The sequence below is a fragment of the Zingiber officinale genome, chromosome 3B (genome assembly GCF_018446385.1).
Source record: "Zingiber officinale cultivar Zhangliang chromosome 3B, Zo_v1.1, whole genome shotgun sequence".
Lineage (NCBI taxonomy): Eukaryota > Viridiplantae > Streptophyta > Magnoliopsida > Zingiberales > Zingiberaceae > Zingiber > Zingiber officinale.
The window spans coordinates 9,335,435-9,407,523 of NC_055991.1; the positions used below are offsets into that span (position 1 = coordinate 9,335,435).

The window sequence follows — 72,089 nt, forward strand, 5'->3', positions numbered from 1 at the left end:
TAGGAGGATAGGTGTACTCCGACAGCATCCCGTCCACTCGGTCACTCATCAGGAGTAGTGATGGCAGAGTGCACGGTGTCACAACCCTGCCCACTCGGTCTCACCATTGTGTGTGAGATGACAGACTGGTATCAGGGGTGACCAGGGCATGTCATTTGCATCATACGCACAGATTGCATTCTTTGTGATGATGCATTTTGGTGATTGCATATGAGTGACATGCATACAGGATACATGCTTTTGCTCTGACTATTTTTATTTGTGTATGTTCACAGTCAGTTGCACAAGTCTCGCAGGTGAGTATAGTTTATTTCAGTTATGCATTTTCTTATTATTCTTGCTATAGATTGTACTTTATGCCTATTGCTGGTTACTACCGTTTATTCAGCTATGCATATGTGTTATACTGATAGTAGACTGTAGTATAGGCTTTATGGTTTAGGAGACTATACCTTAGGATGTTACTGGTAGTTATATGTTGCTGTACATATCTATTGGATTACCTGCTGAGTTCTTTGAACTCACCCCGTTGTTACTATTTTGTAGGTTGAGGCCGTCAGGAGAGATTCCAGTTGCTCGCCCCTTCGTTACGAGGATTTCTTATTTTAGATTTCTGTTATTGTTTCTATGCATATACTGATGAGGTGGGTTTGTATTGTGGACATTGAACATTCGGGTTTGCTACTTTTGTTTTCCACTGCGGATTTTCTCATTACTTCATGGATTTGTTTTCTTCGTTGTAGTGGAGTAGGATGTTTACATATATCTTCGAGGATTCTTTATCGTCATTTCCCTATTAAACTGCGTGGATTGATTTTATGTTGAACTGTGTGGAAATGTTGATATAAAGTGCGTGGTTTGTTTCTTATTTGTATTGTATTGTTCCGGCCGTGTGTGGCCGATGTATAGATATATGTATTCTGGATTCATATTGTCACCTGTACTGGGGAGATGTTGCCGAAATTTTCCGGACAGGGACTACCTGGGGCGTGACAATTTATTTGGTATCAGAGCACCGTTTGCGATACTGGTATGTTCTTACGAGTTTTACGTGCTTATCTGGATATGTTCAGATTTTGTCGATTTTCGTCGATTTTTCGATTCGGAATTTCGAGGTATTTTGACGAGGTTCTATTTGGGGGCTAAGCAATGACAGGATATCTCCAGACGGCAAATAGGTAAATTAGGTAACTTTATAGTTTTTATACCTGTAGTGATATCTGGATAACATTTTGTTTACAGATATGACATTTACACGTGTACCGGCACTGAGACGTGGCAGACCACGTAAGCGGGCGATAGATTCTCCTGAGGCAGAGGCTTCAGAGAGGTCTGCTAGGGTCGAGCCTGTCCGTCAGGGACAGACTCCTCAGGACATTGGGAGCACGTCTGCTTGTCAGGCCCCGACGGTTCCGACTTCAGAGGTACTTACCTCGACTGTACCACCAGGGGTACCACAGTCAACATTTTCAGCACCTTCCCCTTCAGCTATACCCGCAGAGTACCCGACACCCTCTCTAGCTGTGCCTGCTACCGTGTACTCGGCACCGCAGACACATGTGCCGATTACTATATATTCGGCACCAGTACCGACTGTTTCTTACCCAGTACCACCCACTATACCTTCAGTGGCCCCTATATATGTCTACTCAGTAGTTCCACCATCAGTACTACCCATAGGAGCAGTCCCAGTGGTTCTGCCCAGTGCTGCAGCGATTCCCACTGATATAGTTACAGCACGTGCACGGATCCCTGCCTTAGCAAAGTCGGTGAAGAGCCGATTCACATTATTTCGCGGGGAGACTGATCCGAGCATAGCTCAGTCCTGGATTGAGACTATGGAGCGGACATTCTTTTACATGACTTGCTCTGAGTGGGAGAAGGCTGAGCTGACTACTTATCACCTGCAAGATGGGGCAGAGATCTGGTGGGACACACAACGCTCCATTATAGGCGACCAGCATATTACCTGGATGAGATTTAGGGAGGCATTCGAGAGTCAGTATTTTCCCCGAGCATATCAGATGACTCTTCGGCAGGATTTTCTTAGTTTGCGGCAGAATAACCACTCAGTGATGGAGTATAATGCTGAATTTAATCGGTTGACCAGATTCTGTCCTGAGTTAGTTGTCGATGATAGATCTCGTATGCTTTAGTTTGTCCAGGGACTGGACGGGCATCTTTAGCTGAAGATTTATGGTTTTGGTACTTCATCATACACCGAGACACTGGATAGAGCTCTCATGATTGAGTCTACTCATCGGAGAGTGAATGCAGATAAGAAGAGGAAACAGACTGATCGGACTTTCGGACAGAGCCAGCAGCCACAGACTACTGGACAACAGCAGAGCAGTCACACTCAGACGGGTCAGGGTACTTCTGGGTCATCTGGCTGACCCCAGAAGTCAGGAGGTCTTCCTCAGGACGTTCTCGGTCTTCTCAGCAGAACCGGAAACAATCCACCGATGACTCACACTGCACCCGGTGCGGATCCCGAGATCACATCACCTCTGCATGTACTCTAGGACAGTCATTTTGCTATTATTGCAAACTGCCTGGGCACATCAGCCGAGGCTGTTCGCTGAAGGCCCAACATGTAGCTTCCGGAGTTTCTGTGTCGGGAGGACCACTTGGTCAGTCTGGGACTCAGCGAGGAGGGCTGAAAGCCCAATCTTCGCATCATCAGCAGAGGACAACTCCCACTACAGTAGCTGCTTATGGCATTCAGGGTTAGGAGCGTTCTGGCATCCTTATGGAGTCCCAGAGTTCTATTTCAGGACCTCAGTATCTGACTCAGGAGCAGTATCAGTTGTAGCCTCAGCCATTGGCGCAGTATCAGTTACAGCCCCAGCCACCAGTTCAGTACATACTGCAGCCCATTGTCCCATCTCTGACTCAGTATCCAGTACTGACTCAGTGGCAGGCTCAGGCTCCTACGCAGCAGCCTTTGGTAGTACTACCACCTCTACCACTGTCAGATACTGGACGAGTACACGCGGTCACCAGAGAGGATGCACAGCGGGCCGATGGATCCATTTTCTGTGGTACGGTTTCACTTTATGCATTTTCTGCTGATATGTGAATTAATACAGGTAGTTCTCATTCTTTTATATCTTGTGCATTTATGAGAGAGATTGGTAGACTACCTTCTCATAGACCGCGGCGACTGACCGTCTCCTTACCATCTGGTGATACCTTAGATGTCACTCAGGAGGTCAGAGGTTGCCCGTTAGATTTTGGTAGCATTATACTCACTGTAGATTTGTTAGTACTGAAAATGGTCGAGTTCGACATTATCCTTGGCATGGATTGGCTGTCTGCATATCATGCCACAGTTGATTGCCAGAAGAGGGTTGTCACTTTCTGACCTCCGAACCAACCCTCTTGGGATTTCACTGGCATCAGAGACTATGGGATATCGACCATTTCTACGATTCAGGCTCAGAAACTGCTGTCACATGGATGTCAGGGATTTCTTTTATCGTTGATTAATACTAACGACAGCAGTAGCCCTCAGCTCTCAGACATTGTTAGAGTGTATACTTAAAAGTTTAGCTTTTGTACACATTTATTTTGAAATAAAGAATCACATTGGTCAAATGTTTACATTTATTTGTTAAATGTAATTGTTCAATTAATTTATATAGTAGATAACATGGAGTGTGGAGTCACACTTAGAAGATCATGTTGTCGGTTCTCTATAAATTATAAACAGTTGCTCACGACTAAGATGGAAAGAAACAAACCATCAGAATAGACGTAGTGTAATTAAGTATTAGTTTATCTTGACTAATAAATTACACTGATACACTTTAAGTGTATTGAGTAGGATCATTTAGGTAAGTTCTTTTTGTACTGACTTAGTAAAAGAACTAGACCTTAGTTATTATGGAAGTGTGTGCTCTTAATCCTAATATAATAACAAGCATGTATATTTAATATTTATTTCTTTGACTTATCAAAGGGTGAGGTTTAACTTGATAAATCAATATGCCCGATAAGTTGGGAAATGATATTACTTATAGTATGTGTTGTTGATTATAGAAGGAATCTGCGTCCGAGTTATCTAGGTTGAGAATGTTCCCAAGAGGAGCTCATAAGGATTGTCATGTTAAACCCTGCAGGTGGACCTAGTCCAACATGACAATAAAGTTGGGTGGTACTACTCTTGGAGCTAGATATTAATTAAATGAGTTGTCAGTAAATCACTTAATTAGTGGACATTCGTAATCTTAAACACAGGGAGACTAACACATTCATGATAAGAAAGAGCCCATAATGTAATTTGGGATTGGTGCGGTAGTGCGGTAATAACTCTCTAGTGGAATGAGTTATTATCGATGAACTTGAGTTGTGTGTTCGGGACGAGCACGGGATACTCAAGCTCATCGGAAGGCCAAAACCAATTTCTCCTCTAGGTCCCTGTTGTAGCCTCAATAAAGCCTCAAGTCCATCCAAAGAAAAGCCTATCTTGGTGTCCAAGAAGGGGCCGGTTCATTGCTTGGTGACCAAGCAATGGCCGGCCACATATTCTCTAGAAGTGGCCGGCCCTTGCCTTGGGCAAGAGGGCCGACCGCAATATTTAAATTAGGAAGGTTGTTTTTAAAATTTTAAATTTCCTCAGATATTTACAATTTGTAAAAAGAGAGATTTTAAAAATTTATAAAATTTTCCTAATTTAAATTAGGCCATAAGGTTTTAAAAGAGAGTTGTAAAAATTTATAAAACTTTCTTTTAAAAAGAAATATTATTAGAGATGTTTTAAATTTTAAAACTTGGTTTTAAATTTTAAAACTTTCATTTTAATATCCACATTAGAAAAAAAAAAAAGATAGTTTGTAAAATTTTATTAGAAGTTTTCTTCTTTTAAATTTTATAAAATTTTTTCTTTCTTTCTCTTTTAATAAGTGGCCGGCCACCTTGCTTGGTGCCCAAGTAAGGGGTCGGTCAAATAATTAAACATCAACAAATAGTTGTTTAATTAATAAATCAATCTAGGATTGATTAATTAAAAGGAAAGAAAAATAAAAAATTAAAAGGAAATATGAATGAGTCTAATTTTTTATAAAACTCTTTCCATAATTTTCCGTTGGGAAACTAATATAAAAAGGGAGGAAGGGGAGGCCTTGAAAAACATAACAATTGATATTGTGTTGTTGGAGATCATCAAGTGGCCGACCCCTCTCCCTCTCTTCCCTTTGCTCTCTTTTGCTCCTTTGTGGTGGTGGTGGCCGAATTCTAGAGAAGGAGGAGAAGCTTTCCGGGTGGTGTTCGTCTTGGAGGATCGTCGCCCACACGACGTCTAAGAGGAGGCGAGGGATACGACAGAAGATCTCGAGGTTTTTAGCATACAAGGAAGAGGTATAACTAGTATTTAATTTCCGCATCATACTAGTTAATTTTTATTTGTATAAATACCAAATACAAGAGGCATTCAATTCTTGTTTTTCGAATTTAATTTCGATGTTGTGTTCTTTTTCTTTTTTCCTTGTGATTTGATTGTTCCTTTTGGTTAACCTAGAGTTATATTAGGAAATTAAATATTAAATTTCCTTAAAAGGCTTTGTCTAGTCGGTGGTGGTTGCTCCCATATCCAAGAAGGCCAAGTGCCTCGCCATGCAGTACTGAAAGTCAATTTTGGAAACTAATATTTAATTAAATTTATAACCTAGGTGATTTGGATCAAACGTGTTAAGTTCCGTAGGAGATCCAAATCTAAACCTAAAAGAACATATAAGTTAAACTTGGAATCAAACGTGTTAAGTTCCGCAGGAGATACAAGTTTAACTTAAAAGAACATATGGTAGCTAGGAAAGGTTCAGATCACGTACAAAATTTTTGTACAGTGGAGCCATTGGGTTTTCCGAGTAGCAACCAACAATTGGTATCAGAGCTAGGGTTTTGCCTCTGTGTATTTGGTATTAGTTTAATTATGCACATGTCATACATAATTTACGCAGGTTAATAGTAGTATGTGCTAACTTTGTGGATGCAGGATCCAACTATTATGGCTTATAGTTGTTATGTGTGTGATTGGACCCTTGGACATGTCAAGGGCATTTATTATGTGTGCATGATTGTATTATAAAATACAGCAAGAGCTGTATTTAGTTTTATTAGGATTTTATTTTTTTTGATCTAGATATATGTACATTCCTTTTATAGAATATAGGATCGAGGGATGTAAATTTTATTTTTTGTTCGATCTAGTTTACATGTACATTCCTTCGAGGAATATAGGATCGAAAAATGTAAAATTCTATTTATGTCGCGGATCGAATCTTGCAAGGCGTGGAACCTTTTGAGGATCAGAGTGGCGCAGCGGAACAAGGAGCAAGATGGACCCGACAACTAGACCCGGTGGCGGTGGCCAAAGATGGCAACAGCTAGGGATGATGACACACGGAGGACAACAATAGATAAAAACCATAATAGTTAAAAATTAGTTTTTCTATTTATTGCTTTTGTATTGTGCTGTGTGTGAATGTTAGTGTACATGTTTAGTAGGCTAGCATCATCAAAATTCCTCATTTTAAATAACTAAGTGGGAGAGGAATTTATTTTAGTGAATTCCACGGTCTCCATTACTGGTTTGTAAGTGATGCAAACAAACTTGCGCGTTGACTCTGAGTGCCTTCCTCCATATCGGATGAGTTTGTTTGCGGATCACTATATCAAACTTCCATTTCGGATGACTATAGAAAATTAATTAAGAGCGTGTGATCTTCCCCATCGGAAGGGGCACAATCTTATTAATGGACTTAGTGTCAAGTAATGATATACACTTAGACACGTCTAATAGTATCTTCCCCATCGAAGTCACTGCTATTATTTGTGTGATCGAAGGAAACCAACTATTAATTTTATTTGTCAAAAAGTTAGGTTGACAAGATAATAAAATTAATGGGATATACCCTCCTTTTACAAATGTTGAATTTGTATACGTCCACACTATCGTGGCATACAAAATTCACGGTGTTTTAAGGTGTTGGTTAATTTAAAATAGTATTGTTTGAGGAATCAATATTATTCTAAATTTAGAGTTCTGACCAAAATTTATTTTGTGATTCTTAGGATGACTTTCAACCCACTGGCCATTATTCTAAAAGAAAACAGACTTACTGGTCCCAACTATATAGATTGGAAAAGAAACCTGAACATTGTTTTAACTGCTGAGGGCTATAAGTTTGTACTGTCAGAGGAATGCCCAGAAACACCTAGCAATGATTCTACCCCAGAGGAGATTCAGCATCATAGTAAATGGGTAAAAGCTGATGAGATGGCGCAGTGTTACATCTTGGCTTCGATGTCAAATGTATTGCAACACCAGCATCAGGACTTACCAATAGCCTATGATATAATGAACAATCTCAAGGAACTCTTCGGACATCAGAATCGGGCTGCTAGGCAAGAGGCAATGAGAAAACTGATGACAGCCACCATGACTGAGGGGACTCCCGTGAGGGATCATATTCTCAAGATGATGACTTACTTAAACGAAATACAAGTTCTTGGAGGGGAAATTGTGATCACACACCTTCACTCTAGGATTAAGGAGCTCATCACTGGACTTTTGAATCTCGGAGAAAAGGTAAATAACCGAGATTAGCTAAGGTACGCTCTTAATGCATTCCCTAGAAATATAAAATGGGCATCAATAGTAGATGCCTTCTATATCTCTAAGGACTTAGAATCTATTATCTTAGAAGAATTATTTTCAACTTTTGTAGTGCATGAATCGAGATGTGCAAGTACAAAGGAGCCGAAACACAACATCGCCTTCAAGGCAACGAGAGATGAACATGAATCAGAATCCTCTCTCAATGATGATGAAATGGTAATGATGGTAAGGCATTTTAAAAAGTTATTTAAATCAAGAAAAACTAACCATCCGCAGGGTTGAAAGAAAAGGAAAATTAGATGCTACCACTGCAATGAAGAAGGGCATATTAAGGACAACTGCCCTAAGTTAAGGAACAAGGATAAGGACAAAGGAAAGAAACATATCCAAATGAACAAGTACAAGACTTTAAAGGCGACGTGGGATGAAACGTCATCCGAATCGGAAGTTGAGGCTTTCTCCAGATTTGCATTAATAGCAAGTCATCAAGAAGATGAACACGAAGAAAGCTCGTCCAAAATGAGCATCGAGAGCATCGATGAAGGGGGAGCTACAAACAAAGAAAGCAACAGTTCAGGGGAGTTACGAATAACAAGATCGACAAGGTAAGTCAGGTACGATCTCTACCTCCTGATAAATTATTTAAATTTATGAAATTATTAACCAAAGATTGTTGCAAACTTGAAAAAGAAATTAAAGTTAATTCTAGCAAAATCTTATCCATTAGAAGATCTTGACAGAATAAAGCTAGAAAATGACAATTTGCAATTAGAAATATATAACTTGAGAAATAATACATGCACATATAGTACAAGTGTTAGAAAATATAACCTGAACTGGTATTTTAAATATCATAAAGGATAAATTAGAAACATTTCAAAGATATATGTCCCTAAGAAATTCCTAATTAACCCAGTTGGAAGGAACCTTTACTCGATTCCAAAGTCTTGCATAATTAAAAGTTTAATTGGACTTAAGGCTTTCAGAGAATACATTAGATGTTTAATTTTCTTATGAGTCTTTGTCTAGAAAGTAGTTGTTGTTCCAATAACCAAGAAGGCCTAGTGCCTCGCCAAAGTCTGGAAGCCAAATATTGAAATAAAATGTTTAATTGACTAACTGATAGAGTATTAAAATTGAAATTAGATAATGCTTTAAATAGTAACTGAAATTTTTTTTACTTGGAAAATTCTCAAATTTTTTCTCTGTAAATTTGTTTAACTTAGAAAAATTTCTCACTTTTTTTTATCTGTTTAACTTAATGTTTTTAAGTTATTTTATAAACTTTCCTTTACCAAAATTTATTTTATACGTTGCACACAAAAAAATTTTCTTTAACCTTAGAAAATTTTTATTGCTTGAAATTTTCTTACTTAGAAATTTTAATTTTTTTTGTAACACTTAAAGTTTCTAAAATTATTGCAAAAATTTTTTTGATATCAAAATAATTTTTCTTGGTATACCCTTAGATTTTTCTTGGTACCCTATTTTTTATGTGATCAAAGGAGGAGAATAAAAAGATTAAGTTTAGGAGGAGGTAGATTTGTAGATTAAAATTAACTTTTTTCACTTTAATTGCCTTTATGTTTATGTTAGTTTACCCTAACTTAACTTGGGTAGCTCACATCAAAAAGGGTGAGATTGTTGGTACCCTAAGGTAGTTTTGATGTGATTAAACAAGTTAAGTTAGGTCCTATTGTGTTTAACCTTGTGTCTAAGTGTGCAGAAACTTAGGAGCATATGAAGTTGAGCAAAAGACGCAGCTAGCGAGAAGGACGGCATGAGAGAGAGCCAATGGACTTGGTGCGTCTGAGGGACGAGGTGCTGCGCAAGAGTACGCGAGCGGATGAGGAGGTGTGCGACGTTTCTGAGGGATGAGAAGCCGGAGCGGAAGGTTGCTTGAGAAGGCCGGAAGTTGGGTTCAGGTGAGCCCTATTTCGGATGACCGAAATCACCCAAGCGAATGGAGCCGGAGCGGAAGACCCGGACCGAGGCGAGCAGCACCGGAGCAGAGGGCCCTATCAGAAAATGTCAACCCTGTTGACTTTCAGGGTCCAGGTGCTTGGACCTATTCTAAGTGCCCGGAACCGCACTCTTATCCACTTCAATGTGGATGTTGACCATTGCATCAGGGATAGAATTCTATCCCACTCCAGGCGCCTGGAACGCTTTCAGGTGCCCCGACCAAGGCTATAAATATAACCTTGGTCTAGAAGCTAGATAACAACAAGAATTACTGAGAAACACTTGTACACGCTTTGCTCTTTGTTTAGCTTCTTCATTTTTGTGTGTAAATTGCTATAAAGAGGCTGCTCCACCTGAAGGAGAAAGTAGTGTGATTCATTTCCTTGGATTAACAACCTCTCCGGTTATAACCAAGTAAAAACTTTGAGCCTCGTTCTTTTTCTGCTCATTTAACTATTTTATGCAAGTGCTCTTTTAAGTTCAAGAAGGGTTCATTTGTTTTGAATTTTTGCAAGGCTATTCAACCCCCTTTCTAGCCGACCAATGATCCTAACAAGTGGTATCAGAGCCAGGATGCTTCAGGAGGACTAACCGTCGATCGAAGCATCGAATCAATGGTCGAACCGAGCATATACCCACCGAAGTTCGAGGGAGAGTTCTCTAGCTGGAAAAAGAGAATGCAGGTATTCTTTAAAATCGACTTTGAATTACTTTTAATAATGAAGTTCAATTTTGTAGCACCCGAGGGTAAGAAAGAATACCAGTTGACGAAGAAAGAGCAGGCCGACTACGTGGCAAACGACAAAGTAGAGTTCCATCTGTTGAGCATCCTTCGGCCACAAGAAGTCAACCGGATTAGCACCTACAACTCAGCAAAGGAGCTTTGGGAGAAGTTCTTTGAGCTACACGAAGGGACATACTTCGCAACCATCTCAGCAACATACGATTTGAAGAAGAAGAAATGATCGCACACCTTCACTCGAGGATTAAGGAGTTCATCACCGGACTTTCGAATCTCAGAGAAAAAGTATGTAACTGAGAATCGCTAAGGTACGCTCTTAATGCATTCCCAAGAAATACAAAATGGGCATCACTAGTAGATGCCTTCTATATCTCTAAGGACTTAGAAACTATTACCTTAGAAGAATTATTTTCAACTTTTGAAGTGCATGAATCGAGATGTGTAGGTACAAAGGAGCCGAAGCATAATATCGCCTTCAAGGCAACGAGAGATAAACGTAAGTCAGAATCCTTTCTCAACGATGATGAAATGGTAATGATGGTAAGGCGTTTTAAAAAGTTATTTAAATCAGGAAAAACTAATCATCCACAGGGTAGAAAGAAAAGGACAATTAGATGCTACCACTGCAACGAAGAATGACACATTAAGGACAACTGCCCTAAGTTAAGGAACATGGATAAGGACAAAGGAAATAAGCCTGTCCAAATGAACAAATACAAGACTTTAAAGGTGACGTGGGACGAAACATCGTCCGAATCGAAAGTTGAGGCTTTCTCTGGACTTGCATTAATGGCAAGTCCTCAAGAAGATGAACACGAAGCAAGCTCGTTCGAAATGAGCATCAAGAGCATCGATTAAGGGGAGGCTACATCCGAAGAAAGCAGCAGTTCAGGGAGAGCTATGGATAACGAGATCGACAAGGTAAGTCAGGTACGATCTCTACCTCTCGATAAATTATTTAAATTTATGAAATTATTAACCAAAGATTGTTGCAAACTTGAGAAAGAAATTAAGAAATTAAAATTAATTCTAGCAAAATCTTGTCCATTAGAAGATCTTGACAGAATAAAACTAGAAAATGACAATTTTCAACTAGAAATATATAACTTTAGAAATAATACATGCACATATAGTACAAGTGCTAGAAAATATAACCTGAACTGGTATTTTAAATATCATAAAGGCCAAATTAGAAATATTTCAAAGAAATATGTCCATAAGAAATTCCTAATTAACCCAGTTGGAAGGTCCCTTTACTGGGTTCCAAAGTATTATCTTAATTAAAAGTTTAATTAGACTTAGGGCTTTCAGAGAATACATTAGACGTTTAATTTCCTTATGAGGCTTTGTCTAGAAAGTGGTTGTTGCTCCAATAATCAAGAAGGCCTAGTGCCTCGCTACAACCTAGAAGTCAAATATTGAAATAAAATATTTAATTGACTAACTGATAGAGCATTAAAATTGAAATTAAATAATGTTTTAAATAGTTACACAATCTTTTTTTTACTTAGAAAATTCTCAAATTTTTTCTCTGCAAATTTGTTTAACTTAGAAATTTTTTTCATTTTTAAAATCTATTTAACTTAAAGTTTTAAAGATATTTCATAAACTTTGCTTTACCAAAATTTATTTTATATGTTGCACAAAAATTGTTTTTGTTTAAACTTATAAAAAAATTTCTGCTTGAAATTTTCTTACTTAGAAATCTTTTTTGCAACACTTAAAGTTTCTAAAATTATTGTAAATTTTTTTTTGTTATCAAAATAATTTTTCTTGGTAGCCCATTTTTTATATGATCAAAAGGGAAGAAGAAAGAGATTATGTCTAGGGGTGGTAGATTTGTAGTTTAAAATTATTTTTTTTTCACTTTAATTGCCTTTATATTTATGTTAGTTTTCCCTAACTTAACTTGGGTTGCTCACATCAAAAAGGGAGAGATTGTTAGTACCCCAAGGTAGTTTTGATGTGATCAAACAAGCTAAGTTAGGTCATGTTGTCTTTAACCTTATGTCTAAGTGTGTAGGAGTTTAGGAGCACAAGAAGTCGAGCAAAAGACGCAGCTAGCGAGAATGATGCACATGAGATAGCTGACGGGCTTTGTGCGTCTGAGGGACGAGGTGCTGCGGAAGAGTACGCGGGCGGACGAGAAAGAGGCACACAATATTTCCGAGGGACAAGAAGCCGGAGCGGAAGGTTGCTTGAGAAGGCCGAAAGTTGGGTTTGGGTGAGCCCTATTCCGGATGGCCGAAATCACCCAAACGAACGGAGCCGGAGCAGAAGACCCGGACCGAGGCGTGCAGCACCGGAGCAGAGGGCCCGGACCGGAAAAAGTCAATCCTATTAACTTTTAGGGTCCGGGCGCCTGGACCCTCACTTTTATCCACTTCGACGTGGATGTTGACCGTTGCGTCAGTGATAGAATTCTATCCCACTCCAGACGCTTGGAATGCTTCCAAGCGTCCCGACCAAGGCTATAAATTCAGCCTTGGTCTAGAAGCTATATAACAACAAGAATTACTGAGCATCACTTGTACACGTTTTCCTCTTTATTTAGCTTCTTCATTTTTGTGTATAAATTGCTGTAAAGATGCTTCTCTGCCTGAAGGAGAAAGTAGTGTGATTCATTTCTTTGGATTAACAACATCCCCGATTGTACCCAAGTAAAAACTCTGAGCCTTGTTCTTTTTCTGTTCATTTAATTATTTTATGCTAATGTTCTTTTAAGTCCAAGAAGGGTTCGTTTGTTTTGAATTTTTGAAGGGTTATTCAATTCCCTTTCTAGCCGGCCAACGGTTTTAACAAGAAGATCCAAACTGTCCTATTTCCCGTATTTTAGATTTCATGCATGATTTATTTTCTCGATTTGACTTTTTGAGTTTTGGAATCAGACAGCGACAGGACATCTCCAAGCTATAGGTTGTAAAGTTGTATAACTGTTGTTATATATATGTCTGATAGTACTTGTCCAGTTGTTGGTAACGAAATGAGACATAGTGGGTTAGTCACTATGTACAGTCGTGCTCCAGGTTGACCATAGAAATGACCTATTGAGTCGATGAGACTTGAATCTGTTGCCAAGGAGGTGAATTCTCTTGAAGTCGACTGATGCTGCACAATTTTATGAGGGGGGAAAAAAATCCCTTTTTCGTTGCAAATCTGGGATTAAAAAGGGATTTTTTTTTCCCATGAAATTGTGCGGCTTCTTCGTAAATGTGCAGCGTTTTTTGCTATGAAAAATAATTCGTCGCTAATTTGCGATAAAAGTATATTTTTCTCGAAGATTTGATATCATGAAATTTACGATGAAATATTTTTCGTCGTAAATTTAAAACGAATTATAAGATGAAAAAAAATTTATTGCAGAATTTGTTACAAATTTTTATAATTTCATTGCAAAATTTAGCAACAGTAGTTTAGAGACAAAAAATATTTTCGTCACAAAATAATTTTGCTACAATTTTTAAAAAAAAATATTGGTCACGAATTTACTATTTTTGTTGTAGTATCTAGTCAACAAAAATATGGATCACATATCAAAATTCTAATCAAGTCAACTTCAACTTGATCAATCGAGCTTATATTTAATGATCAGTTGTCAACTAAATGCAATGCATGTTGGAGGTAGGTGTATTTGGGAAGATTATGTTCCATGTGTATCATTTCCCCATTACCTTACCAGCCTAGATAGAACATGTTGCATGTTGCCCTATTTTTTAAAAAAAAAAATAAAATAAAATCAATAATGCATTTTCAGTATTAAATATTTAATTATCTGGATAAAAATTTGCAATACTTTAAAATCAATATTAAGTCGACACTTTTGGAATCAAATTTCATTTATACAGTACAAATAAAATTAAACACTGTATATATATATATATATATATATATTTATTAAAACAACTTTATTATTTCATAAATTAAATTTATAACAAAATGCAAATTCAATAAATACTTGAACAGTGAAGATCACTGAATTTATAAATTCAGAGTCTACGTAAATATAATTAGAAGACAACACAGTGCACGGCAAGCAACCATATGGCGTTCAGGGCGCCGGCACGCCGGGGACCCCAGGAACGGGCGGTGTGAATGGCACCGGCGGAAGAAGCGACGGAGTCGGTGGCGGCAGAGCTGAAGGGATGGACAGCGGCGGGAAGGGAATCGGGGGGAGAATCGACGGCAGGGGCGGGAAGGTAATGGGTGGCAAAGGCGGTAAGAAGGTTAAGCTCCTCGCGGCGTGAGCAGAGTAAGCAGAGGTGCAGAAGAGGACGAAGAGGAGCGTGAGGATCGATGTGGCCTTCATTGTCTTTCTCTGAGGAATTTTATCGAGCAGGTGGTGGTTTGCTTGATGCAGGGAATTGCAGCGTATTTATAGGGAGGAGGATGGCATGGGCATGGTGGCGTTGCACAACCGGAGTAGAGGAGAAGTCATGTAGAATTAGATGCTGATCTGTTTGATGCTTCGACGTGTTTATAAATTAATAGATTTCTAAAGATTTTTTTGTAGTTTTTAAAAAGATTTTGTGTAATCTGATATATATATATATATATATAGTAGTTGCATCGATTCCACTAATTACCTATTAAGCGTGTCAGATGGATTGTGTTGCTCACAATGACTCAACGAAGGTTTATGCGAGAAAAATATATATATTTCACCCGATTAGTTGTAAAGAAGGGTGCAAATAATTTTATCAAATATTTTTAAAAAATTCATCATACCTAATTGGCTCAAGCTACTATGGCCAATCCGTCTCCACCAACTCTCATTATTGTTTGATAATTTTGTACTACTCATTGCGCGCGCACGTATATATAATATAATATATAAATACATATAAATTAATATATCAGATTTATAAATTAGATTTAGTAAGTGTACGTTAGACCTATATAGTAGTACAACATAAGGGTGATATTTGAGAACTCTAGCAACAAGCTATTATAACGGACTCTCTGTCGTAAAAATTAATTTAATATTTTATATCATATATTAAACTGAAAAGAGAATATACTACACTTGATCTTAGTCAAAAGGTCGAGAAAGGTATGTTTTCTAACGTTGCCGACAGAAGATATTTATAGAAGCTTCTATGCTCACAGTGTTGTTAATCTTAAGATTTGTGACTAAAGAGATGACAATGTACATTTTTTTATATAAAAATAACCAAAGAAAATGACTAATAAACTTTAAAATTATTTTTAATGTGAAAAAAAGATATTAACATAATTATATTTTATACTTCACTAAAATTAGTTATTAAAGGTCTGATTCTTAATTAGATAGTAAGATGTTTCAGATCAATTTTCAAATAATTGTCATTGTACATACACACATAAAGCAGATATATTGCCCAACTCTTCGTGTGTGACTGTGTGTCACTTCCACCTTGGTAGTGTCCAGTCAGTGTTTTCGGATCTCGATCCTCATCTAGTGAGCTTTCTCCTGAATGTTTAGGGTTTTGTTGTGCATCTTCTTCTCCCGATCTTCTTTTTCATATTTTTAAACTATTTTTTTTCATATCAAAATAAAAATAAATACTTTCTCGGCAATTCTAGTGGATCCCCTAAGACTTAATTTGATGCGATCTTGATCTTGATTTGATATGAAGAAAAATATTTTTAATAGCTCTTCGTATGAAGAAGAATATGAAAAAACAGAACTTGAAACAATGATTGCGTCGATTTGACTAATTCTTTCTTTTATGTCTATTTGATTTAGAATGTGTTTGTGGTTATATAGTGATATGTAGAGCTCCACTTCATCAATCTGAATCTAATATTCCCTAGTAATGGAAGAAAATGACGGTGAAAGGGAGCTATACATTTTCCCAGTTGTAGATGATCAAAAGTCAAAAATTGAAATGAAAGTCTCATCACTAGAGGAGGTATTTTTATTCTATAACTAATATGCATGAGAAGACTGATTTAGTACAAAGATAAACAATAACATGAAAAATAAGATGACAAATGAAGTTATTTGGAAAAAATTTGTATGCTTTAAATAAGGGCATACAGATAAAATGTGGTAGAATAAACATGCAAAAGATGATCAACAGACAAGGGAAAGAGCATGTAGTGAAGTTAGAACTGGTTGTCAGTAAAAAATTTCACTTGTCAAGGAATAAACTGGACCTAATTGGGTTGTCCAATAATTTATAGAAAGTCATAATCACCCACTCTTGGCTCCTTCAAAGGTGTATTTGCTATGCTCACACGTAATGTTTCGATAGTAAAAAAAGCATTGACTCAATAGTTTTCAGAGACTAATGTGCTAACTTGTCAACAAATGTGATTATTGAAGATAAAGTTTGGAGGGCTTGAGTGGGTAGGTTGTACATAAAGATATATTAGAAAAATTTGAGAAAGAGCTAAGCGATGAACAAAGGGTATTAATACTTAAACATTGATCGAGTTATTTGCATCTGAGAAAGAGAAGAATTTAGTTTTTTCTTTGATTACAAGACTGATTTAGATAACAGATGTAGTAAGTGTTTTTAGGCGAATCATGTATCAAGGACGACATACAATTTATTTAGTCATGTAGTTGTATTTAATACGACATTTAACACCAACAAATATAAGTTGATTTTGCACCATTTGTAGGAGTTAATCATCATCATTAGACAATTATTTTTTGTTGTAGTTTTATAAGTGATGAGAAAACTGAATATTTTATTTGGTTGCTTAACAAGTTTAGAAGTCATGCCTAAAGGTGCACTAAATGTGTTCATCACTAATCAAGATCCTGCTATGATGAAAATCATTGCTCAAGTTTTTCCTTAAATAGTGCATCGATATTGTTTATAGCACATACTGAACAAATTCCTAGATAAATCGTGACTACTATCAAAGTATAAAAATTGTCATTAGAAATTTTACAACACTTGATGAATTTGATAAAATGGGTAAATATATATAATCAAAGAAAATGTACAAATCATATAATGACCAAGGGTCCCTTCTCATGTTATGTCTGATGAAAAGTGAGATATGATAAGGTATCCGAGGTATGATATACAAGTGCTCACATGTGTACCATCACTCTCTCTTTTTGTGTGTCTACCATCAGAAGTGTTTTGGTCGATTAACCATCTTTCATACACATCACAGAGGATTAGGCATCAACTAGACTCTGTTATCAATGTCAATCATCCACTATTGGTGCGAGAAGCATCCGGCGATCGAACCTGTGTTTTGATTATGTCAAAGGGTCTAAAGTTAAGTTGTTTTGTTATCTAACGAGTTTGATTGAGACTGCAGAAAAGCCCTAAGTGTTCTTAAGCAAAAGTCCTAGCTACGATTAGGCAGGTGGTAACCCTAGGTGAGGAAAAATCCTAGCTAAGATTAGGCAAAGGGAAAATCCTAGGGGACGATAACCCTAGGTCCTAGGGGCGGTAACCTTAGGCGGAAAGTCTTGACGGGTTGAGAGCTTCGGGCAAAATCCTAAGGGGTGGTAACCCTAGGTTGAAATCCTGGTGTCGCGAACCGAGTAGAAGACTGGACAGGTCGTGGAGCGGACGTCCAGCATGAAGACGAGAAGCTTCGAATACTGAATAAAAATCTAGTTGGTCTGGAGGATCAACTGGCAACAGGTAAATTCTGCTAAGTGGAGTACGTGAGGACGCGTTCCTCGGTAAAGGAACAATAGACATCGGTTCAACCTAGGATTTTCGGAGGGAAATCTAAAGTCAGAACTGGATAGTCCGGAGACTATCAAATACTTTATTTATCATGTCTATATTGTAGTAATTTTGTTTTGCAGGGTATGATTAGTTTATGAGACTAACGTATTTTGCAGGAAGCGAATTGGACACATTTTCCTTGGATGAACAGTACCCGAGGTGCCCTCCATGGAGCTTTGAGGAGCCTCGGGTGCACTACTGAAGACCTCCGCGCCGCAGGGCAGAGGGTACCCTCCATGGAGCTGGAGGCACCCTGGACGTTGGGTGGAGGGCGCCCTCTATGAGCTTAGAATCACCCTTAGGAGGATAAGCAGCGACGAAGCAGGGCTTATCCACGCGCGGTTGACCCGGGGATTGGAGGCGCCCTCAATGAGACTGAGGGCACCCTCAATGAGCTATATAAGCCTATCTCGAGCAGCAACAAAGGAACAACAAAATCTGACAATCACTCTTCCGTGTGCTGCTCAAAGATCAATCCGACAAAGTTGTAACTCAACCTCGACGACCAGAAGCTTCAAGTTTACTATTCTAAGTCGTCAGTATAATTTTGTTTATTACTTTAATATTATAATTCAAAACTGTAATTTTTCGAACTGATAGTGATTGTGTAAAGTAAATGCTCAACAATTTTTCGAACGGTCAAAATCCACTGATAGACCTAGCGAGCTCCGATTGCACCCATTTCAGTTTTTGTGGATTTTTGATGTTGCAAGGAGTTTAAATATGTTATCTATTATTTATTTTGACATCCATAAGGTGTTAAAATATAATAAGAAAGAATCAGCAAAAATTCTCAAACATTGGGTCTAATATGAATAGTATCAGCTTGAGTACTAATATTCCCCCCATACCCAGCTTGCAGAGGTAAAAGGGCACCGAACTGGGTGAAAGTCTCAGGAGAGTATCTCAAGTTTCCAGTGGGAGGAACTCAATTTAAACAAGGTACCCTTCACTACATTGATGTCATCCAAGAGGTTGAGTATTGGCCTTAAGTGATTGTGTCTTGTATGATTGTTCAATCTAAGCATTTGCTTGTTCCTTCTACCTATATGTGCTTGAGGATTTTTCATTCTTGATTGCACCAAACCAGTGGCACACAGTGTTGGAGCAATCATAGACACATCTATTATGAAATGAAGAGTTCCTAAAATAGTTGAGCATTCCTAATAGAGTGAGACCCACATTGGGCCTGATATAGAATTACATCAAGCCCACGTTGGGCCTGATATAGAATCATATCAGGCCTAACATGAGCCTGATATGATTCATATCAGGCCTAACGTGGAGGTTTTTTGTTGATTCTTTCTTCTTATATTTCAACACCTTATAAAAGTCAAAATAAATAATGTATAGCATATTTGAACCCCTTGTAACATCAAAAATTCATAAGAACTAAAATGGGTGCAATCAGAGCTTTCTAGGTCCATCAGTGGATTTTGACCGAACTCACTGATGGACCTAGAGACCTCAGATTACACTCATTTCAATTTCTGTGGATTTCTGAGGTTACAAGGAGTTCAAATATGCTATTCATTATTTATTTTGGCTTATCAGATGCGTTAAAATGTAATAAGGAAGATCCGGTAAAAATCTCCAAGTTGGGCCTAATATGATTCAATCAACAAAAATCTCTAAATATTGGGTCTGATATGAATTGTATCAGCTTGAGTACTGATATTCCCCCCATACCCAGCTTGCAGAGGTAAAAGGACACTAGAACTGGGTGAAAGTTTCAGGAGAGTACCTCAAGTTTCCAAGAGGAGGAACTCAGTTTAAACAAGGTGCCCTTCACTACATTGATGTCATCCAAGAGGTTGAGTGCTGGCCTTAAGTGATTGTGACTTAACAATTTGTTCAATTTAAGCATTTGCTAGTTCCTTCTACCTATATGTACTTGAAGATTTTTCATTCTTGATTGCACCAAACTAGTGGCACATAGTGTTGGAGCAATCATAGACACATCTATTATGAAATGAAGAGTTCCTAAAATAGTTGAGCATTCCTAATAGAGTGAAACCCACATTGGGCCTGATATGGAATCATATCAGGCCTAACGTGGAGGTTTTTTGCTGATTCTTTCTTCTTATATTTTAATACCTTATAGATGTCAAAATAAACAATGGATAATATATTTGAACTCCTTACAATATCAGAAATCCACAGGAACTGAAATGAGTGCAATCGAAGCTCTCTAGGTCCATCAGTGGATTTTGATCAAAACCCACTTATGGACCTATAGAGCTCCGATTACGCACATTTAAGTTTCTATGGATTTCTTATGTTACAAGGAGTTCAAATATGTTATCCATTGTTTATTTTGACATCTATAAGGTGTTAAAATATAAGAAGAAATAATTAGTAAAAATCTCATACGTTGGATTTGATATGATTCCATATCAGGCCTACATTAACAGAAACTGGGAACGAGGTGCACATGGAAGGAGATATCATGAAGGTGATTGATAGGAGTGGGAAGCTCTTGATGCTGGTAAAGCAAACATAAAATCGCTTGTACAAGATAACCTTGAAGACATTTAAGCAAGTCTGTCTCCTAGCAAGCCTAGAAGACCCAACCTAGTTGTGGCATGCGAGGCTCGGGCATGTCAATTTCCATGACTTGAAGCTGTTAGGGGAGAAGAAATTGGCGGTTGATGTGCCACCATTGCCCCGGTCGAACAAGTTTTGCGAGGTGTGTGTGATCGCCAAGCATGCAAGGTTGCCATTCCTGTATCAAGCAAATTTTAGAGTGGAGAAGCCATTGGAACTTCTCCATGCTGATATTTACAGGCCAATCTCACCATGTACACTAGCCGGTAACAAGTATTTTCTTCTGATTGTTGATGATTTCACAAGGTGGATGTGGGTGTTTATATTGGCAGCAAAGAATGATGCATTCCGAGCATTCAAGAAGTTCAAATTCTTGATGGAGAACAAGACTGAATACAAAATCAGAACACTCCGGACTGTTGGTTAGTCCTAGGAAAACATACCGGTTCCACTATACAAAATTTTTTGTACAAGTGTCGAACCTTTCCATAAATAACCTATTGTGTTATTTAGAAGTTAAATTAGGAATCGCAGAAGGAACTTAACATCATTGATTCCAAATTTAACTTATCTGTTCTTAATGGTTTAGATTTGAATCGCAAGCGGAACTTAACACTATTGATTCAAATCTACCTAAGTTTTTAATTCGATAAATATTAATTTCCAAAATTGGCTTCCAGGACTGCATGGCGAGACACATGACTTTCTTGGATATGGGAGCAACCACCACCGCCTAGGCAAAGCCTTTTAAGGAAAGCTAATATTTATTTCTTTAAATAACTCTAGGTTAACCAAAAAGAACAATCGAATCACAAATTCGAAAAAGAAGAAAACATAAAATCGAAAAATAAATTCGATAAACTAGTTCTAATTGCCTCTTGTATTTAGAATTCATACAAAGAAAAATAATTAGTATGATGTGGAAGAAAAATACTAGTTATACCTTCTCTTTGTAAGCTAATGACCTCGAGATCTTCTACCGTATTCCTCGGCTCGCCTTGGACGTCGTGTGGGCGACGATCCTCCAAGATGAACACCACCCAAAAGAGCTTCTCCTCTTCTTCTAAAATCCGGCCACCACCACCACCAAGGAGAAGAGAGCAAAGGGAAAGGGAGAAGGGAGAGGGCCGGCCATCAAGAGGTCTCCAAGCAAGAGAATAAGAGTTGTGTCTCATGAAGCCCCCTCACCCCTTCTTTTATATTACTTGCCCAAGGCAAATAAGGAAAAACCTTTTACAAAAAATAAAATCATCCAAGAGTTTTTCCTTTTCCCTTTTATTTTTCCTTTTCTTTCCTCTTGATTGAATCAATCAGCAATCAATGGTTGTGATCAATCCTATTTGGTTTAGGATTAAGCTTGGTCGGCCCCTTGCTTGGGCACCAAGCAAGGTGGCCGGCCACCATATTTAGGAAAGGAATAATAATTTTTTTATAAAATTTTACAAGAAGAAAAACTCTTATAAAATTTTACATGCTCTCTTTCCTAGAGTTAAAAAAGGAAAGTTTTAAAAATTAAAACCATGTTTTAAAATTTAAAACTTCTCTAACAAAATTTCCTTTTTTAGCATGATGATAGAAAATTTTAATTTTAAAACTTATCTTCCTTTTTTTCTTAAACCATGAGGATGGTTAAAAAAGGAAAGTGTTAAAACTTTTAAAACTCTATATTAAAACATGTGGCCTAATTCAAATCAGGAAAGTTTTAAAAATTAAAATCTCTCTTTTAAAACTTATAATGTTCTACAAAGAGAAGATTTTAAAAATTCAAAACACCCCTCCTATTTGAATTAATCTTGGCCGGCCCCTACAAGCTTGGTCACCAAGCAATAGGGCTGGCCCCTATAAGAGGATGTGGCCGACCATTGCTTGGTCACCAAGCAATGGTCCGGCCCCCATCTTGGACACCAAGAAGAGCCTTACATTTGGATGTACTTGAGGCTATAATGAGGCTACGACAGGGACCTAGAGGAGAGATTGGTTTTGGCCTTCCGATGAGCTTGAGTATCCCGTGTTCGCCCCGAACACACAACTCAAGTTCATCGATAATAACTCATTCCACTAGAGAGTTATTATTACACGACCGCACCAATCCCAAATTACATTATGGGCTCCTTCTTATCATGAGTGTGTTAGTCTCCCTGTGTTTAGGATTACGAATGCCCACTAATTAAGTAAGTTACTGACAACTCACTTAATTAATATCTAGCTTCAAGAGTAGTACCACTCAACTTCATTGTCATGTCGGACTAGGTCTATCTACAGGGTTTAACATGACAATCCTTATGAGCTCCTCTTGGGGACATTCTCAACCTAGATAACTAGGACACAGATTCCTTCTATAATCAACAACACACACTATAAGTAATATCATTTCCCAACTTATATGGCATATTGATATATCGAGCTAAACCTCACCCTTTGATAAGTCAAAGAAATAAATATTAAATATATGTGCTTGTTATTATATAAGGATTAAGAGCACACACTTCCATAATAACTAAGGTCTTGTTCTTTTACTAAGTCAGTACAAAAAGAACATACCTAAATGGTCCTACTCAATAAACTTTAAGTGTATCAGTGTAATTTATTAGTCAAGATAAACTAATACTTAATTACACTACGACTATTCTGATGGTTTGTTCCTTTCCATCTTAGTCATGAGTAACTTGTTTATAATTTATAGAGAACCGACAACATGATATTCCGAGTGTGGCACCACACTCCATGTTATTTACTATATAAATTAATTGAACAATTATATTTAATAAATAAATACAGATATTGATCAATGTGATTCTTTTATTTCAACAAATAAACGTTTACAAAAGCTAGGCTTTTAGTATACACTCTAACAATCTCCCACTTATACTAAAAGACTAAGCTGTCATATCTGTTACCTTACATCTGATTCCCATCCCCTCCACATGTCGTTCAAAAGCTTTCGACGGAAGGGCCTTTGTGAAAGGATCTGCTAGGTTATCTTCTGATGCAATCTTGGCGACGACAACTTCTCCTCGCTTGACGATGTCTCGTATCAGGTGGTACTTGCGCTCTATATGTTTACTTGTCTTATGAGCTCGTGGTTCCTTCGAGTTTGCAACTGCACTGCTATTATCACAATAAATTGTGATGATCTTGGGCAAACCAGGAATCACATCTAAGTCCATTAGAAAGTTCCTGAGCCATATAGCTTCTTTGGCTGCCTCAGAGGCTGCCACATACTCAGCTTCCATGGTTGAGTCTGAGACGCATTTATGCTTAACACTCCTCCATGCAATAGCTCCACCTCCTAGAGTAAACACATAGCCTGATGTTGACTTACTATTGTCCCTATCTGATTGGAAATCCGAATCCGTGTAACCCACAGGGAGCAAATCGTCTGCTTAGTAAACTATCATATCATCTCTAGTGCTTCTCAGGTACTTTAATATATATTTTACCGCAGTCCAATGCCCTTGTCCAGGGTTACTCTGATATCTGCTAATCATGCCCACGGCAAAATAGATATCAGGTCTCGTACACAACATTGCATACATAAGGCTTCCTACAGCTGAAGCATAAGGAACTGCCTTCATGTCCTCAATCTCCTTTGATGTCTTCGGGGGCATCTCTTTAGATAAGGCTACTCCATGCCTAAAAGGTAAGAAACCTTTCTTGGAGTTTTGCATGCTAAAACGAGTAAGGATTGTTTCTATATATAAAGCTTGAGATAGGCACAACATTCTTTTCTTGCGATCCCTTATAACTTTGATCCCAAGAATGTGTGCACATTCTCCTAAGTCCTTCATATCAAATTGTTTGGATAACCATACCCTTACGTCCGATAATACCTTGACATTGTTGTCAATTAACATAATATTATCTTCGTATAGTACAAGAAATACCACCACGTTTCCGTTACACTTCTTGTATACACAAGACTCATCCGGACTTTGAATAAATCCAAATGACTGAATTACTTCATTAAACTGAATGTTCCACGATCTTGAAGCTTGCTTCAATCCATAAATGGACCGATTGAGCTTACACACTAGATGCTCTTTGCCCTTTTCAATGAACCCTTCTGGTTGCTTCATATGGATGTTTTCTTCAAGACTTTCATTGAGGAAAGCTGTCTTGACATCCATTTGCCAAATCTCATAATCCATATGAGCGGCAATGGATAAGAGTATCCGGATAGACTTAAGCATGGCTACCGGTGAAAAAATCTCCTCATAGTCGATTCCCTCTTTCTGAGTATACCCTTTCGCAACAAGTCTTGCTTTGAAGGTTTCTACCTTCCCATCTATCCCTCTTTTTCTTTTGTAGATCCACTTGCATCCAATGGTTTTTACACCATCAGGTGGTTCTACTAGCTCCCAGACCTTATTAGACTACATAGACTCTATTCAGAATTCATTGTCTTTTGCCAAGATATTGCATCTATATCTTGGAGTGCTTCATCATATGTCTGGGGATCAGGTTCATGTTTACCCGGGATCAAGTCCGAAGACTCTCCCAAAAACATGAATCTCTCAGGCTGCCTTACAACCCTCCCACTACGACGAGGCACCGTCTGTGGTTGTGTATCATGTGTGACACGTGTTGCAGTCTCTTGTGATACTTCATCTTGTACTGTTGGTACTGAAGTAGACGTGTCCTCTCTAAGTTCTTCTAGAACAACTTCACTCATGGGCTTATGGTTCATTACATATTCTTCTTCTAAAAATCGAGCATTGGTGCTAACAATGATCTTCTGATTTTTAGGATTATAAAACAAACCAGCTTTCGTTCCCTTAGGATATCCCACAAACAGACAAACTTCTGTACGTGATTGCAACTTGTCAGTATTTCCCTGCAGCACATGTGTTGGACTACCCCATATCCAGATATGATTCAGACTAAGCTTATGCCCATTCCATAATTCCATGGGAGTAGAAGGAACTGTTTTAGAAGGTACCATATTCAGAATGTACACTGCTGTTTCTAAAGCATATCCCCAAAACGAATTCAGTAATTTTGAATAACACATCATTGATCTAACCATTTCCATAAGAGTCCTATTCGTTCGTTCTGCCACACCATTCTGCTGGGGTGTACCAGGTGCAGACAATTGGGATTGAATCCCGACTTCTGATAAGTAATTCCTAAACTCTCCAAAAAGGTATTCGCCACCACGGTCAGACCGTAGTGTCTTGATACTTTTACCAAGACGTTTCTCCACATCAGCCCTATATTCTTTGAATTTGTCAAAACATTCATACTTGCGGCGCATCAGGTAAATGTATCCGTATCTTGAATAATCGTCTATAAAGGAGGCGAAGTATTCATAACCACCTCTTGCCTGGATAGACATAGGACCACACAAATCAGAATGAACCAGTTCTACCGCATCTTTGGCTCTATACCCCTTGGCCTTAAAAGCTCTCTTGGTCATTTTACCTTCTAAGCAGGATTCACATGTTGAAAAGTTTTCCAACTCTAATGAACCCAATAGTCCATCGGCTACAAGCCTTTGAATCCTACTTAAGTTAATATGTCCAAGCCTAAGATGCCAAAGATATGTTTGGTTCATTTCCAAAGGTTCTTTTCTCTTATTAGAGTTAGAAGATGTGTTATTAATTTCCATATTTTGTTTTGTGGGAGAAATTGGATTTAAAGTGTATAAATTGCCAACCAATGCACCAGAACAGATAATCACCTTATTTCTCTTTATAACAACATTGTTACTAAAAGAAACTGAATATCCATCCAAATATAGTTTAGAAACTGAAATTAAATCCTTTCTAAAACTGGGTACATAAAGACAATTTCTTAAAATCAAATTTCTCTTCCTATCAAAAGATAAGTAGACGTCTCCCACTACAACAGCCGCCACATTAGTAGCATTGCCCATGTAGACAGTTATCTCTCCATCAAATAGTCACCGGGTTTCCTGGAACCCCTGCAAAGAATTGCAGACATGATTAGTGGCTCCCGTATCTATACACTAGGTACTGGTAGATAACACCGCTAAACATGTTTCAACTACTAGAGTATGAGATATACCTTTATTGTTCTGGTTCCTACGAGGACAGTCGGCTTTCCAATGTCCAGACTGCTTGCAGATGAAGCATTTGCCCTTCGGCTTCTTCATTCCAGCTTTCTATCATGTACTCTGAGGTTTATTCACCTTCTTTGCTGAAAAGACCTGTTTCTTCTTCTTCTTGTCTTTCGACTTAGAAGTAGAACCATTTTCAGCATAGTGAATCTGAGAACTTTGACTAAAAATACCTTCTGCTGCTTGTAGTTCTGTCAGAAGTTCCGCCAACGTATACTCTCTTTTGTTCATGTTATAGTTCAGGCGGAACTGCTCAAAACTTCTGGGTAGCATTTGGAGAATTATATCGACCTGGGTTTCCACATCGATTTCTCCTCCAAGAACTTGTATTTCGTTCAGATAGACCATCATTTTGAGGATATGATCCCTTACGGGTGTTCCCTCAGACATGGTGGCTGTCATTAGCTTTCTCATTACCTCTGGCCTAGCAATCCGACTCTGATGCCCAAAGAGTTCTTTGAGATTGTTCATTATATCATAAGCTGTTGGTAAATCTTGATGCTGATGTTGTAATACATTTGACATAGATGCCAAAATGTAACACCACGTCATCTTATCAACTTTTACCCATTTCTTATGATACTCAATCTCCTCTGGGGTAGAGTCACCGTCAGGTGTATCAGGGCAAGCCTCAGTCAGTACAAACTTATAGCTTTCTGCAGTAAGGACAATGTCCAGGTTTCTTTTCCAATCAATATAGTTGGGACCAGTAAGTTTGTTCTCTTTCAGTATAATGGTCAGTGGGTTGAAAGTCATCCTAAGAATCGCAAAAATAAACTTTGATCAAGACTCTAAATTTAGAATTATATTGATTCATCAAACAATACTATTTTAAATTAACCAACACCTCAAATCACCGTGAATATTGCATGCCACGTTAGTGTGAACGTATACAAATTCAACATTTGTAAGAGGAGGGTGTGACCCATTAATTTTATTTTCTTATCATCCTAACTTTATGACAAATAAAATTAATAGTTGGTTTCACTTTGGTCACACAAAATAATAACAGTGACTCCGTTGAGGAGGATACTATTGAATGCGTCTAAGTGTATACCATTACTTGATACTAAGTCCATTAAATAGGATTGTTCCCCTTCAGTTGGAGAAGATCACACGCTCTTAAATAATTTCCTATAACCATCCATAAAAGGAATTTTGATCTAGTGATCTGCAATAAACTCATCCGTTGTGGAGGGAGGCACTCAGAGCCAACACGCAAGCTTGTTGCATCACTTACAAACCAGTAATGGAGACCATGGGATTTATTAAAATCCCTCTCCCACTTAGTTATTTAAAAATGAGGATTTTAACCTAGCATACATCACATGCATACACACACATCACAGTAAATAAAAGCAATAAATATGGAAATCATTTTCCAACTATTATGGTCTTTTTCTGTTACTGTCCTCTGTGCTCCAACCCTAGCTGCTGCCTTCTTTAGCCACTGCCGTCGGGTCGAGTCGTTGCATCCATCTTACTTCTTATTCCGCTGCGCCTCTGGTGCTCCAAAAGTACCATGCCTCGCAAGAATCTGATCCGCGACAAAAATAGAATTTTACATATATCGATCCTATATTCCACGAGGGAATGTACATGTATTCTAGATCGAACAAAAAATAAAATTCTAAAAATAATACAGCTCCTGCTGTATTTTATACATACAATCATGCACATAAATAATGCCCTTGATATGTCCAAGGGTCCAATCACACAATATCAATAAGTCATAATAGTTGGAGCTTGCAACCAAAGAGTTAGCACATCCTACTACTATCCTGTCTAAATTATGTATGACATGTGCATAACCTATTTGAATTCTAAAAATACACAGAGGCAAACCCTAGCTCTGGTACCAATTGTTGGTTAGTCCTAGGAAAACGTACCGGTTCCACTATACAAAAATTTTTGTACAAGTGTCGAACCTTTCCTTAAATAACCTATTGTGTTCTTTAGAAGTTAAATTAGGAATTACAGACGGAACTTAACATCATTGATTCTAAATTTAACTTATCTGTTCTTAATGGTTTAGATTTGAATCGCAAGCGGAACTTAACACTATTGATTCAAATCTACCTAAGTTATTAATTCGATAAATATTAATTTCCAAAATTGGCTTCAAGGACTACATGGCGAGGCACATGGCCTTCTTGGATATGGGAGCAACCACCACCGCCTAGGCAAAGCCTTTTAAGGAAAGCTAATATTTATTTCCTTAAATAACTCTAGGTTAACCAAAAAGAACAATCGAATCATAAATTTGAAAAAGAAGAAAACACAAAATCAAAAAATAAATTCGATAAACTAGATCTAATTGCCTCTTGTATTTAGAATTCATACAAAGAAAAATAACTAGTATGATGCGGAAGAAAAATACTAGTTATACCTTCTCTTTGTAAATTAATGACCTCGAGATCTTCTACCATATTCCTCGGCTCGCCTTGGACGTCGTGTGGGTGACGATCCTCCAAGATGAACACCACCCAAAAGAGCTTCTCCTCTTCTTCTAAAATCCGGCCACCACCACCACCAAGGAGAAGAGAGCAAAGGGAAAGGGAGAAGGGAGAGGGCCGGCCACCAAGAGGTCTCCAAGCAAGAGAATAAGAGTTGTGTCTCATGAAGCCCCCTCACCCCTTCTTTTATATTACATGCCCAAGGAAAATAAGGAAAAACCTTTTACAAAAAATAAAATCATCCAAGAGTTTTTCCTTTTCCCTTTTATTTTTCCTTTTCTTTCCTCTTGATTGAATCAATCAGCAATCAATGGTTGTAATCAATCCTATTTGGTTTAGGATTAAGCTTGGTCGGCCCCTTGCTTGGGCACCAAGCAAGGTGGCCGACCACCATATTTAGGGAAGGAATAATAATTTTTTTATAAAATTTTACAAGAAGAAAAACTCTTATAAAATTTTACATGCTCTCTTTCCTAGAGTTAAAAAAGGAAAGTTTTAAATATTAAAACCATGTTTTAAAATTTAAAACTTCTCTAACAAAATTTCCTTTTTTAACATGATGATAGAAAATTTTAATTTTAAAACTTATCTTCCTTTTTTTCTTAAACCATGAGGATGGTTAAAAAAGGAAAGTTTTAAAACTTTTAAAACTCTCTTTTAAAACTTATAATTTTCTACAAAGAGAAGATTTTAAAAATTCAAAACACCCCTCCTATTTGAATTAATCTTGGCCGGCCCCTACAAGCTTGGTCACCAAGCAATAGGGTCGGCCCCTATAAGAGGATGTGGCCGGCCATTGCTTGGTCACCAAGCAATGGTCCGGCCCCCTTCTTGGACACCAAGAAGAGCCTTACATTTGGATGTACTTGAAGCTATAATGAGGCTACGACAAGAACCTAGAGGAGAGATTGGTTTTGGCCTTCCGATGAGCTTGAGTATCCCGTGTTCGCCCCGAACACACAACTCAGGTTCATCGATAATAACTCATTCCACTAGAGAGTTATTATCTCACTACCGCACTAATCCCAAATTACATTATGGGCTCCTTCTTATCATGAGTGTGTTAGTCTCCCTGTGTTTAGGATTACGAATGCCCACTAATTAAGTAAGTTACTGACAACTCACTTAATTAATATCTAGCTTCAAGAGTAGTACCACTCAACTTCATTGTCATGTCGAACTAGGTCCACCTGCAGGGTTTAACATGACAATCCTTATGAGCTCCTCTTGGGGACATTCTCAACCTAGATAACTAGGACACAGATTCCTTCTATAATCAACAACACACACTATAAGTAATATCATTTCCCAACTTATCTGGCATATTGATATATCGAGCTAAACCTCACCCTTTGATAAGTCAAAGAAATAAATATTAAATATATGTGCTTGTTATTATATAAGGATTAAGAGCACACACTTCCATAATAACTAAGGTCTTGTTCTTTTACTAAGTCAGTACAAAAAGAACATACCTAAATGGTCCTACTCAATACACTTTAAGTGTATCAGTGTAATTTATTAGTCAAGATAAACTAATACTTAATTACACTACGACTATTCTGATGGTTTGTTCCTTTCCATCTTAGTCATTAGCAATTTATTTATAATTTATAGAGAACCGACAACATGATCTTCTGAGTGTGACACCACACTCCATGTTATCTACTATATAAATTAATTGAACAATTACATTTAACAAATAAATGTAGATATTGACCAATGTGATTCTTTTATGTCAACAAATAAACGTTTACAAAAGCTAGGCCTTTAGTATACACTTTAACACGGACAAACCGGGGCAGCGAGTTTCTATCCATGGAGTTCACTCAGTTCTGTGAAAATGAAGGAATCGAGCGGCATCTCATGGCTCCCTACACACCCCAACAGAATGGTGTTGTGGAGCGCCAGAATCGCACTGTGATGGCTATGGTAAGATCTCTCCTCAAGGGTACACACATGCTGACAAGGTTTTGGGGAGAGGTGGTTAGTTATGCTGTCTATCTGTTAAACCGTCTCCCAACTAAGCCACTAGGAGAGCATACGCTATTTGAAGCTTGGATGGGGAGAAAGTCACATCTCGCCCACTTAAGAGTGTTCGGTTGTGTTGCATATGTGAAAAATACAGCCTCTCACCTTAAGAAACTTGATGACAAAAGCTCACCCATGGTATACTTGGGTGTTGAGGAAGGCTACAAAGCTCATCGCCTATTTGATCCAAGGCATGGCAAGCTACAAGTAAGTAGAGATGTGATGTTTCAAGAAAATTATGATTGGGCATGGAATGCAGGTGCCAACAATGAAGAAAAGGTACAAGAGTTTATGGTGGTGGATGCATTCGACACTGACAAGGTGATTGTTACAGCAGACATTGAGGTAGGGGCGGATAATGTCACAACACCAGCAATAGGCGTGGTACCCATGACAGGAGCGTCAAGTCCATCTACACCATCATCGAACACCCATGCAGCTTCCTCGCCTTCGATAACAAACTCACCCAAGTCTTATGAAGGGCCAGTCCATTTTAGATTCATTGCTGATATCTACACTAACACTGAGGAAGTGGTTGGTATTGATGAAGAAGAGGGTGAGGTGATGATGGTGATATCTAAAGAGTCGACATGTTATCAAGAAGCTGCAAACGAGGCTTGCTGGTATGAAGCAATGGAGAAAGAGCTGAAATCTTTTGAGATGAACAATACCTAGAACCTAACTAAGCTCCCATTAGGCCACAAACCTATCAACTTAAAGTGGGTGTTCAAATTGAAGAAAGATTCAGATGGGAAAGTTGTTAAGCACAAAGCAAGATTAGTGGCTAAAGGCTATGTACAAAGACAAAGCATCGACTTTGAAGAAGTATTTGCGCCTGTCGCTAGACTTGACACTATCCGAGTCATTCTTGCACTTGCTGCAAACCAAAGCTGGGAGGTACACCATCTAGATGTGAAGTAAGCATTTCTAAACGGAGAGTTAGAAGAAGAAATATATATCACTCAACCGGAAGGGTTTGAGGTACAAAATCAAAAACATAAGGTGTACAGGTTGTCCAAGGCCCTCTATGGACTGTGGCAAGCTCCACGAGCTTGGAACATGTGACTGAACAGGAGTTTGGAAGAGCTTGGCTTCAAAAAATGTACTCAAGAACATGCAGTATATACAAGATGTGAAGGAGAAGCAAGGATACTTGTTGGAGTGTATGTCGACGATCTCATCGTGACAAGAAGTAGCACAGAAAAAATCAACAAGTTCAAACACACTACAAGAAAAACCCTCATAGACATCAGTTTTCCACCGCTGTCTATTACAAAATCGACCGATGTCTATGAAGGCGATGTAAAAGGTCTGCCATTTTAGACATCGGTTTATAACCGGTGTAGCATCACTTAACGACATCGGTTTTCGAATCGATTATAAACCGGTGTAGTATCACTTAACGACACTGTTTCAGCAACGGTGTAAAACTGATGTAATATTAGTTAATGACACCGGTTTTAGCAGCAGTGGAAAATCGATGTAATTTCAGTATTATTTAACGACACATATTCGATTTCTGAAACAGTGAAAAATCGATATTATACAAACAAGTCAATATCCATATAATAACACATAAATATTATTCTTACAACATAAAAAGATAATAGATATTGTACACATCAAGTCCGTATCCACAAATTACATAAATATTTTTCTTACAACAGTATCCATAAAATACACAAATATTCTTATTACAACATCAAAAGGTATAATAGATATTGTACACATCAAGGTAGTATCCACAATTTGCATTCCATGCAAATGCATGGATCATCCAAAGTTTTCAAAAATCAAATACCTTTCCTACTCAAATTAATCTAGCATGCATTCAGCCCACTCGAACCGCACTTCATCAATTTCAACTCTGGAATACTTGAGATTTGTAAACTGTAAAAACACATAAATAATATATTAGTAAACCAAGACCAAAAATCATAGTTGAAAGAGAGAAGAGAAGTTCGTTTTAGACCAAACAAATGGTATGCTGCAACTTAACTTAAGAAGACTGTTTCCACAACCTCCAGATTCCTTGGATGGGCAAGGAATGTTGCTTCCATGATTCTTAGCCTTGCTATCAGACTCAACGACGGTGGATAAAGATGAGTTATCTGGTCGCTCGCCTGTGGAACGTCTCCGTCTTTTCCCAACAATTTCTCTGATGACATACTTCTTTGTCCTCTGTCTCCTACCAGCCTTGGAGGAATCAATTGCAGGTGTCTGAGAAGCAGTTCCCTTTACTATCTTTTCGCAACAATATAAGCAAAGTTTGTAAGAGCAATTTGAGCAACTTCTGTGAAAATCCACTAGTGAAGTCCTGCAATAATTACTGGTTCCAAGGGAGAAACAAGAAAAGAAAACAATATCAATCAAGTGAACATTTTAATGCATGATGAGACGATAACAAAGAACAGAATATGACCTAAAAATTAGAACTTGCTAAAGTAAAATAGAGGCACAAGTTTACAAATGTGCATCTAAGAAACAGACTCAGGACATAATATTCAGTTATTATGTCCATGATTTTAGAAACATAGCAAATTACGAAATTCTCGGAGGTGTTACAGATGTGAAGACATACCAGTTAACAAGCTCATTGTGAGGCTCATATACTCAAAGAAGTACACGAGAAAATCCACCTTCTGGATGATAGATCGATCAAGAGGATATCTAACTGGAGGAAGAAACTAGGAAATTGTTTTGAAGCTTACCTTGATCCCCTTGCTTTACTTCCAGCTCATTTAATTGGTTCTGATAGATATGTTTCAGCAAGGGAAGCAATTTAGATATCAAGCTATATGTGTGCTCCTTATTATTAAACTTGTTTTGACCATTTGCCAGTTCCTGAAGATGATACAAATTGCATATGCATATAAAAGTTCTAGACTAGTATTAAAGTTGACAGAACCATCTCTAACTTAACAATAATTGGCTAGGAAGTTAACCTTATGCCAGTCTTCTTTTGCTCCAAGAGGAGAACAAGTCGGACAATCTAATTGTCCATGACTAACACGGTAGACAGTTGTCACATCGACAAGACAAATCTCATCACTATCGACATGCTCAGTCTTCCTATGCTCCTGAACAATTTCAAGATCCTGAAGATCACATAAATGGAAACTTTCATGACAAAACATTCTCAGAGTAAATAATGTTCATAAAACTTTGCATGTTAAAATTAAGTAAACCTTATAACCATCTTTACTGGACTTCTAGAACATGCTTTGTAATCACAACAGTCACGACAAACAAGACAAGCAATCTTTACCTCCTTTTCAAACATACCAGAGTACCTTGACAATACAAACTAAATCAGATAAACAGAAGTAGTTTTTTTTATGTATAAGATCCTATATCACTGATATCAAGATGTTCAAGTCTAAAAAGGATATGCGATTGACATCCTATTTTCACAACATCAAAAAGCTAAAAGGGAAAAATAAATCAAAAGCATTTTGCCAATATGGTTCAATTCTCTTCCTGTAGACAATGCATGCCATTTGAAATTTAATCACAAACAGGGTGGATATACAAACTGTTGGTCCCTTTGGAGGCCGGCAAGAGGGTAGGGGTGAATTGCCCTACAAAATAAAACTTGAACCTTTCTCATATTTCAACTATATAATGAACACTTGTAATAAATAAATAAAAGAGACTAAGTAAAGAAAAGCAGACACCAGAGTTTTACTTGGTTTGCAATCAGGGGATTGCTAATCCAAGGAATGTAAGCGCACTATCTGATTCTCCTCTGGGCGGAGTAGCCTCTTTACAACGTTGACAGCACAAATGAAAAGAACAGAATTGAAAGCACAGAAGGAATTGATTACAAGTGAGTTGAAATGATCTGTGCAAATCAGTGCTATATTTATAGCACTGGTCGGGGCGCCCTGGGGGATAAAACTTTATCCCCCAACGTTCAGATCGAGTTTGACTCGATCTGGTCAAAAACTTCAATCCGGGCGCCCCGGAGGGGTCCGGGCGCCCCGGATGGTTCCGGGCGCCCCGGACCCCAAAAGTCAACTCTGGTTGACTTTTTTCGTCCGGTCGCTCCGCTTCGGTTCAGCTCGTCTCGGTCCGGGTCTTCTGTTCTGGCTCCACTAGCTTGGGTGATCTTGGCCATCCGGAATAGGGCTCACCCGAACCCATGTTCCGGCCTTCTCCTCGAGCAGCCTTCCTTCCCGGTTTCTCATCCCTCGAACGCCGCGCACGTTCTTCTCGTCCACCGGTGTACTCTTCCGCGGTCACCTCGTCCCTCGGACGCACCGAGCCCGTCGGCACTCTCCCGTGCCGTCCTTCTCGCTAGCCGCGTCTTCCGCTCGACTTCCTGTGTTCCTAAGCTCCTGCACACTTAGACACAAGGGTTAAACAAACGCAGGACCTAACTTAGCTTGTTTGATCACATCAAAATACCTTGGGGTTTCAACAATCTCCCCCTTTTTGATGTGAGCAACCCAAGTTAAGTTAGGGTAACCATATGCAATAAAAATAATTTATATTCAAATAAGTCCAAATATTTTTCAATTGAAAAATTATAATATTATAGTACCTCCCCCTAGACTTAACATACTTCTCCCCCTTTGATCACATAAAATTTGAGGTTATAAACAAGTCTAAGGTCAATTCAAACATGAACTTTCAAGTGTAAAATAATGTCTAAGTAAATACACTCTTCAGAATTTTTTGTTCGAAAAAAATATTTTTCAGATAAGAACAGTCATAAGTGTTAAAAAATTGAAGTTTTAAAACTTATCTCAGCATTCCCCAAAAAAAAATTTTCTAATTAAAAAAAATTCTAAGTGAATATTCATAAGAAACAATTCTAAGTCAATTTTTAAAAAAATGATAAGGCAATATTATAAAAAAAACTCTAAGTTTACTTTTATAAAAAATCTAAGTCAATTTTCATAAAAAATTCTAAGATAATAAAAAATATCTAAGTTAAGTTAATTTTTTTTTAAAATATTTTCTAACACAAATTGAATAACTCTTTTAAAGCATTAAGTAATTTAAATTAATACTTTTTTAGTTAATTAATTAAACTTTTCATTTCGATACTTGGCTTCCAGGTCGTGGCGAGGCACTAGGCCTTCTTGGTTATTGGAGCAACAACCACTTCCTTTGACAAAGCCTCATAAAGAAATTAGTTGTTTAATTTCCTTGCAAAAAATGCTAAGTCTAATTTTAATTTTAAATTAAATAGGTTTTTGGAACCCAATAGAGGTTCCTACCTACAGGATTAACCAAGTATTTCCTAGGTATATAGATTTTTGATATATTTCTAATTTGATTTTGATGAAATCTATAATACCAATTTAAACATTTATAATTTTTAAAAGTAGAAATATTTGAACAATTAGATTTTTTCAATCTTTCTATTTCTTTTTTTAGTTTTTCATTTTCAATTTTCAATTTTTCAAAATCCTCTATAAGACATGATTTTGCCAAAATTCTCTTTGTTTCTAAAATTTCATTTTCTAATTTGGCATTTTTATTTTCTAATTTATACATGGATTTAGTCATAGCTTTGATACCAAAGTAAAGTTCATCAGGGGGTAAGAGGCATACCTCACTTACCATATCAGACTTGAAGCCTGAATCTCCCTCTACTTCGCTACTTCCATCTGAGGTCACTCCCCCTTCATCGATGCTGGGTTATGATGTACTTTGTCCTTCGTGGCTTGCCATCAGTGCAATCCCCGCATATTCTTGAGCTTCTGATTCAGATGAAGAAGTGTCATCCCAAGTTGCTTTTAGATTGTGTTTCTTAGGTGCCTTCATTTTGACCTTCTTGAGTTCTGGGCAGTCTTCCCTTAGGTGTCCCTCCTTCTGACACTGGTAGCACCGTACCTTTCTTCTACCTTTTTGATTCTTTTTATTCTGCATTTTAAATTTATTAGATCTAAAAAACTTTTAAAAGTTTCTTACCATGTACGCTTCTTGATCGTCTTCGGAGTCTGACTCGGGTTCATCCTTGTTGGTTGCGTTCAGCGCCATAGTCTGGGTTGTGTCCTTTGATATCTCTGCATATCTAGTTTCATGTAATTCAAGGGTAGAAAACAACTCTTCTAAAGTACTTACCTCCAGGTCTTTTGAGATGTAGTAAGCATCGACGATTGATGTCCACTCCGGAGTTCTTGGAAACGCGTTGAGCGCGTAGCGTATAGTGTCTCGGTTTGTTACCGTTTCACCAAGGTTTTCGAGACCAGTAACTAGTTCTTTTACCTTTGCATGTAGACCGACTACTTTCTCACCTTTCTCCAGACGGATATTCATCAGTTTGTTGCGGAGGATGTCCCTTCTAGCGAGCTTTGCTTCGGACGTGCCTTCGTGGAGTTCCAAGAACTTCTCCCAAAGTTCTTTAGCAGATAAATAGTTTCCGATGCGGTTGACCTCTTGAGGCGGTAACACGGTCAGCAGGTGATGTTCCGCACGGCTGTTTGCTACTGACTCATTCTGCTCCTTCTTTGTCCAATCGCTCTCTTCTTTTTCTTTTCCATCTTTATCTATTGGAGCTAAAAAACCATATTTCATAGTAAACCAAATTTCAAAATCTGTTTTTAGGATTACCTCCATACGACGCTTCCAGTCTGCGAAGTTCCCCTCGAATTTTGGTGGGACGATGCTTGGTCCGACCATCTTGTTGCTTCGATCGGCGGTTAGTCCTCCTGAAGCGCGCCTTGCTCTAATACCACTTGTTGGTCCCTTTGGAGGCCGGCAAGAGGGGAGGGGTGAATTGCCCTACAAAATAAAACTCGAACCTTTCTCGGATTTCAACTATATAATGAACACTTGTAATAAATAAATAAAAGAGACTAAGTAAAGAAAAGCAGACACCAGAGTTTTACTTGGTTTGCAATCAGGGGATTGCTAATCCAAGGAATGTAAGCGCACTATCTGATTCTCCTCTGGGCGGAGTAGCCTCTTTACAACGTTGACAGCACAAATGAAAAGAACAGAATTGAAAGCACAGAAGGAATTGATTACAAGTGAGTTGAAATGATCTGTGCAAACCAGTGCTATATTTATAGCACTGGTCGGGGCGCCCCGAAGGGGTTCCGGGCGCCCTGGGGGGATAAAACTTTATCCCCCAACGTTCAGATCGAGTTTGACTCGATCTGGTCAAAAACTTCAGTCCGGGCGCCCCGGAGTTGTCCGGGCGCCCTGGATGGTTCCGGGCGCCCCGGACCCCAAAAGTCAACTCTGGTTGACTTTTTTCGTCCGGTCGCTCCGCTTCGGTTCAGCTCGTCTCAGTCCGGATCTTCTGTTCCGGCTCCACTAGCTTGGGTGATCTCGGCCATCCGAAATAGGGCTCACCCGAACCCATGTTCCGGCCTTCTCCTCGAGCAGCCTTCCTTCCCGGTTTCTCATCCCTCGAACGCCGCACACGTTCTTCTCGTCCACCGGTGTACTCTTCCGCAGTCACCTCGTCCCTCGGACGCACCGAGCCCGTCGGCTCTCTCCCGTGCCGTCCTTCTCGCTAGCCGCGTCTTCCGCTCGATTTCCTGTGTTCCTAAGCTCCTGCACACTTAGACACAAGGGTTAAACAAACGCAGGACCTAACTTAGCTTGTTTGATCACATCAAAACACCTTGGGGTTCCAACACAAACAAGATCACAATTCAAGCCATTGGATGTGAATATAGTAATAGCAATATAGCTCAACCACAATGAAACTTCACCAAAATAGCAAAAGCAATCTAGCTCAACTCATAGTGAAACTTATACTCATAAGACAAAAAGGTAATTTAATAATATCAAAATCAAACCAAATCATGAGAAAAGGCTCAAATAAGATTAAAGCACAATTAAGATTAACCCAAACCTAAAATTAACTTGGATTCATCCTACAATAAATCAAAATTGATCTAAAAATCTCTACTGAAAGTCCTAATCCAAGTGTGCCTTGAGTGACCCTCCATAATGATAAGCCATTCAAATCGAAGCTTCTCATACTAAGGAATATAACAGAACCTGCAAACTGGATCCAAAATAAATAAACTATTTGGTATTCAATTTAGTGAGTAAGAGTTCACAATTCAGCCTGATGACATAACTAGCCCATCAAGGGATACAGTGTGTGATTATATCCACTGTAGAATTTATATGCTTTCAGGACCAAAAGATACCAATTGCAAAACTAATCAGGTAGGTTGGAAACCTAAAGCCATGCTTCCCAGATGGCCGAAAGTTTAACAATAAAAATTTGTTTATATGTACCAATATATTGAAGTTTCATCGACTTTAATCTAGTAACACACACAATAGGTAACAGCTTGTAAGACACATTTGGGTATAGATTAATGGGTGTCAATGAAAGAAATCTTTTTGTCTTTGTGAAATGTTAATATCATGATTGGTTGGCTTATGAAGATTCACAGGATTTCATTAACTTATGAAGTTGTTACGAAATCTCCCAGTTGCAGAAGCTTAGCTAGGCCAAGTATTCACACAGAACTTGTTATATTAGCAACACACTAACTAAGATGATAGTATGAGGGTGCCAATAGGAAATGCATTTATGTTAGGGAACTTACTTTTAGTTACTAAAGACAGTGAGTAACATGTAAATCTCGATAATAAGTTATGAGATGCACAAATTCTGTTATTCACTAATGTGGTATCAAAGGAAGCTTTTGACATGGATTCATGATTGATTATCATTTGAAAATTCTGAGTATTACCTTTCAAATTCCTGCATAATAAGATAATAATCATAGGATAATAGCATCAGTATAGCAAAAGGAAATAAATTTAGTTTAGACAATTTAAGTTTTTGGTGCTAAAACACGGAATAGGTAATAGCTTGTAGGACACATATATTCTGCTATTGACTGAAGTAGTAAGCTTTTGCCTTGGAAGCTGTTATGATTGGTTATCATTTGAAATTCACAGTATTGCCTTTCAGTTCCTGCATAATCAAATGTAAATATATTAGATAATGCAAGAGTCCAATTGAGAGAATGTCGTCGATGTAAAATTTGTGTACAAAACAAGAAAATTTCATGAACTTTCATAAAAAAAATGTTACATTTGCAACATCACCACGCCACAAAGAAAGTGATGCATATGAACTTTCGAATTCAAAATAATAGTAAAAGGAGAACTATAGATGCCTTTCTTCTCAGTGCATGTAGACATCCACACTAAATGCACAAGAATGAGTAATGATCAGTCTTTTTCCTTGTCCAATTACATGAAGTGGCACCACCCAATATTTTAGGTTTATTTAGTAGTAAGGAAAAACTAGCATGCAAGGAGGATCTAAAATCAACAAACATATGAAAAATAGAACCTGTGATCTCTTTGTGAAGACTTGATAAGAAGACAATCAAAGTCTGAGAAAGTGAAATCAATAAGTCACAGATCCATGCAATGAACTTGCAGGACAATCAGAACAATACAGTTACATTAATGAGAAAGCATTTTTATGCCATCACCAAAATCCATAGCAGACAACTGCCTAGTGTATTAGATTCTTTGCAACTTTGACAAACACACACATAATTGCATTAAAGAGAAAGTGGGCAACATGAATTCAGTAATGCATACTTGATACATAAAAATGTTGCAACCAATGAAAACAATACAAAGCATGCATGACAGCAAGGATACATTTTCCAGCATCTGAAGGAACAAGTCTCATTTCAGTGATTTTTGACAACACCAAATCACCATTTATTTCTGAATATGAGTCTTCGGACTCCTCTTCATCATCCTCATCACCCGTCTCAATCTTATCAAGCATCCAACAAACATGCATAAGCAGGAAAATGAAAATCACTAGAGAAGCCATCGACAAAATAGTCCTTTAATGCTCAAAAAATTTAAGTCAAAGTGACAAACTCAAGTTTACCAAGCAGTGAATAAGGGGAAAAAATATATCATTTTTTGCTTTAATCCTGTTATCTTCAGATAGAACATCACAAAACTCGATCTTAAACCAAATACCTGAGTATAGATGCAAGGAAATGGGCAGGCCTCCCGGTCCCTCGATACAGCGTGAAGGGACAACGATAGAAAATCCACCGCGTATCCTTTCCCTCTGTCGGCGTCACTCAACCAAATCACTCTCCTACAAGGAGCTATTCGCGTTAGATAGAAACACCAAGAAAGAAAGTGAGCAGCGCGACACTGATACCTGGTGGTGATATAGAGAGACCCAGGAGACTCCAGGGGCCGGGAACCGAGGGCGACGGCGACGCCATTCAAAACGTACATCAGCTCCTCGCTGTCGTCGGAGCCCAACCGAGGTCGTACGTTGTCGTCGACGACGCAATCGTCGAAGTGCTGCAGCCCTAGAACAAGCTAGGTTCAAAGATGTCCTTTTTTTAAAAAAAAATTTTTTTTAACAGAACCTATTCGCTGGTTGAGGGAGAGGTGGGCAGTCCGGTCATCGCCGTGAAGCATGAGGTTGGAGTCTCCGAACAGTTGGGTGTAGCCTTCCTCAAAGGAGATGGTGGCGAGGTTGGGCAACTTCGGGAGGAAAGCAGCCTCATGGGAAGGGAGCAGAACCGAACACAAAAATAGGAGGAAGTAGAAAGGAAAAGATAAAATATGGACTAAGAAGGGGAAGCAAGGGCATCTTGTCTTGATCCTGATCGGGACAGGAATGGCCGTCGATCTAAGAAGGGGAAGAGGGAGATGAGGCTGAGAGAGATGGTCGGATGGCCAGCGGCGAGGAGGAAAGTGGTGGCGGCGTCGCGACGGTATACGGTCGACGGCGCGATATAGGTTTAGGTTTGGAGGGAAGAGTGAAGTGTTGCAAATTTTGGCTAAGTATTAGTGGAAAAATTATATTATTTTATTTTGGTTCATAGACATCGGGTTTTAAAAAAGCGCTGTTAAAATAGGTGTCTATTAACGAAAAAAAAGGCGCTCATAAACATCGGCTAAAAAATCGATGTCTATGAGCGAAAATCTGCGCTCATAGACACCGAGTTTTGGAAAATCCGGTGTAAAATACTCAAAGACATCGGTTTTTGCTTAAAACTGTTGTTGTTCCACCGATGTCTATGAGGGTTTTCGTTGTAGAGACAACAAATGATGACAGAATTTGAGATGAGTGATTTGGGTCTTCTCTCCTACTACTTAGGGATTGAAGTGGAGCAACAGAAGAGCCAAATTTTATTTAGGCAATCAGCTTATGCTAAGAAAATTTTATCTCAGTTCAAGATGACAGACTGCAATGCCACAAAACATCCAATGGAACCCAAGACACAGCTGCATAAAGACTTGGAAGGGACTCCAGTTGACGCCACGGAGCATAGGCGCATCATTGGTTGTTTAAGATATTTGTTACACACACGGTCGGATCTGTCATATTCTGTCGGAATGGCGAGCATATACATGGAGAGGCCTACAATCATGCATCACAAGGTGGTCAAACAGACTCTCAAGTATTTGAAAGGTAGAATCCATTTTGGACTTGCTTACGTAAAGAGACCCCAGGAAATTGGTGTATTCGGCTACTCGGACAGTGATTTAGCTAGCGATTTTGAAGGAAGGAAAAGCACAAGTGGAATGACTTTCCATTTTAATGAAAGTTTGGTGTCCTGGAACTCATAGAAGTAGAAGATAGTGGCGTTTTCATCTTGTGAGGCAGAGTTCATGGCAGCCACAACTGCGGCCTGCCATGCTTTGTGGTTGAGGATCCTTGCCAGCGAATTAACAGGTGTAAAGCCAAAGCCGGTAACTTTGTTTGTTGACAACAAATCTGCTATAGCTCTCATGAAGAATCCGGTATTCCATGGTCGAAGCAAGCATATAGATACAAGGTTTCATTTTATCAGAGAATGCTTTGAGAAGGGACAGATTGTGGTTGAGTTCGTTAATACTGGAGAACAATGAGCCGATGTATTAACTAAAGTATTGCCAGGAGTGAAGTTAGCTACCATGTGATAACTACTCGGCGTCTGTAACTTAGAACCACGTCAGGATTAGGAGGGGTAATGTGAGCATATAATCCGGATATGATATGTAGTGGTCACGTTTTTTCTCTCCTTGCATTAGTAGTCTTAATCTTTCCTAGTTTTAAGGGATTAACTAGTGGAATTAGTCTCTCCTATTTTTATGATTTAGTGATGTTAATCTTTCCTATTAATTAGTTGAATTAGTCTTTTCTTTCATGTATTTAAAGAGTCTCATTGTAAGGTTTCTTAGTAGAAGTAAAAATTCTCTCTTTGCTATATTCCTCTTGCATATTAGCGTGTGCCTTGGGTGTGCTATTTATTGATTCTAAGCCAACACGCTTGCAGGACTAGGTGAGGGACTTCGAGCGGTCCCGAGCCGTGGCTCGGCGCATGATCGATGACATCCGCCACTGCGCCCACGACGAGCGTGTCACTCGCGATTTCGACGAGATGCCAGAGGATGAGTGGGAGGAATTTCGAGACCATTTCGAGCGGCCTATTAAGAACATTCAGGCCGTCGAGGAGCCTAACTTTCTCCTCTACTTCAAGGGCATGGTTAGTGAGCACTTATCGAATGGTCGTTTGGTCCATCTTGCCGCCATTACAACAGCCGTTTGCGACCCTAGCGGAAATCTGTTGCTCAAAATCCAGAAGCCTGTGTCGATCGACGACGTTGGCACCTACCGCAAGGTAGTGGAAACTGCGACGCTGATCAAGGGGCTGAACTTCTCCATCTACTCCAAGGACATCGAGACTTCCTTGGGCTACGATCAGTCCACCCTCAACACCATCTCCTTCTTCAAGGACCTCGGTGCCAACGTTGCTCTGGCCTCATCAACGAGGTCACGCCGTCGAGGGTCGTCCTCTCCCTCGGCGTCGCTGTGAACCTCTTCGGCTACCTCATGATCTATCTCGCCATCACTGGCCACACCGTACCACCCCGCGTCTAGCTCATGTGCCTCTTTATTTGTGTCGGCGCCAACCCCCAAACGTTTGCCAACACCAGCGCCCTTATCACCTGCGTCAAGAACTTCCCGACAAACCGTGGCATCGTCATCGGCCTCCTCAAGGGCTTCGTCGGCCTGAGTGGTGCCATCACCACACAACTCTGCTTCGCCTTCCCTATGATCCTGACCAACGTCTCCTACTACGGCATTACTCTCGTCTCCATCAACTCTTGGGACACAATCACCAGATCTCCACCTTACCGGCCATCTGGGCGATCTCCACCTCGCCGACGCCACCCTCGTCAACTCCTGGGGCACAATCACCGGATTTTCTCTCAAGGTTGGCTTGAGTGGGGCTCTTGAGACTCTATGTAGCCAAGCATATGGCACAATGCTCTACAAAATGTTGGGAATATACCTCCAATCCTCAATCATCATCTCCATCTTCTTCTCCATCTTGGTCTCCGTCTCATGGTACTTCTCAGAGCCCATACACATTTGGCTTCACCAGGAGCCCCAAGTGGCAAACATGGCCACCCTCTATCTCCAGTGCCTGATCCCAGGCCTCTACGCATATGCACTCTCGCAGTGCATGCTGAGGTTTCTACATACTCAAACAGTTGTGATCCCTTTGGTGGTATGCTCAGTGGTTCCACTTCTTATCAATGTAGGCTTGGCTTATGTGACTGTTCATGTCTTAGAACTTGGGTTTAAGGGCGTTGCACTCTCTGCATCTGTTTCAATCTGGATATCCTTCGTTATGTTGGCGATCTACGTGAAGTACTCCAACAAGTTTAGGTATACTTGGAAGGGCTTCACTGCAGAGGCATTGCACCATAGCCGAGTATCTTTCAGGTTCTCACTAATGACAACAAAGATAGTAATTCAGGAGATTCAGAGATTGATTTTAATTATTGATGATTTATCATGTTTGGATTGTAATCCAAACTATATTTTTCATTATTTCTATATTTATTATTACCATATTTATAATAATATATTCCCATATTTATTATTATATTTTCCATATATTATCTTGACAATATGTATAAATAGGTGAGTTAGCCTATGATAATTATCAATCAATAATAAAGAAGCAAATGTCTTTTCTTTCCTTGTCTCTCTAGTTCTTTTTTTATGTCTATGTGCTTCCACATTATGTATTTCAATATGGTATCAGAGGCATGATCTTTAGTTTCTTCCCATCAATTTCTTTCTTTTTCTCTGCTCGATAATGGCAACCAATTTCTCTTTCTCCTAATTTTTCTTTCCATCAATTTCTCTGTTCTTTATATTGTTGCTAAAGTATCTAGCTCTTCTTACTTACTTACTTTCTTTCTTTCTATATTGCTTCTTTTTACCATAATGCATGTTGCAACCTCTTCTCTATGCATCATTTTCTTCACCACAAATTACAGATCCGTATGCAAGTTAGCAGCTAGCTGAGGGTGACACCGGATGTAGCACCCACAGCAACAACTCCTTGTTACAAAAGTCTAGGAGTCACCCCCTTTCCTTAAAAATTCACCAATTCCACCGCATTCTTCGCTTTCTTCTTCGTAGGTTCAAGTTCACTTTATGACACCTCCTTCATCGGCATCACCTTCTCTCAGACTTTCTTTCCGGCCTCCTCTATAGTCTCTTATGCTTTCTTAGAAGTTTCTTTCTCCTCTCTTTCCCTTCCCTCGTTTTTTTGGCTTTTAGCAACTATTTTTTTATTTCCCTTCTCTTGTTGTTTCCTTCTCAAAAGTAGTCCGAAATTATTTTTCTTATCTTTCCTCATTAATGTTCCACTTCTTCTTCTTTCAAGTTTTGATAAGAATCTTCTACTCACAAATGTCTTCCTCTTACTTTTTCTCTCCCAAAATCAATAAGTTACTCTGAAGCTCCTCTCTCTTACCTTCTTGTCCTCTTTTTTTCTCATTTCTATCTTCTTTTTAGTGAGGTTCAATTCCTCCTCTTTTATCTTTTTCTTCTTGTTTTTCTCTTAATTTCAAGGACATCAAATTTCATCCCTCTTTATCTTCCCCTCTCTTTCTTCTCCTTCTACTATGTCGTTTTGTTGATCGTACTGGTGGATTTTGCTATAGAAAATATAATTGGTTAACAACCAAACTCAACGTTGAAGTATCTCCCGTTGAGTTTGTCCGATGGGGGGGGGGGGGGGCGAGGATAATGACGACAAAGATAGTAATTCAAGAGATTCAGAGATTGATTTTAATTATTGATGATTTATCATGTTTGGATTGTAATCTAAACCATATTTTTCATTATTTCTATATTTATTATTAACATATTTATAATAATATATTTCCATATTTATTATTATATTTTCTATATATTATCTTGACAATACCTATAAATAGGTGAGTTAGCCTATGACAATTATTAATTAATAATAAAGAAGCAATTGTCTTTCCTTTCCTTGTCTCTCTAGTTCTTTCTTATATTTATGTGCTTCCGTATTATGTATTTCAACACTTACGTCGTCCGACCCGTCGGCCTGCAAGCCACGATTGTGTGCCAGCCTATAAGTCATTATTGTATTTCGGTTTGCGAGCCGTTGTTGTATTGAGATTGCATGTTGCCCTTCAGATCTATGCCACGTCTGGCTCCTAGCCACCAGATCCAGCTACTCATCTGGTTGATATTTATCTATTCTTCTGGGTCATGAGGACTCGATTAGCGTTACGATCAGCTCATCGATCCACCTGAGGGCGCCCCCTCGGGGCCAGAGTACGTCATCGTACTCACTATTCTAACTTTGACCCCTATCTTATCATGACTTTGCCCACCATGTCATCTTCGAGATCCGCTCACTATAACCCATATCACTATATGCTCTTTCATCTTTGTCAAGGGATGTGCCAGAATCCAGTTCGTCCTTGTTGGCTTTCATCATTAAATTCTGACTTGGCTCCTTTTCTTTTCTTAAACTTACACATCTTGCCGGAGATTTGGGGAATTAGCCAAATTTAAATTACAATGAAATAAATTCAACATATCTGTCGAGATGACCTGATCAAATAATCTTAAGCTACCAATGGGGGATGGTTTCTGCCAAGTGTTGAAGGCAGACTGTAATAGCAGTGGCAAAGTGGGCTAAGAGGCTGAGCAAGCAGATTGGCCGAGTAGGAAGATCGTGCGGGTAGATCGGCTGAGCTGGTAGAGTAGCTGGTCGGGTCGAGCGACCGAGTGACAGTGCGACTGAGCAAATAGGTTGACCGGGTAGTGCAGTCGAGCGGGCTGAAAGGCTGAATGTCTGGCAGGACAGAGAAGCCAAGCGAGCAGTGTGACCAAGTCGCTGAGCAAGTAGAGCAGCCAAGTGGTCGATCAGAGCAACAGAACAAGTGAGCGAGCGACCAAGTGAGTATTCGACCGGCCGAGTAGAAAAACTGAGTGGTTGGGTGAGCAAGTGGCTGGACAAGCTTATGGCCAGACGAACGAAGTAGCTAAGTGGCTAGTCGGGTAGAGCAACCGAACAAGTGAATGGGCGGTCGGGCGAGTATTCGACCGACTGGGTAGACAAACTAAGTGGTCGGATGAGCAAGCGACTGGGCGAGCGTGCGGTCGAATGAGTGAAGTAGCTAAGTGGCCGGTCAGGCAGAGTAACCGAATGAGCGAACAGGTGGCTGAGTAGGCAGAGAGGCCGAGTGGCCGAGCAGGTAGCTGAGTTAGCGTGCGGCCAGCCGGGCAGAGAGGCCGAGCAAGCAAATGGACCAAGACTTGTGATGGTTGTAGTTTTCTTGAAACATTTTCACCCCACCTCTGACTATGCTTCGAGGTTTACTCGGGTCACCTATTTCCCAAGACACAATACTTAACCGTGATTCCCACCAAGCACTGGTGGCCACGGTGAACTGAGAGGTACTCAACTGCTACCACGGGTAATCCGCCGAGCAAGAGATGCACGATAGAGGAGGAGGGAAACAGAGGTAGAGAGCTTTTACTTTTTGTGTGTGTAACCTCTTTTGCTAATGATCGCAACCTCCTTATATAGGAGCTTAAACCAATCGGCAACGTCAATGATCATTACTCGTAGAGCTGTGAAACTCCATCGTTTCACTCAACCATTTAAATTCTGCATTAATCTTAATTTAATGCATCTGTTATACACTTAAATAAGTAACAAAAAGATTTACCTGGTAAAATGTTGGTTCCACTTAGGCAAACTTTGCCCCGACCGATCAGGCATTCAACGTACGTAGGTCATGCTTGCACACGAGTCAATTTAGTTCGGTGTAATTCAAACCCTCGATTTGCACCCCCTGCGCACCTACACATAAAAGAGAGACTCTCCCCATGTATTTATTCACATCATCAATGCATGTGAATCAATATAAACCAACTAATATGCCTTGAAACTCCTAATATAGGACTAAAGTCTCATTCACAATGGAGCTTTATCCTCTTTCAGCTCTTCTCCATTCACATATATCCAACAATCCCCCACATGAATGGAGATAGGGTATGTGATAGCATTCAGCGGTTGAGTCAAGTATAGGACATGTAGGTTTTATCCTTTGAACCTTCCCTTGTGTGAAGATCTATTTGCTTACTAGCTGATAGTAGATACAATGTTCTTCAACTATTCTACTGTCTATATAAGCATTGACATATCTCACCCAAGACTCTTCCTGATACAACTCAATTCTCATGAATGTGTTCATTCTTGCCCATGAGCATGCCTGATTCTATGAGAAGATTTAAGAATTGTGCTTCCAATTCTCTTCGAAGAGGCCCCACTTCTTTCTCACATAGGTGATACCTTGAGAGTAGCCATCTACTCTTCTTGATTATTAAAAGTCCATCGTCTTACCCTGGTCCAGTCACTATTTATTAGGTTATCCCCCATAGTGTGTCTAGTTAGTATAAATTGGTTGTCTTTTTGAACCTAGTTCTTGGGATCACTGGTCAGTATAGGTTGGGTGTCCTCTACACTAATCACTGACAATGATATCAAACCCATCCCTCATGATGAGTTTGCAACTAACTCTCTATTTAACCCTTTGGTTAGTGGATACGCTAGGTTATCCTTTGACTTCACATAGTCAACAGTGATAACTCCTATTGAAAGTAGTTGTCTAATGATATTATATCTGCGACGTGTTGGTGCAATTGACCTTCAAGGTTTTAATGTTTGAAAAATATGTTTAAGTATGTTTAATAGAGCTTGATCATGAAAAGTCCTAGTTGTAGGCTAGGCAAGGGAAAACTCCGTAGATCGTGGAAGCTAGGTGGATTCGATAGGTCTGGAGGACCTGATCCCTGGGTAGCCGAATACTGAGTCTTGGTTATGTATGGAAAGTCTTAGTTGTAAGCTAGGCAAGGAAAATCTTGATAGATCGTGGAAGCCAAGTGGATTCGATAGGTCTGGAGGACCTGATCCCTAGGTAGTCAAATACTGAGTCTTAGTGAGTGAAGCCAGGTGGAGAAAATCTTAGGGGGTGGTAACCTTAGGTTCTGGTGAGTGAAGCCAGATGAAGAAAATCCTAGGGGGAGAGATAACCTTAGGTAATGAGAAGTCTTGGAGGAGTGAGCTCCAAGAAAGGTTGATCGGATAGTTTCCGGTCGACCGCACGCGGTCTATCGGACCAGCGGATCTTGGTGATTCTAAGTTTAGGTTTACCATAGTATTCTGTATTACTGTTATTGTTGTTGGCTAATGTAGTATTGCAAGAAAAATCTTAGTAGAATAAGCGAACAGACACTGAGCAAGTAAAGTCCAAACAGGTTTGGAGGACCAATGTTTGGCAGGTAAGTTAAGGTATGCAACTGGAGGAGCGACAGTGAGGTCGTGTTCCTGAAATAAACAACCTTAGGTCATCGATCCAACTGAAAAAATCAGGAAGGTTTCCATATTAAGATCAAGACAGTTCTACTGTCTAATACTACTCATGCATCAAATATATTATTACTGTACTAATCTCTATTTTACAAGAATATTCTGTATAACTCTATTTTACAGGTCTGGCCTGATCGGTCTACCTAATAGGAGGATCAGTCAATCGAACAAGGCTAACTCAGATCAGAGACAAGTTCAGACCAAAGCAGAGCAACATTCGATCAAGGCCTGATCGATCGATTGAACCAATGATCAGTCGACCGAACCCTAATGATGTGACACCTATCAAATCGATCGGAAGCACATATGGAAGATTGGTTGACCGGTTGACCGAACTAGGGGATCGGTTGACCAAATGATCATCGCATTAAAGGCGCATTAATGAAGAATCTCAACGAACGGGGAAAGCTTACCATTCGGTCGACCGAACAGAGTGATCGGTCGACCGAACCATTAAACATCATTAATGTACGAGGATTGGATCTCAATGAAGAAGGCAGGGAGGGGATTTGGTCGACCAAACCCAAGGATCGGTCAACTGAATAGTACCGATTCTTATAAAAGTGGAGCTCGAGGTTTGAGAAAATAATGAAGTTCTGTGTTCATTGTTGTGCAAATCTCCTGTTCATATGACATGTCTGCTACTCATCTCCAAGCAAGCTGTTGTTTCACCCAAGAAGTACCAACCAAGCTTTGTACTACATCTAGTGTCGGTATATTTTATTTAGCGTATCTTGTGCTTAATTCAAGTAAGATAGTAGGCTGTTACTATCTTACTCATCTCATTGTACAAATTTCTTCTTTTTGAAGGTTTTCGGAAAGAAAGGTTTTAGTAGATTGTCCAACGGTGCGATCAAGGATTACGGGTCATGTAGTAGGAGTCAATGTAGGCTCCGAACCAAGTAATCAAAATTGTTCTTTACTTTCCGCTGCACTACTTTGATTTAAACATTGAAAAAGAAAAGCATTTTTAAACGCACGATATTCACCCCCCCCCCTATCATACTCTTTCGATTCTACACGACGTATATATCTAGATTTACCATTATACAGATGGCTCTGTGCTTGACCAATTGCTAATTGACTATCTTAATATATGTAAATTGCCAGCATAGGTTTCGGCCATCTCGGAATATCATCTAAGAATTACCGTAGCTATTCATCCTCTTCACCACATTTGTCAAGAGGTACAAACTCATATTTGATCGTGGATCTAGTTATTATCGTTTACTTAGAAAATTTCTAGGAAATGGCTGCACCTCCTAGAGTGAATACATATCCACTCATAGACTTAGAGTCTTTTATATCAGATATCCAACTCGCATCACTGTATCATTCGATCATAGTAGGATATCTCGTATAGTGCAGTCCATATTCACGAGTATACCTCAAGTACCTCAGTAATCTTGTTATCCCTTTCCTGTGCTAAACACCGAGATTACTAGTGTATCTACTCAATTTACTTACTGCGGAGGCCAAGTCTGGTCATGTACAACTCATCAGGTACATTAGACTTCCAATCACTTGAAAATACTCTATCTGAGAGATACTTTCACCTCAATTTTTTGATAGATGTTGACTCGTATCAATCGACATTCGTGCCAATGCAGTATTACCCTTGGTGAATTTCTCAAGAATCTTATCCACATAATGAGACTGACTAAGAATAAGTCTTTATGTTATTCTAAGAATTTTGATTCCTAAAATCACATCAGCTAGGCCCATGTTTTTCATGTCAAATCTTGAGTTCAACATGCCCTTAGTGGATTTGATAATCTTATCATTACTCCCAATGAAAAATTGTTAGCTAGAGCCCTAGAGCCAATCATTTGATGATTGTATATTGGACTTATTGTATCATATTCTATATAAATAAAGGCATTTGGATTTTGGTTATTATACTTACTTGTATTGGTGCCAAATAAACTAAGTATAATAATGTCCCTAAGTAGACGGTTCTCACCTATATCAATCGATTAGTTGAACCGATAGTGAGATGATATAGGGAACACTACTCTTAATCATTCCTAGCCGAGTATTAACATTCAGGGACAATGTTAATGCAATAAGACTAGCATGTAGGTCAACTCGATGACTTGATCTCACAAGTCATGGATATAGAGATATCAAGTTGACACATGGGTATACATTAGAGAATGTATACTGAATGACCCGCCATGAGAAAGTATCATGGATCGTTATATGAGTGTCATATACTTTCTCATTTGGCTATTAGTATGACTACTAGTCCTTAGACCTGAAGTCACCATAGATCCCTACATAAGGAGTTATGTACTTTGGTTTCGTCAAACGTCACCCGTAACTGGGTGGACTATAAAGGCGATTACTGGGTATATAACAAATTATGCAGAGGGATGTGAGTGATGTAGATGGGATCTATCCCTCCTATATGACGGGAGAGACATCGGTATTCTTGATAGAGTAAGACCACGAAGTGCATGGCCATGCCCAAATGAGTCAATATAGGATATTGAGCTCATTTGATTTATTGAGTCTACTTGGAGTTCAAGATTTAGATTGGTCAGAGGATGACACGGTCTATGCCTCACATTGATCAATCTAGATGTCTAGGATAGAAGGACACTTGTCATTTTTTGTGAGGAGTCACAATTAGTAGTCACAAGGTGATGTCGGATCTCGACATTCTTGTAACTTGGGTAGTAATGATGTGTTGCTAGATACCGCTCATTACTTATGCTCCTAAATGGGTTTAGGGCATTGCCAACGTTACAAGAACCTATATGTCACACACTTAGGACAATTAGATGGAGATTAGGTTCATATGATGAACCAAGAGGATTAGATTCATTTGATGAATCAAATTGGATTAAGAGTAATCCTAATTGGGCTAAATTGAGTTCGACTCAAGTTGATTCATGTGTTCAATGAGTCTAATTTAGATTTTGACTCATTGAATCAATTTAATTAAATGAATTAGATTCATTATATTAAGTTGACTTGAATCAAATGGTTGGATTCGATCAACCATGGAAGAGATTTGGTCAAGTTTGACTTGACTAGAGAGGAAGATTAAAAGTCAAGTTTGACTTGACTTTATGCCACATCATTGGTGAGTTGGCAATGATATGGACTAATGATGTTACTCCACATCATCATAGGTGCCACCTCATGGAAGTTACAAAGCCATTTTCTTTAATAGCTTCACATTAATTTCACTTAATGCAATTTTGGGAGTTACACAATGGAGAGTGGCCGGCCACTTTTGTTTGAATGAGAATTCAATTTTTCATTCAAGTGTGCATTTTCTTCCTTCTTCCTCTTGGAGCTCTCTTCCTCTCCCTCTCCTCCTCAACTTGGCCGAACCACACATAGGTGCTAGCACACCTCTTTGTGTGTTTTTCTCCACCTACGAGTCCGTGTGGATACTTCTAGAGGAGTATCTATCTTGATACTCTTGAGATCCGACACCGTTTGGACGAGCGGAAACGCGAAGAGCTTCGCTTCAAAGGTATAACTCGTTTCATGTAGATCTAGGAGTAGATCTAAGTAGGAACTCGTACTCGTATTTTGTTTTTGAAAATTTTATTCGCATGAGATCCGTTGGCTAGGGTGATTCGGGGTTTCCGCGAAGCGAAAAAGCGGTTTTCGCGGCCCGAAAAACCCAACAGTGGTATAAGAGCCACGTGCGAAGCTTGTACGAGTTTAATTTGATTTTTATGAAAAATTAAAGCTTCTGTACATTTCTGTAAATTTATGATTTTTATAGTTTTAAGAGTAATATTTCTAGTAGAAGCGAAGCACAAATGTTTATACACTTGTAGGCTTCGACTACCGAGAAGTTTTTCCAAAAATGGCATCGTTTCGACCCAAATCTTTTTGGGACAGCGGGATAAGGTGCTCTTGGATCGCTTAGGAGCAACTCGCGATGGTTAGATCGCGGGTAGGGGTACTGCCCCTAACCCCGCAAGGGGATTTGCTCCGCGATTGCGCCCGAAATCGCTAATCGGGATCGTCGGAAAAAATTTACTCATAAAATCTGTAAAATTATGAAAAATTACAGAAAAATTACAAAAATATATAATTTTGAATTATATATTAATTTTGTGATAGTCATGGGCCAAAGACCCAATTCGATTGGACAATTGTGTTGTAATTCATAATACGGCCTGCGTGCCGTTATGTGATGTGCGTGCTTGTATTTTATTTTATTTTATTTTTCGCGACCTACGCGTCGTGCCTTTCTTTTATTCTGGTTGTAAATTAGATTTAGACTCGAATGTAACTCGAGTTTCAAAATTGTAATGTACAAAAAAATTGGAGCTGTGGAAGGTCCACTCGAGACGGAGTTACGAGGAAGGCGCGAGCAACACAAGGTGGTCAAAAGGAAGGCGCTTGAGAAGTTGACCTTAGGTTGACCATCCGGTCTTCTCATTGGCTTGAGAAGATCATAGTAGGGCCATGACTAATCACAAAACTTAGTTAATTACTTGTGTATATGATGCATGTTTAATTAAGTAATTAATTAGTGCCTAGCGATTAAGATTAGATCTAAATCGTGCACAAGATGCACCCTTACGATTAGATTAGATCTACATCGTGTACAAGATGCACTCTATCGATTAGATTAGATCTATTTCATGTATATGATACAACATCATTTAGATTAGATCTAAATCACGATAACTCAAAAACGCCTAGCATGCCGTGATACCTACCACTACCTCGATCGCATGATGTTGTTGAATCTGCCAAAGCAGAGCAACACATACTATCTTGGTAGGGTACGGAGGGACAATCTTGGTCCCGCCTATCAACGCATGGGTGAGTACAAACTCAATTAGATTAAGTATTCCTAGTTTACTCGGTTGGATCGAGTACAACTATAGGCATTCTTCCAATGGTTGGAAAGGTAGGACAAAATCACATTTATATTAATTCTCGGGCGTATTAGCTAAAGCTAACTCGAGTTTTAATATAAATGCGGATTTCATCCTATAAACAAGAGTTGCATAGAGATGTAATTAGTAATCGTTACCTACCGATCATACTAAGTCTTGGGCGTATTAGCCAAAGCTAACTCAAGGGTTAGTATGATGTGGATCTTGTCCCACATGAATTATAGAATTCAGTGGGAGCATCAATTAGTTAAAGGCCTAATTAAATGATTAAGAATATGATATTTATTTCTACTTTTATTCTGTTGTAGATAACTATGACGTCAAATACGAACACCTTCTCCCTGCGATCTGTCCTTGAGAAGGACAAGCTCAACGGAGCAAACTTCCTGGACTGGTACAGGAACTTGAGAATAGTTCTCACTCAGGAACGTAAACTGTACATTCTGGAGCAGCCCATTCCGGAGGCTCCTCCTGCCAATGCCCCGCGAACTGACAAAGATGCTTACAAGAAGCATCAAGATGACGCATTAGATGTGTCTTGTCTAATGCTCGCGACCATGAACTCTGAGCTTCAGAAGCAACACGAGTTAATGGGCGCTTACGATATGGTTGAACATCTTCGTCAACTGTATCAAGGTCAAGCGAGGCATGAGAGATTTGAGATCTCAAGGGCACTGTTTCAGTGCAAGATGTCAGACGGGGCTCCTGTAGGCCCATATGTACTCAAAATGATTGGGTACATAGAGAACCTACAAAGGTTGGGGTTCCCACTTGGCCAAGAGCTGGCCACTGATCTGATCTTGCAATCCTTGCCGGATAGCTATAGTCAGTTCATTCTAAACTACAATATGAACGAGATTGACAAGCCACTGCCCGAGCTGCTCAGCATGTTAAGAACTACAGAGCTAAACCTTAAGAAGGCTAAGCCCAACACTGTTCTGATGGTTCAAAAACATAAGGGCAAGGGCAAGCCCAAAGGCAAGGGAAAGTCCCAATCCAAGGGCAAAGGCAAGGCACTGAAGCCGAAAGGAGGTCAGACCGGGCACTGGAAGAGGAACTGCAAGGTATACTTGGAGGATCTTAAGAAGAAGCGAAGTGAGACTTCCACTTCAGGTATATATGTTATAGAAGTCAATCTATCTATTTCTACATCATGGGTATTAGATACTGGATGTGCTTCTCACATTTGTACTGATGTGCAGGCGTTGAGAAATAGCAAGGCATTGACAAAGGGCGAGGTGGACCTACGACTAGGCAATGGAGCACGGGTTGCTGCTGTTGCTGTAGGGACTTACTTTCTATCTCTGCCCTCTGGGCTTGTACTAGAGTTAGTCGATTGTTGTTATGTGCCTGCATTAACTAAGAACATTATATCAGTTTCTTGTTTAGATAAGAAAGGTTTCTCGTTTACTATAAAGAACAAATGTTGTTCCGTCTATTTAAACGATATGTTCTATTGTAGTGCACCTCTGATAAACGGACTCTATATTCTAAACCTTGAGAGCCCTATCTATAACATAAATACCAAGAGGTTCAAGTCAAATGACATGAACCAAACCTACCTCTGGCACTGTCGCTTAGGTCATATAAATGACAAGCGCTTATCCCAGCTCCATAAGGATGGTATGCTGGACTCATTTGATTTTGAATCATATGAGGTATGCGAGTCATGCCTACGAGGCAAGATGACCAAGACTCCCTTTAGTGGGCACAACGAGAGAGCAACTGATTTGTTAGGACTCATACATAGTGATGTATGTGGCCCTTTCAATGTTGCTGCTAGAGGCGGTTACAAGTACTTCATCACATTTACTGATGATTTCAGTAGATATGGTTATGTGTATTTGATGACACATAAGTCTGAATCCTTTGAAAAGTTCAAAGAATTCAAGAATGAAGTACAGAACCAGCTTGGCAAAAGTATTAAGATACTTCGATCCGATCGAGGTGGAGAATACCTTAGACATGAGTTCCGTGACTATCTAGCTGAGTGTGGGATTCTATCCCAACTCACTCCTCCTGGAACACCACAGTGGAATGGTGTATCCGAAAGGAGGAATCGTACCCTATTAGATATGGTACGATCGATGATGAGTCACACAGATCTTCCGACATACCTTTGGGGCTATGCTCTAGACACGGCAGCTTTTATACTCAACCGAGTTCCATCCAAGGCCGTGATAAAGACACCATATAGGATATGGACTGGGAGAGATGCCCAGGTGTCTTTCATGAGGATTTGGGGTTGTGAGGCTTACGTACGACGTCAAGTCTCAGACAAATTAGGACCCAAATCCGACAAGTGCTATTTCATTGGATATCCCAAGGAAACTAAGGGATATTACTTCTACATTCCCAGTCAGCACAAGGTAGTTGTGGCAAAGACTGGGGTCTTTCTAGAAAGGGACTTTGTTTCTAGAAAGACTAGTGGGAGCGCGTTCGATCTTGAAGAAGTTCAAGATGCGAACAATAGCACTGATGCCTCGATGGAAATTGAACTAGAACCACAAAGTGTTGTGGATGATGTTCCACAAGGAGTTGAGGAACAACAACCAGTTCAAGTAGACATACCTCTTCGCAGGTCTGATAGGGTACGTCGTCAGCCTGAGAGATACTCATTTCTCTTGTCTGACCATGATGACGTTGTGCTCATAGAGGATGAGCCTACCACCTATCAGGAAGTTGTGATGAGACCAGATTCCGAGAGATGGCTAGAGGCCATGAGATCCGAGATGGAATCCATGTACACCAACCAAGTTTGGACTTTGGTTGATCCACCTGAAGGGGTAAAACCCATAGGGTGAAAGTGGGTCTTTAAGAGAAAGACTGACATGGATTGACTTATTTATAAGGGTCGCTTGGTAGCTAAAGGTTTCAAGCAGATTCATGGTATTGACTATGATGAGACCTTTTCTCCAGTAGCGATGTTTAAGTCCATTCGGATCATGCTAGCTATTGCAGCCTACCATGACTATGAGATATGGCAGATGGATGTCAAAACCGCGTTTCTGAATGGAAACCTGCTCGAGGATGTGTACTTGACACAACCTGAGGGTTTTGTAGATCAACAGCATACTAGCAGAGTATGCAAGCTGCATAGGTCCATTTATGGACTAAAGCAAGCTTCTCGGAGCTGGAATCTTCGATTCGATGATGTAATCAAACAGTTTGGTTTCATCAAGAACGAAGATGAACCTTGTGTCTACAAGAAGGTTGTAGGGGATATAGTTGTCTTCCTCATATTGTATGTGGATGACATACTACTCATTGGGAAGGACATCCCTATGCTTCAGTCTGTCAAGACACGGCTAGGGGTGCTTCTCAATGAAGGACTTAGGTGAGGCATCCCGTATTCTAGGGATACAGATCTATAGAGATAGATCTAAGAGATTGCTTGGCCTAAGTCAGAGTACATACATTGACAAGGTACTCCTTCGGTTTGCCATGCAGAACTCCAAGAAGGGATTTCTGCCGATGTCACATGGCGTGAGTCTTTCGAAGACTCAAGGTCCCTCTTCTAGAGAGGAGAGAGACCGCATGGATCATATCCCTTATGCTTCAGCCATAGGATCGATCATGTACGCCATGCTATGTACTCGACCTGATGTCTCGTACGCTTTGAGCATGACGAGCAGATACCAGTCAGATCCAGGTGAAAGTCACTGGATAGCGGTCAAGAATATTCTTAAGTACTTAAGAAGGACTAAAGAATATTTCTTGATATATGGAGGCAATGATGAGCTAGTTGTAAAGGGTTACAATGATGCTAGCTTCCAGACCGACCAGGATGACTATAGATCGTAGTCGGGGTTCGTATTTTGCATTAATAGTGGTGCTGTTAGCTGGAAGAGTTCGAAGCAGGATACAGTAGCTGATTCTACAACAGAAGCCGAGTACATTGCTGCATCAGAGGCAGCAAAGGAGGCAGTTTAGATCTGCAAGTTTATCACTGAACTTGGGGTGGTTCCTAACATTGCTGACCCCATTGAGCTCTATTGTGACAACAATGGAGCTATAGCACAGGCGAAGGAACCTCACTGACACCAGCGGACCAAACATATACTACGGCGCTTCCATCTCATTCAAGAGATTATCGAGAGAGGAGATGTGAAGATTTGCAGAGTACCTACAGAGGCTAACATCGCAGATCCCTTGACCAAGGCTTTGGCACAGAGGAAGCATGATGGTCACACTAGGTCATTTGGGCTTAGAGCCTACACTGATTGGCACTAGTGCTAGTGGGAGATTGTTAGCTAGAGCCCTAGAGCCAATCATTTGATGATTGTATATTGGACTTATTGTATCATATTCTATATAAATAAAGGCATTTGGATTTTGGTTATTATACTTACTTGTATTGGTGTCAAATAAACTAAGTATAATAATGTCCCCGAGTAGACGGTTCTCACCTATATCAATCGGTTAGTTGAACCGATAGTGAGATGATATAGGGAACACTACTCTTAATCATTCCTAGTCGAGTATTAATATTCAGGGACAATGTTAATGCAATAAGACTAGCATGTAGGTCAACTCGATGACTTGATCTCACAAGTCATGGATATAGAGATATCAAGTTGACACATGGGTATACATTAGAGAATGTATACTGAATGACCCGCCATGAGAAAGTATCATGGATCGTTATATGAGTGTCATATACTTTCTCATTTGGCTATTAGTATGACTACTAGTCCTTAGACCTGAAGTCACCATAGATCCCTACATAAGGAGTTATGTACTTTGGTTCCGTCAAACGTCACCCGTAACTGGGTGGACTATAAAGGCGATTAATGGGTATATAACAAATTATGCAGAGGGATGTGAGTGATGTAGATGGGATCTATCCCTCCTATATGACGGGAGAGACATCGGTATTCTTGATAGAGTGAGACCACGAAGTGCATGGCCATGCCCAAATGAGTCAATATAGGATATTGAGCTCATTTGATTTAGTGAGTCTACTTGGAGTTCAAGATTTAGATTGGTCAGAGGATGACACGGTCTATGCCTCACATTGATCAATCTAGATGTCTAGGATAGAAGGACACTTGTCATTTTTTGTGAGGAGTCACAATTAGTAGTCACAAGGTGATGTCGGATCTCGACATTCTTGTAACTTGGGTAGTAATGATGTGTTGCTAGATACTGCTCATTACTTATGCTCCTAAATGGGTTTAGGGCATTGCCAACGTTACAAGAACCTATAGGGTCACACACTTAGGACAATTAGATGGAGATTAGGTTCATATGATGAACCAAGAGGATTAGATTCATTTGATGAATCAAATTGGATTAAGAGTAATCCTAATTGGGCTAACTTGAGTTCGACTCAAGTTGATTCATGTGTTCAATGAGTCTAATTTAGATTTTGACTCATTGAATCAATTTAATTAAATGAATTAGATTCATTATATTAAGTTGGCTTGAATCAAATGGTTGGATTCGATCAACCATGGAAGAGATTTGGTCAAGTTTGACTTGACTAGAGAGGAAGATTAAAAGTCAAGTTTGACTTAACTTTATGCCACCTCATTGGTGAGTTGGCAATGATATGGACTAATGATGTTACTCCACATCATCATAGGTGCCACCTCATGGAAGTTACAAAGCCATTTTCTTTAATAGCTTCACATTAATTGCACTTAATGCAATTTTGGGAGTTACACAATGGAGAGTGGCCGACCACTTTTGTTTGAATGAGAATTCAATTTTTCATTCAAGTGTGCATTTTCTTCCTTCTTCCTCTTGGAGCTCTCTTCCTCTCCCTCTCCTCCTCAACTTGGCCGAACCACACATAGGTGCTAGAACACCTCTTTGTGTGTTTTTCTCCACCTACGAGTCCGTGTGGATACTTCTAGAGGAGTATCTATCTTGATACTCTTGAGATCCGGCACCGTTTGGACGAGCGGGAACGCGAAGGGCTTCACTTCAAAGGTATAACTCGTTTCATGTAGATCTAGGAGTAGATCTAAGTAGGAACTCGTACTCGTATTTTGTTTTTGAAATTTTTCTTCGCACGAGATCCGTTGGCTAGTGTGATTCGGGGTTTCCGCGACGCGAAAAAGTGATTTTCGCGGCCCGAAAAACCCAACATAAATATGTCATCTACATATAGACATAAGATGACATAGTCATTCTTTATGGCTTTCATATACACAGATTTATCACACTCATTGATTTTGAATCCACATTCCTTCATAGAATTATCAAATTTCTCATGTCATTACTTTGGTGCTTGTTTCAAGTCAAATAATGACTTCACTAATCTACAAACCTTGTTTTTCTGTCTTGATATAGAAAACCCCTCAAGTTGCTCCATGTAAATTTTCTCATCTAAATTTTTGTTTAGAAAGACTATCTTTACATCCATCTGATATATTTCAAGATTTCATAGAGCGGCTATTGCCAACAATACTCTAATAGAAGTTATTCTCAACATGGAAGAATACGTATCAAAGTAATTAAGGCCTTCTCATTGTCAGTATCCTTTGATTACCAATATGGCCTTATACTTATCAATTGTGTCATCTAACTTCACTTTCTTCTTGAAAATCCACTTGCAACCTAGTGGTTTACTTTCGGGAGGAAGATCCACAAGTTCCCAAGTGTGATTTTGTAAAATAGATTCTATCTCAGATGCAATTACTTCTCTATAATGAGGTACATCAGAAGAGCTTACTACTTTTGAGTAAATTCGGGGCTCACTTTCCAACATGAAAGTGATAAAATCCAATCCATAGGATTTTTCTACTCGAGCTCTTTTGCTCTACGTAAGCTTAACCTCGACTGATTCCTCATCATTATATTCATCTTGAATTTCATATGCCCATTTTGAAGAGTTTGTTTCCACTCGGGTCTTATACGGAAACACATGCTAGAAAAATGAGGTATTTCTCGATTCTATTATTGAGTTCATGTGTATATCCGATATTTGTAACTCATACACAAAAAACTAATACGCATTGTTGTTATGTGCATATCCAATAAATATACAATCAACAGTCTTTGGTCCTATCTTAATTCTTTTTAGATCAGGAACCAAAACTTTGTCAAGACATCCTTATATTCATAAATATTTATAGGATGGTTGTCTTCCATTCCATAACTCATAAGGGTTCTTTTTTATTTTCTTCTAGGGCACCTTATTTAAAAGGTAATTAATTGTTAACACAACTCCCCCCCCCCACACACACACACACATGAATTCCAGTAGTCTAGAGCTCAATAGAAGAGCATTCATCATCTCCTTTAGAGTTTGATTCTTTCACTCAGCAACTCAATTTTGCTGAAATGTATAAGGAGCTATTGTTTCATGTATGATTCCATGTTCAGCACACAACTCAGTGAACGGTGATACATATTCACCTCCTTGGTCACTTCGAACCACCTTAATCGTTTTATTAAGTTGGTTTTCAATCTTATTTTTATAGAGAGCAAATTTCTCTATAGCTTCATCCTTACTTTTGAAAACATACACATAACAGTATTTTGTGTTATCATCTACAAAAGTGATGAAGTATTTATTACCACCGCGTGTTGGTATACCTTTTAGATCGCACACATTAGTATTACTTCTTTCAATATGTTGAAAAGATAACCTTGTCATTTTAGCTTTAACACAAATCTCACACTTATGTTTTGGATCTAGGTGGAATGTAGGCATGCTTTGCATGTTTATTAATCTATACAACACATCGTAGTTAACATGTCCAACTCTACCATGCCATAAACACGAAGACTCAAGCATATAAGTGGAAGAACTTCCATTTTTATTAATCTTAGGCCTAATGGTCATTACATCAAGCTTGAACAACCCATCAGATACATAGCCCCTTCCTACAAATATTCCATTTTTGGACATTACAACTCTATCTAACTCAAAAATAATTTAAAAGTCATGCTTTCTTAACAGTGATCTGGACATTAGATTCTTTCGAATCTCTAGAATATACAACACATTGTTTAAAGTAAGGTCCTTGCCCGAAGTCATTTTCAGCACTACTTTTTCTTGGCCAATGATGTCCAAGGTTGCTGAGTTATCCATGAACAGTTTGTCTCCATTAACTTCTTTGAAGTTGTGGAGCGTCTCCTTATTGCAGCAGACATGTCTGGTGGCTCCAGTATCGATCCACCATTGTCACTGGTTTGAACCCACCAGGTTCAATTCAGAGACCACGACTCAGAGGTCATCCATTTCTAGTCCTTCATTCAGGTTGGTCTCCTACTTCTTCTTTGGCTTTCTATACTAAAGATTTGTGACCAACTCAGTCACATTTGAAGCACTTTCCAGAGAGCTTCTTCTTACTAATGCCTCCTCTAGGTTCCATTTTAAAAGATTTGGGGTTCTTCCATTTTAAACTTTGACTATGCTTGACCACGTTGGCTTTCACAATAGCCTGAGAGAGTAGCTTTCTCTCTAAACCCTTATTGTCTTTTTCAATGCGAAGTCTAACAATGAGTTCCTCCACATCAAAACTAACCTGGGGTACTTACAAATCCAAGGTAATTGAAAAAGATCCACTAAAAAATAACTCCTTTGTGAAGGCGGAGTATCCTTTTATAGACTTTGGAAGCTCAAAAATTACTAAAGAAATCAATATAGTAATTATTGTTGAACTCCTAATTCCATGGTGTTATTTATAACATTCTAGGAAATGTTACCGTTATGCTGATGTGGCTTGGAGGCACCTCCAATGACATCTAAAGCACCTCAAAGTGGATAAAATATTATCCTTGGCAAACGATAACTCTATAGTTACTATTCACTCGAGGAGCCTTCGATCAGCTGGAGGTGCCTCTAGGAGGATAAAACATTATCCTCGACAAACGGTAACTCTACAATTACTGTTCACTCGAGGCACCTCCTATCAACTTGAGGCACCTCTGGAGTTGTTCATATAAGGTGCTTCAGTGCCTCTTTTGAAAGAGACACTGTCGATGCTCGAGGCACCTTCAAAGCCATTGGAGGCACCTCTAGCATTATTCATCTAATGGTCAGTGCAACTTTAGAGCAATAAGGCTTCAAGTAATTAGCATTCCATAGTCAATGCAACTTCTTGCCACTCGAGTCCTACAGGTAATACAACCTTGAACCAAGCTTGTTAATCATCTGAAATGGCCCTCCCCATTGTGACTCCAACTTGACTATGTCCCAGATTGGCTTGACCCTCTTCCAGACTAAGTCTTCGACTTAAAAAATGTGAGGGATAACTTTCTTGTTGCAGTTGATGCACATTTACTGAAAATAAACGACAAGTTAAGCAGTCGCTCTTTCTCTAGTCACAATGATCAGGTCAAGGTCAAGAAGTCATTGGTCGGAGTTATCCTAATCATAAGAATTCCTGCAAATAGAATTCTTTCCGATTTCTACTAGGACGACTGCTTCTCCCTCGTAAATAAGATGGAATGAAGTCATTCCCAAGATTTTCCGAGGAGTGGTCTAGTAGGCCCGGAGAATGGTTGGCAGTTCATCCACCCAGCTACCCTTAACGTGGTCCAATTTAATTTTGAGCTCATGAACTATCTCTCAATTGGCCATCTTTTTTTCCCATTACTTTGTAGATAAGTCACTGAGGTGAAAGTCTGTTGGATATCAAAACTCTTGCACCAATCTCTTAATTGGCGACCATGAAATTGCTAATCATTATTTAAGAAGATCTTGTTGTTGGGACAGGTTGGGCCGGCAAGAGGGGGGGAGTAAATTTCCTATTGAAAAATAAAATAAAAACCCTTCTCAATCTTTCAACTCAAATTAATAGCACACTTATAAAAAGAAAATTAAACAACTAATAAATTAAAGACACTAAGGAGTTACCTGATTACAACTTAGGTAGTTGTTAATCCAAGACAGAAGAAAGCACTGAAAAGATCTCCTTCATGTAGGTAGAGAAGCCTATTACACTCGTTGAATGCTCAAAAATATACTAAGAAATAAATATAAGAGTTTTTCAATTATTCCTAGGTCCAAGGGTCTTTTTATAACTTCTGAAAAATTCTATCTGAGGTTGGAAGGCGCCTTCCATAGGGTGGAAGGTGCCTCCAGCGTGGTAATTTTATCCATGCGAAGATAAAGTTTTATCTTCGCCAATGGTCACTAGGAAGGTGCTTCAAGCCATTGAAGGCACCTTCGCACTGTTAATGGAAGGTGCCTTTGCATTGTTCATCGAAGGCGCCTTCCAAGCCATGGAAGGCGCCTTACATAAGGCAGTTTAGCTTCTTTTCTTCTCGAGCAAGTTTTCGCTCCGGCTTCTCGTCCCTCAAAAATGTCATGCGTTTCCTTCTCGTCTACTAGCGTACTCTTCCACAACACCTTGTCCCTTGGATGCACCGAGCCTATCGACTCCCTCTCATGTCGTCCTTCTCGCTAGCAGCATCTTTTACTCAACTTCCTATCCTCCTAACTTCCTGTGCACTTAGACACAGGGGTTAAACAACAATAGGACCTAACTTAACTTGATTGATCACATCAAAACTTACCACGGGATACTTACAATCTCTCCCTTTTTGATGTGAGCAACCCTAAGTTAAGTTAGGGTAAGAAAAAAATAAATAATATTAAGGTAATTAATATCGCAAATAATAATGTGCAAAAAATAATGATACCCTCCCCCTAGACTTAATCTTCACTTCTCTCCCTTTGATCACATAAAAATAAGATATTTTAAAATGCTTTGAGAATAAATCTAAAACAAAGTCTAAGGAAAAATACTCTTATCCAAATTTTTTTGAAAGATTAAACGCTGAAAAATCTGGATTTTAAAAAAAACTTTGAAAAATATTTTTATATGTTAAAAAAATTAACAGACATATATAAGGAAGATAAAAATTTTCATATAAAGTTGAGATTATTGTAAGCAGAAATAAAGTCCTTTCCACATTAAGCCATATTATAAATTTTAATTTTTCAAGAATTTTTAATATTAAAAATTAACTTATAATTAATTTCTAACAAAATTTATGTAAAACAATATGTTTGAAAGTATTTTTATAACAATTAAATACTTAACAGTTAGTCAATTAAACATTCATTTCAGTAATTAGCTTCCAGGCTATGGCGAGACACTAGACCTTCTTGGTTATTGGAACAACAACCACTCATAGACAAAGCATTTTAAAGAAATTAAATATTTAATTTTCTTTCTGAAAACCCTAGGTCTAATTAAAAATATAGGACATACAAAAAATTAACCTAAATATGATTTTGGAATCTAAAATAGATTCCTTCATATAGGATTAATCAAAAATTTCTTAGGAACATATATCTGTGATATTTTTCTAATTTAACCTTTATGGTATTTAAAGTGTCAATTTAATCCATTAGATCTTCTAACTTGTTGAATATGTGAGCATACACGATTTTTTAACTCTTCTATTTCTGCTTTTAATTTTTTATTTTCCATTTTTATCTTGTTAAAGTCTTCTAATTGACAAGATGTTGCTAGAATATTTTTTAAATTTGTCATTTTATTTTTCTAATTTACATAAATTTTTTGATAATAGTTTAATAAACTAAAATAATTTATCAGGAGGTAGAGACCGTACCTGACTTACCTTGTCGATCCCGTAATCTGAAGCTCCCCCTGAAGTGTTGCTATCTTATGATGTTGCTCCCCCTTCATCGATGCTCATTTCAGATGAGCCTGCTTCATCTTCTTGATGACTTTCCACTAGCGCAAGTCCGGCGAGGGCTTCGATCTCTGATTCGAACGATGTTTCTGTAGGGATCTAGCACGCTAAACACGCTTAAGCGCAGTGGAAAATTAGCTAGATCCTCTCCAAAAGATCCATGTAAAGGAGAAAACAATCATATACTAAGTTTTACTTGAGAGGTATACCTTTGTTGTGTGTCCTTCACAATCTAAATAGTAACTTTTTCTTTATAGGCATATCTCAACACGATCAAGCGTCTACGCCTCTACGATATCCACGAGAACACATCCTTCGTTCGTCACACGAACAAAGCCTTCGAAGAAGAACCACCTTCATGGTGCTAGCCACTCATGGAGGTTCGGCCAAGAGCAAAAATCGCCCAAGGAAGAAGAGGGAAGATTAAGAATCACACTTTTCATCTAATGAAAAATTCATTCCAAAAACCTATTTATATTTATCCCATGAATACCAAGGGTTTTTATCTCTTTGTATTCATCTTAATGGATTCGATTATTATATTGGATTAACCATTAATCCAATAACCCAATAAGTCTAACTCATTGCGTCTAACCCATTAATCCAATGTGTCTAATTCGGATTGGACTCAATCCAATGAGTGGGTTCATTTGAGTCTAACTCAATGAGTAACCCAAAAAGCCTAATCATCTCATAATTGGCTCTTAGGACTAATTACTAATAGTTTCATCCCATGTCACCTTTATATTTTTGTACTTGTTCTAGGATAGCTTCTTCTTTAGATCTACACATCTAATTTCGTGAACTTCAAGAGTTGAAAACAATTCTTCTAGGGTATTTACTTCTAGATCCTTAGAGATATAATAAGCATCTACTAATGATGCTCATTCAGTAGTCCTAGGAAATGTGTTAAGCGTGTACCTTAGCGAATCTCGGTTGGTTACCTTTTCTCCGAGATTCATGAGTGAAGGTGTGCAAAGGTTTCACCTTCTTCTAGTTTTATGTTATTGATCTAGTTCCGAAGCAAATCCCGTCTCACAAGTTTTGCCTCTAGGTCTCTTCGTGTAGTTTCAGGAATTTCTCCTAGAGCTCCTTGGCTGACTCGTAGTCTCTGTTCCAGCTGACATCTTGAGGCGGTAAGAGGCAAAGTAGATGAAACTCTACTTAGGCATTTGCCACGAAGTCGGCTTGCTCCTTCTTCATTCATTTGTATTCTTCTTTGTCCTATGGTGCTACAAAATCAAATTTTATGATTAATAGTAAATTGAAATCTATCTTAAATAATATGTCCATCTTTTTATTCCAGCTCATGAATTCCCCCTCGAACTTCGGTGGGTAGATGCTTGATCTGGCCATCTCTTGTGCTTCGTTCGACGATTAATCCTCCTGAAGTTGTTGGGCTCTTATACCACTTGTTGGGTGTTACGTCACTGCAAATGTACGGTTACATTGTCAGTAATATAAAAGATTATCGTATCCACAAGGATTGTTGATTAAGCACTAGTTAACTTCACACGACGAATTATCTAGACAAACGTAAGATTAGCTGGGAAAGAAAGTAAGAGAAAGAAAAGAGGGAAGAGAGAGAATGGATCTTGAAAGGGATTGAGCAAAAAGGATGGAGGATGATAGATTCTAAGATTTTGATTTCCTTGTAATGCTAGGCGATATTACATAGATTGCTTAGTTCCTATCCTCTATGTTCATGCTCTCGTAGGAAGTTAGATTCATTACTGACTCTCCCCTACAGTGGATAAGCCAGCATGATTTCTTACTCCATGTCCTATGCTACTAAATGGAAGTGATTCCTATGAAGTTCGTTAGCGGGGCAGCCCTGTCACGACATCCCTCAGTTATACAACACAGAAACACACTAACATACAATAACATAGAAATAGAAATAGTGATTATGTCTGATCCCCTACTTCCTTGTGGAGATTTGCTTCTCCTTTCAAGGTGATACCCTAGACTTCCATTAGCGGGGCAGCCCTATCACGACACCCCTCGGTCATACGATCTAGGGTATCTCCCCTACGGGATTAACAATTCTACACAACCATTTGATAAAACATGCAAAAGATATCAATAAGCATTCACACACACACATCATCAAACATATGAACTAAGCATTAACAAGTCATTGAATAGAAACATGGCAAATCTATATAGTTTTACATTTCCATCGCATCACAAATACTCCCTAATCCTAGATCTGGAGATCTACTCCATTTCAAAGGAAGAACAACTCCAAAACATAAAATAAAGCATACTTACAACCCTAGATGTGAGAAGAAGGGGAAGAAAAGATGCTTGCCGATGATTCCAATATCTTGGGGATGCCTCCTTGCTCCGAAGATGGACAGATCATGAAGGAATGGAGGAGAATGAAGCTCTAGAATTTCCTCCTAAGGGGAGAACCCTTCCCCAAGGAGAGGGCCGAAGTCCCAAACCCAAGATGAGTCAAAGAATGAGAATTTTGACCCTTTTATACCTCCTCCGAACTACCCAAGAAAACTAGGATTACATGGGTCCGGTAAACCAGATTTTTCACCCATTAAACCTTGTTTTCTCGTGATTCACCCTGAACCAAAGTTGTATCTCTTGAAATTATCTACAATCTGATACTTGGATCGAGCCCAGGCTCCAACCGAGTTGAACATTATGGCGGTTCAAAATTTGGTCTGCAGTCTTGGCGGAGGTCCAGATGAACCCGCAGTTGGGAAGCACGGCCATGCCATTTAGCATGGGTAGAAAATGCTATCTCTCTATTGTATCTGAATAAAAGTTGTAGATCTTGAAGTTAGCTATGTTTCAGTATAAAGAACAGCACAAAACTCCAACCGACTGCAAAGTTATGGTTGTTTTACGATCGGTCTGCAATCTGCCCAGAATTCAGCACAGCTCTATTTTGACGTGGCACGGCCTGTATTCTTCATCACACGGCCATGTGGAATCCACACGGCCTCACACGGCTTCCTCTCTGGTTGAGTCACATGGTCGTGTGGCTCACACGACCATGGCCTTCTTCTCCTCTGCCAAAGTCACACAGCCGTGTGGATTCACACGGCCGTGGCCTTCTGCACATCTGGAAAGTTGGCACGGTCGTGGTCTTCTTTGTCTCTAGAACATTGACACAGCCGTGCCATTTGGCACGACCGTGTGCTTCCTAGCCACGGGGAAGTTGACACGGCCATGTGGCTCACACTGTCGTGGCTTGATTTGCCTCTGGTTGGGGAGCATGGCCGTGTGGGTCACACGGCCTTGGCTTGATTTCTTCCAAAGATATTCTCGTATGTGTTTTCACTCCATTTTCACTCCAAATAGCGTCCTATCAATAAAAACAAGCAAAGAGTATATCTCCAAACAAAATATAATGGATGTATGACATTATAAAGAAATAGGGTGCAATAAATATAGATTATGCTAATAAAATGCAAGTAGATGTGCGTCCAAACATGCATAAAAGTGTATATAATCTATGCACATCAAACCCCTATACTTAAACTTTCGCTTGTCCTCAAGCAATAACTGCATCTAAACTCATGTGGTTAAATAGTACATCATAATCTCTAGCAAGCCAATCTAATCCTATCAAATTATTTCATTGGTGAGCAAGATACAAAAGTAGTTTGAGTATGACCTAAGTAGTAGTCCCCCGTGCTCAGTGCAATAGTTGCCTATGTTTATCAAGTATCAATCCCTAAGTCTAGTCAAGTTGTCATAAAATTGTGTTCCTTATGCTTATGGCGATAGGCACTTACGTACCACACGCTTTGTTCATCCTTCTCAATCTACCCAAGGTCTCAAATGCGTGCTCGATATCAAGAGAAACATAGCAGTTATTTCCCCATTAACCTAACTCGGTCCTAAAGGGGTGACTTGTTAGTTTCCACTCACGACAACTATTTTTTTATATCTCTTATTCATTTTTTTTCTTTTTTTTTTCATCATTTCATTTTTTTTAAGTGATTGAAAGATGCAACACTTGAATACAAATGCATATAAATGCAAATGTTGGAATATTTTAAATTTTCCAAATGAGTTGACATGATTCGAGCCTCATCCAGTAATCATAATTTAATTTGAGAAATCACCATAGAAACACTAGTACTAATCAAATTTTATGAATCATGACTATTTTCAGAGTTTTCTACCGTCAAAACTAGGCAAAGTGTATCGAGGTCCTAAAACAAGGTCAATACTTAAAATCTTATAGTAAAAGCATTGCTCACTTCATGCTATCATAGATAGAAAAAGATAGATTACTAAACATACTAGCACTAAAAGTAACACATAAACCACATAAAATCTAGAATAAACATGCTAGTATTTTGCATTAAGGAACAAAAATCATGATGTGATGAATGATGCAACTAGTAAAAAATTTTATTATGAAAAAAGAAATAAGCAAAAACTAAACTAAACCAAATGCATCTAATGCATCCCCCCAGACTTAAACTTTTTATTGTCCCAATGAAAGCTAAAACAATGTGGAGGAGATTTAAAGTAAGAGAAGTTACCAAATGATGTGTGTCAAATGCCCATGTCATTAACTTCTCCATCATGTAGTTGCACTCCTCCTAATCTTTGAGTCTTATAAAAGAAGATTGACAACAACAAAAATTAAGTAGAGGATACATATTTATTATAAAGAAAGAAATGAAACTAGATAGAACTAAAGACATAAAAGAAAACAAGGAAAATAAACTTGGGTTGCCTCCCAAGAAGCGCTTGTTTAAGGTCATTAGCTCGACCACCTCATTAGATTCATCTAAATCTCTCTCTTAGAGGGGTAAGATATTTCAACACCCTCCTACCAAGAGATCTTATTATGGAGGGAGCTTTCAATATTGGAGTTAAAAAGTGAACTATCGCTCTCTCCATCTTCGTCTTCTTTGAATTTTTTTAGGTGGTCGAAGACGATTTATATTGAGCTTCCAAATATCGGCCTCATGAAAATCTGCACACTCAGAAGAAATACAAATCTCCCACATACATGTTAAATAAGATAGAACCAAAACCATATTAAGATAAGCAGAATAAGAAATAAAAACTGAATCACATCTAACAAAGTCAAATATAGGTACCTCTATAAAATTTTCTAAAAGATCACTAGAAATACTAACCTTGCATTGTTGAGATATACCTAAAAGTTCTAAACATGTGGATGTGACTACTTCAGAATTAAGTAATGGTTTTGGCTTTGGCTCATGTGGAAGTGACTCTAAAAGTGGTGATTCTTGGGGCTTTGCTTCCATTGCGTAAGTCCCTACACATTTATCATCAACCAATTCCATTCTTACAAATTCCATAGTATCAATCGGTTGTGTGATCAAAGGAGGTGATTCTTGGGATGTTTCCTCCATAGTACATATCCCTACACTTTTATCCACCACATCATCATCATTAGTAGTGAAGAGTCCACTAACATCAATATCATCAATAGAAAGATCAACAACAGCTTTATTAGAAATTTGTAGTAATGTTCGTAAAGCTAGGATCCCCCGTTGCACCATTAGCTCTTTATCATCTTGTGTTGTGGTCTTCATCTTACTTGGAGCAGGAATATTTGGGTTTTGAGTGTCCTCCAAGTCAATCAACTCATCTGGTTGTGAATGATGTGGTCTGTCCAATGAAAAATCATCCTGAAACTCTGACGGACTCTGATACACATGGGAAGAATGCTCAACATTTTGTATGCAGTTGTAATTAAAATTTTGATGATCCATCCAAAATTGATTGTAATGTTGA

At 38.9% G+C, this 72,089-nt stretch overlaps 3 protein-coding genes and 1 pseudogene across 3 annotated transcripts; 1 reads left to right on the top strand and 3 right to left on the bottom strand.

Moving 5' to 3' along the window:
* Positions 1 to 14,376: 14,376 nt before the first annotated feature.
* On the bottom strand, positions 14,377 to 14,634 carry LOC122054664 (protein diaphanous homolog 2-like). The gene has a single exon (XM_042616107.1). The coding sequence runs from the start codon at positions 14,632 to 14,634 to the stop codon at positions 14,377 to 14,379; it is 258 nt and encodes an 85-aa protein (XP_042472041.1).
* Positions 14,635 to 15,204: 570 nt separating this feature from the next.
* Positions 15,205 to 15,382, bottom strand: LOC121968700 (annotated as a pseudogene).
* Positions 15,383 to 39,813: 24,431 nt separating this feature from the next.
* On the bottom strand, positions 39,814 to 41,536 carry LOC122054665 (chloride conductance regulatory protein ICln-like). Its single transcript, XM_042616108.1, has 6 exons — positions 41,485 to 41,536; positions 41,268 to 41,424; positions 41,078 to 41,201; positions 40,679 to 40,862; positions 39,981 to 40,037; positions 39,814 to 39,821 (listed from the first exon to the last, which is right to left on the bottom strand). The coding sequence occupies exons 1-6, from the start codon at positions 41,534 to 41,536 to the stop codon at positions 39,814 to 39,816; spliced, it is 582 nt and encodes a 193-aa protein (XP_042472042.1).
* A 2,455-nt stretch (positions 41,537 to 43,991) lies between these two features.
* On the top strand, positions 43,992 to 44,890 carry LOC122054666 (protein DETOXIFICATION 18-like). Its single transcript, XM_042616109.1, has 3 exons — positions 43,992 to 44,190; positions 44,234 to 44,783; positions 44,875 to 44,890. Exons 1-3 carry the CDS (start codon positions 43,992 to 43,994, stop codon positions 44,888 to 44,890), a joined length of 765 nt encoding a protein of 254 aa, XP_042472043.1.
* The last annotated feature ends 27,199 nt before the right edge of the window (positions 44,891 to 72,089 follow it).

Bases quoted from the DNA above. Each gene is read 5' to 3' on its own strand.
- LOC122054664 (XM_042616107.1), bottom strand. From the start codon at position 14,634: ATGAAGGCCACATCGATCCTCACGCTCCTCTTCGTCCTCTTCTGCACC.
- LOC122054665 (XM_042616108.1), bottom strand. From the start codon at position 41,536: ATGCTTCACGGCGATGACCGGACTGCCCACCTCTCCCTCAACCAGCGA. The intron at 41,425-41,484 runs GTTCTGTTAAAA...AGCTTGTTCTAG, and splicing joins CTCCCTCAACCAGCGAATAG to GGCTGCAGCACTTCGACGAT. The intron at 41,202-41,267 runs GTATCAGTGTCG...AGCTCCTTGTAG, and splicing joins TCTCTCTATATCACCACCAG to GAGAGTGATTTGGTTGAGTG.
- LOC122054666 (XM_042616109.1), top strand. From the start codon at position 43,992: ATGTGCCTCTTTATTTGTGTCGGCGCCAACCCCCAAACGTTTGCCAAC. The intron at 44,191-44,233 runs GCATTACTCTCG...CACAATCACCAG, and splicing joins GACCAACGTCTCCTACTACG to ATCTCCACCTTACCGGCCAT.